This window comes from Trachemys scripta, chromosome 2 (assembly GCF_013100865.1).
Source record: "Trachemys scripta elegans isolate TJP31775 chromosome 2, CAS_Tse_1.0, whole genome shotgun sequence".
Classification (NCBI taxonomy): Eukaryota; Metazoa; Chordata; order Testudines; family Emydidae; genus Trachemys; species Trachemys scripta.
The window spans coordinates 78,633,479-78,705,567 of record NC_048299.1 but is presented as its reverse complement, the minus strand read 5'-3'; the positions used below and the strand labels follow the sequence as shown (position 1 = coordinate 78,705,567).

General features: G+C 42.5%; 2 protein-coding genes across 3 annotated transcripts in view; one reads left to right on the top strand and one right to left on the bottom strand.

Moving 5' to 3' along the window:
• ZDHHC3 (zinc finger DHHC-type palmitoyltransferase 3) overlaps positions 1 to 3,367 on the bottom strand; it is a 26,847-nt gene extending 23,480 nt beyond the window's left edge. For both annotated transcript variants that reach the window (XM_034760980.1, XM_034760981.1), the window contains exons 1-2: positions 2,929 to 3,367; positions 427 to 551 (exon numbers count right to left, since the gene is read on the bottom strand). In XM_034760980.1, the coding sequence (XP_034616871.1) occupies positions 427 to 551; positions 2,929 to 3,234 (431 nt within the window). In that variant the 5' untranslated portion in view covers positions 3,235 to 3,367. The remainder of the gene's footprint in view (positions 1 to 426; positions 552 to 2,928) is intronic.
• Positions 3,368 to 19,316: 15,949 nt separating this feature from the next.
• EXOSC7 (exosome component 7) lies at positions 19,317 to 54,924 on the top strand. Its single transcript, XM_034760979.1, has 8 exons — positions 19,317 to 19,436; positions 21,072 to 21,173; positions 23,025 to 23,119; positions 36,681 to 36,846; positions 41,952 to 42,022; positions 49,144 to 49,267; positions 51,367 to 51,522; positions 54,725 to 54,924. Exons 1-8 carry the CDS (start codon positions 19,380 to 19,382, stop codon positions 54,827 to 54,829), a joined length of 876 nt encoding a protein of 291 aa, XP_034616870.1. The 5' UTR covers positions 19,317 to 19,379; the 3' UTR covers positions 54,830 to 54,924.
• The last annotated feature ends 17,165 nt before the right edge of the window (positions 54,925 to 72,089 follow it).

Below are 72,089 nucleotides of genomic sequence, written 5' to 3'. Positions count from 1 at the left end.
TGACCCCAAACAAAGTGCCTCACAATCAGAAAGTGCCTTACAATCAGAAAGCATCATAATGTCACAAGGCACAATATCAAAGCATTCTGGGACATGCTACATTTTATGGTCTTCGTTGAGCACTGGGATTTTCAGAGGAGCTTAAGAGAGTTAGGCACCCAACTCACATTAGGGTTCAATGGGAGTTAGGTGGATAAATCCTTTAAGGCCCCTTGGAAATCCCATCCTACAACATGTGTCTGACGAAGTGGGTATTCACCCACGAAAGCTTATTCTCCAATACATCTGTTAGTCTTTAAGGTGCCACAGGACTCTTTGTTGCTTTCTATATCCTACAACAGTACACTGGTCCACCACATAAGTGCTTTCTTTTAATCCTGAACCACAGCATCATATCATTAAATCACAACACACAAGTGACTGTACCTGCAGTGATGTGCTCTGTCTGGTTTGATGCTACAGCATTTTGGACACTTATAAACAACCTGTCCTGGCTTCAGCTGTAAGCTCTCAATGAATTCTTTTGTGGCATTACCTTTGGGCACAGCACCCTGGAAATGAAAACAAAGATTTCAGTACCCACAGTGTTCGCCAATAACATCAAGAGACCCAGTTCAAGTTCTTGGAAGGGAAGAGGGGTGCAAGTTTCCCTAACATCAACCACAATATTTCAGAATTTGATTAACCAAGAGAAAGATACAGAAAGGACACTATTGTAAGGCCATAGTAGAGTACATAAATAATAAACAGGGTGTAATCCTTATCTGTTTACTTGGACGTATGATCTGATCTTGTGTCACAGCAAACTGGACATATGCATGTGTCCTCATAAAAGTTACACAACTGAAATGTTTTTGCTTACATTAAATGTTGCGAACAAACATATTTTGCATGTGTTCATAAACGTCCAATTTGTTTAGGGTTTTTTAAATGAGAACTTTTAGAGAGATGTTAAGTATACAAATACCACTTAAAAAAAAAAAAAAAAAGGCCCAGAAAAAAAATAAGACTAGGTAACATTCTTGCATTCACTATGATGGTGCAGTTTTTGAATTCTCCCTTTAAATATGCATCTTTAATATTGCTGAGTTAATGTTGCTGAAGGAACCTTAACTCTCAAAAGACAAGAAATTAAAGATCTCTAACCTTAATATTAACAATTTCACTGCAAAAATGTTAATTAAAAAAAGCCTGAAACATACCACATGAATGACTGCTAGTGTGGAGGTACATATATAAACAGTAGCCTACATTAAAATAAATCTTGTCTTAGGAAAGTAACATTACAATTGACTTTTGGTGGAAGAGGTTTTTTTAGCAACAATGCTTTCAACAACATTTTTGACACTGGACATCCTCTTCCCTGTAGTGATTGGCTCTTGCTCTAGCCCCCCTGCCTCACAGTTTCCTCACCTCTGCCTTGCTGCACCTATCCAGTCCTCATCATATCCCTTCTATGCCCCCCTTCTTTTGTCTTTCTGTTTAGCCGATGCGCTCATAACAAAACCCAACCAAAGAATTGACAAAAAAAACCTCAACACCCATTAGCCCCTCTGCCAGCCACCATATATAAATAAATGTGGAACTAACATGACATTTACTTATCACTCTACTTCTGCATTATGTCCTTTTCTCCTACCCTTTGTCTGCCTGTTCTATTTAGATTGGAAACTCTCTGTGGCAAGAACTGTCTCTTACTCTATGTCTATACAGTGCTTGGCACAATTGGACCCCATTGCCTCTTGGTTCTTAGGGACACTACTGTCTTTCAAATGATTTACAATAAAAAAAGAAATCCTTCAAAATATGAACTGTATGTAAATTGCTGCAGTGCTGTATTCCTGAGTCTGACGACAGAAACCTTGAGCACCTCCACTCCCGCTCATAGTTTTGCCAAGCAACAGCATTATGAAGTGACCAAGAGTCAACTTTACAGTAAGCAACAGTGAAATTGCCCAGAACTAGGTCAGTTCCCTGCTGATGTTCCTGAATAAGATGCAAGCTAAGCAATAAATACAGCCATTCGAGTTTTCATGGTGAGGGGTTTTATCCACAAAATGGAGCTTGGGTGAGGGATCAGAGAGGCAGAGACCCTTTCAACATTCCCAACACCAGCTACTAGACTCAGAAGAGACAAAACTTACTCTCCTTTCCGTCAGCTAGAAGAACAATAATTTTAAATTTAATCTACTAGACAGATATGAAAGACAGGGCCATCAAAGAAGATTTAGGGATAGCACTCTGATAAAAATCCCCTTCCCAACAGTTCAGAGATGCAAGGAGAAAGGACTGCGTTTCTGACCAGGGCAAAGTCCCTGGATACTGCACTATCCATCTTGTGTTTCAAATCTAACCTTAGAATGTTTAGCCTTCCAGTTACGAAGAGTCTGATACATTTTTGAAGCCACAGAGATATGGGCTGATATTATTAGGGGGATTTAATGCTAAAACAGACAAACAAATTATTAGGTATAATCCAATAATTTCAGCTAAATCATTAATGTGAAAAAGAATCATAACATTTTTATTACAGAAGTCATCGTAATTTTTTCCCTACCCCATTCCTCTGTAGTGACATCTGATAAGATAGACAATTGAAACAAGTTTTTCTAGCTTTCCGGCTTGTCAGGTCATGACAAGCCACAAACATTATATCTAGTACTGGTGAGTAAAAGGGTGGTAGTCTCTCTCTCTCTCTTTCCCTTTTCACACTACTAGGAAGCTGTTCATACCAGGCTCAAGAGAATCTGAGATTCGGTCCTTTACATTTGGTGAGTTAATCTGACACAACAGAATGATATATTAGCATACCACAACACCAAGCTTACTGATCACGACGACACAGACAAGTTATTTAAACCTGCTATTCACCAAGGGCCCAAATTACCCTATATCTGGCAGGCAAGAAAAACATAACAGTATACTTACCGGATCTGATAGCATAGCTCGAAAATGTGAAGCCAAAGCCAGGAAAGCCAACATGTTGAACAATATCCCATTGATCACACTATAAATATAGTCTCTTGATGGAACTAACATAACAAGAAGGACTACAAAGTCTGCATAGAAGACAAGCATCCAGGTAACAACAGCACATGCAATACCACAGCCATCTCGAATAAACCACATTGTTCCCAAGGAACTATGGCTAGGAGGTGGAACACACTTGTCTGGCTGGAGGTATTCAGGTTTCCTCTCAATATCTCTGAAGCGGTGGATTGGAGTAATCATCATAGATTATAATGTCCATACTTGCATGTGAAAAAGAATCAAAAATAGTCGTCTTCTGCTTTACAAATGAAACTCAGAAAGCTCCTTCTACATAACGGTATGAGAAGCATGTAGAAGATTCCAGGCTGCAGAAAGGGAGTTGAAAACCAAAAAGAAAGTCAATAAATATAAAACTGTGTTTTAGAAATAATCTAACGTTTATAGAGAACTTCTTGTCCAGAAGGAGCCCAAGACTTTTCAAACTTTATCAGAAGACTTATAAATTATACATAGGAATCCCTTAACCCACCCCTGCAATGCATCCACTGCTGGGGAGGAATGCTTCAACTATTTAACAAAACACAGCACAGCAGTTAGGTAGGAGCTGGTAGGAGCAGCTGCAGAAGCAGGGACTGCAGCACTGGGAGAGAAGTGGGTTAAATGGGCCCAGCCAGGGCTGCTCCTCCCCTTAGCATCCCCTCAGATGCACAACTGTGAGATTCCGCCACACTCTGAGGAAACTACTGCCCAGGTGGTGCCTCCCCTCCACACCTGGTCTTGGGGAAAACCTGCAGAGAAAAAGCAGCCAGAGACTCCAGCTGGAGCAGCAGCCAAATGTTTGGGCATTCAGAGAACTTTGTATAGTAGTTCTGACTGGACTTTCTCTGCCGTTTGCTGATTGGCTGTTTGATCCAGCCCTCTCCTTCACTGTCTCTTCACCTTAAGCTTTACTCCACCACCTGCTCCTCTTATCCCCTTCACCCCCTTGATGTCCCCTCTCCCCTTTTTCCTTTCCATTTATGTTATTCCCTCCTAACTAAACCCCCCCCCCCAAAAAAAATTTTTTAAACATTTCCCCAAAAGATGTTAGCTACCATCACATTGTTCATTCTGCTTTCATGTTAACACCCATTTCCTTCACACAGTGCTTGTCTTGTCTGTTTAGATTGTAAGCTCTTCAGAGCAGGGGCTGTCTACTACGGTACTCCGTGTCTGTACAGTACCTAGCACAATGGGGCCCAATGCAGTTGGTCTTTATGCACTACCATAATGAAAATGATTAATAATAATAAAATAGGAAGTGAGGATCATATCCAACTGAAACAGCAGGGGAATTTAACTCTGTAGAACTTTCTTACTCAAACTGAAATCTGACCATGTTCCAATGTTAACAGCTTTAACAACACTTACATAAAAATGCATGAGATTTTTAATTACCACAAGAGAACAGCTCCCCAGTTTCACATCTCATCCAAAAGACTGATGATCATATACGTTGCCCTATAAATTATGTGTAACTGAACACATCGTATTAACAAGCAAAACACATTCAGCCATAGCAACACAAATACATTCTATGTGGTAGGCAATTTTTTCCCTAGACCATTTGTTACAATTTCCGAATCTTTTCTTTTCTGTATTTATACCTTCTTCTTCAATATCAAACTGGAAAAATCTTCCTACAGAAAGCTACATTGGGAGATTTCTAACATTCAGAAGAAAATGATTTTTCCTCACACTTTGTTGAAATGGGTCACTTTTGCCAAAATTTAGTGAGGTCCGTTGTATACATGATTGCTATGTTTGGTGCATATTGACAACATTGACCATCTGGTGAGGATGACTGTCACTAACAAACCCTTGAGTAGGAATAAATTCCTCAATAGAATGGAGTCCTTTTTCCCCCCATAAAGAACGTGTATTCTAGTGCAGATAAAACAATATCAAAACAACTGCTAAGGTATCTGGTAGATTCTGAACTACAGCACGTTTATCTGGCTTCCATTATAAACCACTATTTCTAGGATTTTATCGCCCTTTTAAAAAGGATCTATATTACAGTTTCCTATTAAAAGTCAGTATCTTAGTCTGGAAATATATATTTTAAGAAGGGTTGTCGATTAATCGCAGTTAACTAAAAAAAAATTAATTACGATTAATCACAGTTTTAATTGCACTGTTAAACAATAGAATACCAATTGAAATGTATTAAATATTTTGGATGCTCTTCTACATTTTCATATACATTGTATTCTGTGTTGTAATTTAAATCAGTGTATATTCTTTTTTATTACAAATATTTGCACTGTAAAAATAATAAACAATAGAAATAGGATCTTTCAATTCACCTCATACAAGTACTGTAGTGCAATCTCTTTGTTGTGACAGTGCAATTTACAAATGTGGATTATTTTTTGTTACATAACTGTACTCAAAACCAAAACAATGTAAAACTTCAGAGCCTACAAGTTCACCCAGTCCTACTTGTTGTTTAGCCAACTGCTAAGACAAACAAGTTTGTTTACATTTACAGGAGATAATGCTGCCCTCTTCTTATTTACAATGTCACCAGAAAGTGAGAACAGGCATTTTTGCATGGCATTTTTGTAGCTGGATTTGTAAGGTATTTATGTGCTAGATATGCTAAACATTTGTATGCCCCTTCATGCTTCGGCCACCACTCCAGAGGACATGCTTCCATGCTGATGACGCTCGTTAAAAAAATAATGCATTAATTAAATTTTTGACTGAACTCCTCGGGGGGAAATTGTACGTCCCCTGCTCTGTTTTACCCACATTCTGCCATATATTTCATGTTATAGCCATCTCGGATGATGACCCAGCACATGTTCATTTTAAAAACCCACACACTGCAGATTTCACAAAACGCAAAGAAGGTACCAATGTGAGATTTCTAAAGATAGCCACAGGACTGGACTCAAAGCTTAAGAATCTGAAGTGCCTTCCAAAATCTGAGAGGCATGAGGTGTGGAGCATGCTTTCAAAAGTCTTAAAAGAGCAACACTCCGACGCGGAAACTGCAGAACCCGAACCACCAAAAAAGAAAATCAACCTTCTGCTGGTGGCATCTGACTCAGATAATGAAAATGAACATGTATCGGTCTGCACTGCTGTGAATTGTTATCGAGGAGAACCAGTCATCAGCTTGGACCATGTCCCCTGGAAAGGTGGTTGAAGCATGAAGGGATATATGAATCTTTAGCACATCTGGCACTTAAATATCTTGTGACGCCGGCTATAATAGTGCCATGAGAATGCCTGTTCTCACTTTCAGGTGACATTGTAAACAAGAAGCAGGCAGCATTATCTCCTGCATATGTAAACAAATTTGTTTGTCTGAGCGATTGGCTGAACAAGAAGTAGGATTGGGTGCACTTGCAGACTCTAAAATTTTACATTGTTTTATTTTTGAATGCAGTTTTTGTACATAATCCTACATTTGTAAATTCAACTTTCATGATAAAGAGATTACACTACAGTACACCTCTACCCCGATATAACACGACCCGATATAACACGAATTCGGATATAACGCAGTAAAGCAGCGCTCCGGGGGGGCGGGGCTGCGCGTTCTGGCGGATCAAAGCAAGTTCGTTATAACGCGGTTTCACCTATAACGTGGTAAGATTTTTTGGCTCCCAAGGACAGCATTATATCGGGGTAGAGGTGTACTTGTATTAGGTGAACTGAAAAATACTATTTCTTTTGTGTGTGTTTTTTTACAGTGCAAATAGTTGTAATCAAAAATAAATATAAAGTGAGCACTGTACACTTTATGTTCTGTATGGTAATTGAATTCTACATTTTCAAATATATTGATAACATCCATAAATATTTAAATAAATGGTATTCTATTACTGGTTAACAGTGCGATTAATTGCGATTAATTTTTTTAATTGCTTGACAGCTCTAATTTTAAGATTTTAACGTCAGTGATTTTTTACAAAAAACAAGAGAGTATTTTATTGACTCAAGTTTTTTTTAATATTAGCTAAAAATTGAGATAAGAAAATCTTGGCAAGAGAGCAATCAATTTGGTTTAATGACTTAATATTTTCAAAAAGTTATTGCATGTGTACAGTAGCCGCTTTTCAAAGTCTAACATGTCAGGTGTGTTTTTAAATCCAGAGACAAGTCAAAAAATTTTTACAGGATGCCAAAATACATATGTACACAAACCATAAGTGCTCCTAAAGAGCCATTGCCATCCTTCAATATAAAAATCCACCTTTCAGCAAAGAGATTTTAACAGTCCCTTCCACCTTGCATTTAATAGTCTCTACAAGTGGTTAACTTTCTGCATCTACTTCTAAATATTAGGATTACTCGTCTATTTGGAAGATACTGAAAAAAAAAATTAATGGAAGAGTGCATTTTTCCATCCTAATACAGAGGAGAGAGGGACTGTGTGTTCATCAAAAGTCAAATTGCTGAGTTTCTAGAGACAGAATGTATGCTGTGCCTAGTTTTCAGTTTAATTGTTAAAACCTGTCCAGCATCTCAGATACTCGACATGGGTGTTAAAGAAAAAGTAGTCAGAAATACAGAAATATTTAGGACTTAACAAATCATGTTGTCAAAGAAACTTCATTTATTGTCTAGGTGAGAAATTAATGCATCTGCTGATCTGAAAACTCAAGGCTGGATCCCAATATCAACCTGCATTACACAGGATGTGCATTTTAACTGAAAGGATCCTCATTGACTTGGTCTGATCCTGTGAATAGCTGTGAACTCCCTTAGACTCTGATTCTGCAAAATAGGTCCATGCTTAATTTTACTACCAAGTATTAATTCCATTGATTTCAGTGGGACTACTCATGGTAATAACGTTAAGCACGTGAGTAAATTCTTCAAGGTCAGGGCCTTAATTGCTAGATAATATTACCACTGTCACTACTTGAAATCTGCCAACATTTAACTTTCTGAAGTACATATACACTTTCTGAAATTAAAGAATCAGAACGTTCCCATCTTGCCTTGGAATTTATGGTCACCTAATCTGACCTCATGCATAACATGACCCAGAGAGAGACAGAGACAGAAAAAGAATCTGACTTCTTGAAAGATTTGCAAATCTAGGTTATACTTAAAAATATAAACATGATCTCTGGTATAATTGTATCATTTCCTTTCACTTCAGTTTTTTTTAATTAAAAATATTTAAGAGACACTGTGGTTGTGCGAGTTTCATAGAAGCTATACCAATTCATTGACACTATTTAAAGAACTGCCAGATGTGGTACTGAAGTAATACTTTTTCAGTAACCAAAGGGATTAAATGCATTATCATTTATCTCACATCCCCAGCAGCTAAGGGTGTTCTAGACAGGAAGTATACGGCTTTAAATAACTTAGACAGTCTCAATAAAAATGTCATAAAAGAGCAAAAATATATGTTTTTAAATATAGTGGAAACAACAACTATTTAGGAATCTTAATTTACCATTTCAGCTGAAAGCTTCAGTGATTATACCTATGAAAACTAAATGAATCTTTTCAAATAAGGGTCTCTACTGTGATAGAAACTGGTAAGGAGGTTTATTTGCGTACCTGTAACTGTGAAAGGGTGATCTTGCTGCACCAGTTTTATGCAACATAAATCTTCTCCGTATCTAAGATGTGCCTGCCAAAATTTGCCCAAATTAATTCTACCAAGGGATCTGTGGGATAATTATAAAGAGACAGAAAACTTTAATGTTTTCTGTTTGCTTCTGTTAAGACTAAAGTGTTCTAGTTGATCAACAGGAGGGGAACTCATTGCCCTAGTTTACACTGAGAATTTTTAGCAGTTCAGCCACATTTGGTCTAGCCCCTAGGTGCTTCTCTAGTGCCAGCAATATGGAAGCAGTAGTACAGTCTGGACATAGGTATTTTTAACACTTTGATTTCAACTTGCTGGAAGCAAGATCAGATGACACATAGGAAAAAGTTGTTCTGGCTACACTAGCATTCCCATAATTGCTAGCACTAGCAGAGCTGCACCGATGGTAGGACAACAGTTTGAGGTTTTCTTTAAGAGTCTGTCATAAAAACAATTTTTCTGGGCAGAAAAACATTATAACCACGTTAAGGAACACTAATTTAGCTTCGGTACCTATCAAGGTTCAAACAACGTGCTGCAAACTCCCATGATTTTATTATGAGTCACATGATATTCTTCTTACAGCTGCAACCGCTCTTGGAGTCAATATAACATCACTGGGTCATACCCATGGTTAACAAAACTGTGTTCATGTGGGTATTTTTGTAGTTTATATGGAGCTATAGCTAACAGCTTTACGAAAACTCAACTCTTCTTAGCCAATACATCAGAGGCCAGAGTTTTATTTCTTTGATTTGAAGCATCTGGTTTTGGGTGGAGGTTTAATTGGAGTTGTATATTTCTGAAGGAAGCAGTTGAGCAAGGATATGAATATGTAAAGGGAACTTTTCCCTGAGGAGTAGGGGGAGGTAGAAATCAGCCAGCTTCAAAGGCAGGCCTGGTTTGTCTGTGAGGCTGAAAATCAGGTCTGGAGACTCTGTTCTGACAGCTGCAGACAGGGCTGTATCTAAAAGGCAATGAGGAGATACGGTTGTTTACGAGACACAGAGCCCGATTCTCCTCTCATTTACACAGTGTAAATAAACAGTAACTCCACTAGACAATGGAGTTACATCAGTGTAAGTGAAAGGAGAATGAGGCCCATGGTTTCTCAAACATAGAGATATGAATATTTTCTGTCCTAAGTAACAAAGAGCTTTGTTTGTGGTACACTATTTCTCAGAGCAGATGGTAACAGTTTTTGTTTGAAATCTATATAATTTCTGTATGAGTTTACCTTGCATTAGAAGTTATTTTGCAGAAAGAATCAATGTATGGCATTTGGCATTGTTTAAAGCACTAACCACATCACCATCTGTTAAGGGCATTTCCACCTTGCTTTGTTCAGGAAGAAGCTAACAAAGAAAGGTGAAGTCAGTGCTGGGCTACCTGTCTAATGTAAGGATGCATTGGATCAGGTAAACCATGTCTAGTTGCAGGAGACTGGACATAAAAAAAAAAACCTAAGGGCCTGATCCAAAGCTCATTGACGACAATAGGCATTTGATTAAGCACCTGAACAGATCTACGGCAGTTTCAGAACATTCAGTAGCATTTAAGAAAAAGAAATCCTACACACACCGCATTTTAACTGCCACCGGAACAAGGAGGGCAGAAGTTTTCTTGTTTCTTAAGATCTTGTGGGCTTAGAAAGGGCTAAAGAAACATCAGCTACTCAAGCTGCATAAAGAGAGAGGTATAAATCCTGGAAATATAAACACAAAGGAGCTGATGACCAAAACAGTGAATGGGGACATCATGCTTTCTGCTACTAACTATAAAGCTTTACAAGATGTTGGACAGGATAAATATCACTGGTCTTTTAGACCAGCTTTGCTATTTTGATGCTGGCCCAGGTCTTAAACTAGCAAATTCCAGACCTCACACCAGTGTAAGTCACAATATCCCTCCACTCCGCCGCAGCCGCCAAAGGTACAGTCATCATGAAAAAGCCTGCTTATGTGATGAATAAGGTTTTCAATCTCCATTTTGGGAAACATACTGCTGTAAGGAGCGTGTTACCCAGAGAACCACAGTAGTAAATGTTTAGTGTTGATCGTAAATAAGAAGCTGGAACTTACAACTATAATTTGCAATAGTGTCCAAGACAAGGTGTGTTAAGGCAGAAAGGGCATTCTGAGTTAGAAGACTGGAACAGAGAGAAAATGATACAGCAGTTAGGGCTCTAACCTGGGACTTGGAAGACCTGGGCTCAATTCCCTAGTCTGCCACAAACTTCCTGTGTGAAGCTGGAAAAGTCACTTAGTGTCTCCAGGCCTCAATTTCCCCGTCTGTAAAACGGAAATAAAATTTACCTCACAGGGATGTTGTGAGGATAAGTATATTAAAGACACTCATATACTAAGTCATGGGAGCCATATAAGTACGTAAAATAGATACATCATGCACATTTTAAAAAAATTAATCTCTAAACAGTTTTTAGAAATAACCTTTCACTATTTCATTTCTATTCAAAGAATGAAGCTGCTGTGAAAATTATTATTTCACAGCAGGGGGGCCTGTTTCATTATATCAGGTTGGACTGTGAGAATCTACTTTCCCACTAGAAAACATAGAAAAATCTGATATCCTTGAAGTTGTAAGGTAAATGCTACAGATTAACCCCCAAATTAATTTTAAAACATCATCTCTAACCTAGAATTTCTTTACTGCAGTTTAAGCCTAGTATTTGTTTGCTGAGACTAACTCCCAAGAATAATTAATCCCTGTGCTAATTTTAATGTTCCTTTACATATTTGTATAGCTTAATAATTTTTGTTGCTATCCTCTAACATCATCCTTTAAAATATAGTGCCCAAATGTGAACACAATACTCCAATTGAGGTTTAACCAATATGGAGTACACAAAGGTAGTTTCTCTGCATGTTATATTGCACTTTAGCAACATGACTATCACAGCCGGGGTGGGTTTTTTTGCAAAAGCGTCACATTGCTAGCTCTCTTGATTTATCACACATTATAACACCTTGATCTTCCTCTCTCTGGCACTGTACTACTACCTTCCCATTATTTCTTCATTTTATATTTGCGCATTTGAATATCCCTTCTTTATGTGCACTTCTTTATCTTACCTTTACAGAATCTCAGTGTACTGATTTCAGCCCATTTGTTTTATTTCTGAAGACTGTACTGCATTTAAACCTCATCCCCTCAGCTTAGCACTATCTGCAAGACTGACTATCATACTCGGCATATCATCATCATCCCAGTCACTGATGAAAATACTGACAAGTGCCCCACAGCACCCCATTCAACATTCCTCCATTCATCTGAATGGAGCATTAACACAATCTTTTGTGTCTCTAGTCTACTCCTCAAAACAGCTATATGCTAAGGATTTTCTAGAGACTTCGGCTACCCCAAAGCCTGTGGTAGCAAGTATTCTGACTAGTTATCTACTGCAGTGGTTCTCAACCTTTCCAGACAACTGCACCCCTTTCAGGAGTCCAATCTGTCTTGTGTAGCCCCAACTTTCACCTCACTTAAAAACTTACTTACAAAATCATACAAAAATACAAAAGTGACACAGCACAGTAGTACTGAAAAATTGCTTATTCTCATTTCTACTATATAATTATACAATAAACCAACTGGAATATAAATATTGTACTTACATTTCAGTGTATAGTATATAGAACAGTATAAACAAGTCATTGTCGGTATGAAATTTTAGTTTGTACTGACTTCGCTAGTGCTTTTTATGTAGCATGTTGTAAAACTAGGCAAATATCTAGATGAGTTGAGTACCCCCGGAAGACCTCTGCGTACCCCTAGTTGAGAACCACTGACCTAGTGGATGATATATAAGGGGTCACTGATAAAACTTACTGCACTGCAATATCAATGAGACTGCAAGCAACCTTCTGTTCCTTGAGTTCATGCACCCTGGAGTATATTCAACTACAATTAGGATAGTTTTAATTTCTAATCTTCTCTAAAATGACCTTAAATTTGAGATTAGCCTGATCTAGAGCATAGAACAAAGAGGATCCACTAGCTACTGTTAGTCACATCTGGACTACTTTACCTGGTCAGCTTGTAGAGCAAATTTTTCAAGTAAGATGTGATCTAGTATCACTATACCTCTTTCACAACTAAGGGCAGGAAAGTAGCATTCCGAGATATTATACTAAGATTCTTGTTACACTAAGGCCAAGTGTACACTACAGACCTATGTCGGTATAACTATGTCATATAACCCAATGAGCATGTAGTTATACCGATCTTAACCTCCTGTGTAGGCAGTGCTACGTCAACGGGAGAGCTTCTCCCATCGACATAGCTATTGCCTCTCGGAGAGGTGAATTAACTGCGCTGATTGGCATAGGACTGTCTTCACTTAAGCGCTACAGCGGCACAGCTACACCAATGCAACGTTTTAAGTGAATTGCCCTAAGAAAAACTAGTCATTAAAAATGCAAACAAGGGAACAAGAATGTCATCACAAGACAAGTTCCCACATCTCTCGTACAGAAACCTATTAAGATTTGTAGTCACAGTTTCTTCTCTTAACCTAATCAGAGTAAAGAGAACAGTCCATAGGAAAGGGGAGAAATTGACAACTTCCTACCCACGAGAGAGCAGCATAATAATTCTGTATTCACTGCACTCTTATGCTTGGTGAAAAGCATTTGCCCTCTTAAACCCTATTCCTACAGCTGGATTAATAAAACAGATATTGTCATGAAAACTTCTCTTATTGAGCAAGTTTTTAAATAGGTAGGTGTAGTTTATCTATAACTGCAGCATTTAAATAAAAACTAAAAATTGAAATAGAACCTTTATTATGAAAAATGATGCAAAATATTTCTAGTAAGAATTAATATGCTGAAAACCTTTGATTTATTTAGAAAAATCAAGTTTATTTTATGACAAAAAAAGATCTGCAATTGCATCAAACTTCTGGGGTCCTTGTCTCTAAATTTCTGTGAACGTTTTGTCCAAATGCAATGCTTCTTATTAGATCAGTCCCATAGATGAAATAAGAACTACTCATGGTAGTACATTCTACAGTCAAACAGCACTAGTGTTTGTATGACTGGCTCTTTAATGCACTTTTAAAGGCAATGACAAAAACAAACATGTAGCTTCACTTTTACATAAAAGTTTCAACCTTGACAGTCATTATCTTATTTTAAATAAGCCTTTTTGGTTGCTTTTCATTAAACATTGAAAAACATAACTTTCACTGAAACTACCTCAAGATCCGATTGTCTTGTTGTAGACCAGATGTGGGCAAACTACGGCCCGCGGGACTGTCCTCCCCGGCCCCTGAGCTCCCGGCCAGGGAGCCTAGTCCCCTTCCCCACAGCCACACTGCCGTGCAGGCTGCACTCTGGCCCACCGCTCCCGCTGGGCAGTGTGGGGAGCGCAACTGGCTCTGGCTGAGTGTCACGGCTGTGAGCTCCTGCTGCTGGTAAGGGGGTGGGAGGGTTGGGTAAGGGAGCAGAGGTCCTGGGGGGCAGTCAGGGAGGAGAGGGCAGTTGGATGTGGCGGAGGTTCTGGGGGAAGGGGGGCGGTCAGGGGATGGGGAACAGAGAGGGTTGGGAGTGGGAGTCCTGGGGGCTGTCAGGGGGTGGGGGTGTGGATAGGGGTCGAGATGGCAGTCAGGGGACAGGGAACGGGGGGGTTGGATAAGAGGGTGGGATCCCGGGGGACAGTTGGGGCGGAGGGTCCTGGGAGGGGGTGGTCAGGTGACGAGGAGCAGAGGGCGGTTGGATAGGGGGTGGGAGTCCTGGGGGGCTGTCAGGGGGTGGGGGTCTGGATAGGGGTTGGGGCAGTCAGGGGACAGGGAGCAGGGGGGTTGGATGGGTTGGGGATTCTGAGGGGGACAGTCAGGGGGCAGGGAGGGGGCGGGGGCCAGGCTATTTGGGGAAGCACAGCCTTCCCTACCTGGCCCTCCATACAGTTGCGCAACCCTGATGTGGCCCTCGGGCCAAAAAGTTTTCCCACCCCTGTTGTAGACGGGCAGTCATTTGCTGTAAAATATCAACACACTTTCTATGTTACCCTCATAATGGAACAATATGCCATCATAATTTGAGGGAAAGCCTCTCACTCCCTGGCTTATTTGCATCTTCATCACCTTGAAAGTCCAGCGCAGTAGTCTCATTTGTGTGTCTGAAAAGATACTTGCTCTTATTTGGATTGGGAGCCAAGAAAAATCTAACAGAATTCTGATCTGCTCTCTGGGAACAGATTCAAAGCAACTGCAGGTGAAAGATGAGCATTTGTGATTGCTATTCCTAGGTTTTCTCAAACACTGAAGAATTCTAGTGAACAATACTGAATTTATATATTTATGGAAAAATTATTCTATAATAATGTTGAAAGAGTGCTAGAAATATTTAAAAGTATTAAAAATAAATCAATAGGAATTACTTTTAATTAACATACAAAAAAATCTGTTATCCTTTTTAATTTATCAGACCCCTTATAGCAGTGGCTCTCAACCAGGGGTACAAATACTCCTGGGGCTACACAGAGGTCTTCAACTCACCTAAATATTTACCTAGTTTTACCAGAGGCTACATAAAAAGTATTAGTGAAGTGAGTATAAACTAAAATTTCATACAATAGCTTATTTATACTAATCTATATATGTTACACTGAAATGTAAGTACAATATTTATATTCCAATTGATTTATTTTATAATTATACTGTAAACATGAGAAATTAAGCAATTTTTCAGTAATAGCCTGCTATGACACTTTTGTATTTTTATGTCTGATTTTGTAAGCAAGTAGTTTTTAAGTGAGGTGAAACTTGGGGTACACAAGACAAATCAGACTCCTGAAAGGGGTTAGGGTGACCAGACAGCAAATGTGAAAAATCGGGACGGGGGTAGTAGGTAATAGGAGCCTATATAAGAAAAAAAAAATTGGGACTGTCCCTATAAAATCGGGACATCTGGTCACTCTAAAAGGGGTACAGTAGTCTGGAAAGGTTGAGAGCCACTGTCTTATAGCATCATAGTTTTAGAATGGCTTATACATAAAGCTAGAGATCATAGCTTTTATACAGTAGTATGCTGTTATAAGCTCCAGTTAAACATCAAATGATGTACCAAGCACTTTTCAGACGAGTGCATGTTTAACTGTTCAAATACTTGTTAAAGATCTCACCAGCATTCAAACTTCTTTATTTTAATTCAATTCTAGGTTGCCAGGACACTGTCCAACTGTCGAGGCTGCAGAATTTAAATCCCATGGCACCTCATTAAAGGATGCGTTTATATAATGTTTTGAACAGCATTGTTCAGTAACACAAACAGTGCTGCGATGCTGAAGGCATAAATGAAGTAAAATAAACTTTTAAAAAATAGTTAATAGTCTATTTAAAAAGAGATCTTCCAGGGCTGCTGCATGGGATTTACCTTTTAAACAGTGCCAATGTGAAAATATTATACTGGTGCAGAACCCAAATGCATGTTCCCTTGGCAGAAACAGCTCTAGTAAATGATATGTTGGGGCCTGATCCTGCGCTGTTTGAACACACCCCAACTTCCCCACATTTCCAAGGACTTCAGTAGACGTTTGAGGACCCCAAAGAGTGTGGAAATAGGCTCCTGGCCGCCTGTGGGAGTTCTTTATATGCCCTAAACATACGCCAAAAAGACTATCATTACGGGTAGAAAGGGACCCTCGATGTGCATGGAGCACTTGGGGGAGACCTTGTTTGTTTTGCATCCTCCTTAGCCATATACTCCCCAAGATTTGTTTCGCCCCAGCAGCCTGTGCATTGACTCACTTCTTCAGCCCCCCACCCCCTTGCAGCTACATCTCCCAAGCCAAGCGGACAGGGATCCCACTGGAGCTCCGGCGTTGCACGGCACGAGCCACACCTGCCCTTGGGGACACCGGCTTCACCTTGCAGGAGCACACTGCTCACCCTTGCACGAGACAATACCAAGCTCCACCTCGAGCTTCCTGACCCGCCTGTCGCTCGCCCGCCCGCATCTCCCTGCAGAGGGGGTGCGGCTGCTGCCGGCCCCTGGCTAGGTGTGTGCGGCCGCTGCAGGTCCGCCCGCTGCCCGGCTACCCACCGCGAGCCGCAGGGAGCAACCTACCCGCATAAGAAGCCGTCGCCGCCGGTCCCCGCAGCTGCTGCTGGTCCAGCCCGCCCGCTGCCGCCGCCACCCCCGCTCAGCGAGCGCGAGCTCAGCACCTCGCAGCCACCCGGGTCAACGTTCCGCTGCCCAACGCAACGTTCCATTCGCCTCGCGAGCCCGGGACGCCAAGCGCGCGACGCCCCGGGGCTGCTACTGCAGCAGGAGGCGTCAGTGGCTACCCGTGCTGCCCCTAGTCCTACTGGGAGGGAGAGACACCAGGAAGTGAGCAGCGCGGAGAAGTGTCACGCCCTCTCCCTTCACTTCCTCGGCACAGCGTCATCTCCTCCTCGGGACCTGGTCCCTCCCACACTGACTGAGCAAAGCACGTACTGTGGTCCCGCTATTGAGGGAAGCCCTGGCACGCAATGAACTGCAATGCATTGGCTTCGTACAACTGTTTCTGTTCACTCGCTAAGCATCTGCTGTATCCACACACACACACACACACACACACACACACACACACACACACACAGGGCTTGCTGCTGGTGCCACTGATCTCACTGGTGCAGGATGCATACGCGTCTATATGTGCACACGTTACATTTATGGTATATATATAACCTGACATTTCCCACCCAATACCTGGATTGTTCTTAGGGTGACCAGATAGCAAGGGTTAAAAATCGGGACAGGGGGTGGGGGGTAATATACACCTGTATAAGAAAAAAAACCAAATATCAGGACTGTCCCTATAAAATCCTGACATCTGGTCACCCTAATTGTTCTGCTTATATGTTACAACCTCTTCCATCTTCTTCTGTTTTGTTTATTTAAACTGCAAAATGTTTGGGACAGGACTTATGATGTTTCTTTGGTGCAGATCACAGTGGGGATCTGATCCCAGATTTGGGGTCTTTCAGTGATACTGGAAAACAATAACAAAAAGAATAGCATATGTGTATGTAAGCTCAAAAGCTTCTCTCTTTCACCAACAGAAGTTGGTCCAATAAAAGATATTACCTCACCTGGTCTATATGTTACACACACATTTTTCATAACATGCACATAAAGATGTGTGCTACATCCACCTTGTGTATTCACATACTGGAGATGAGTGTGTATATAGGTACACACTAGTCACTACATATATAGGTGAGTATGCAATGAGAGTTGCAGGTGCTCAGCACTTTTGTATTTACAGCTTAGGCCAGGCCAAGTGGCTTGTGAGTGTCTAGTGCTCTAGTACAAAACATGACAGAATATAGCTGGAAATATAATCACTTTCATTGACTCACTACTTATTGTTTGGGCAGGTAGCACTGCCAGACACTTTCTATTATTTGACCCTGTTTTCAGTTGCTTGTAACTTTGTCAAACTTTAACTGTTTGGGGCAGAATTTTACATGCCAGAGAAACAAAGTTAAAGAAATATATGTTACTTTGCCCATCTTAAAAAATTCTGGCAACCTGTTATTTGAGAAGCTCAGCTCAGGTACCCCTTGTTTTGGAGCAGGGACATAAAATTGACTGGCATGCATTAAATAAGGCATGGGGCCACACACTGAATTATAAGGAAAAAAACAAAATATTAAAACACTCATTGAGGACTTTCCATCCTTTGGGGAAAATAGTATGTTGTGTAATTAAAGACTGTCATAATGCAGACACACAAGAGAGGGCAAATTAACATTGCACATAGGGTTGCCAATTTTGGTTGTTTTCCTGGAGGTTTCATCACATGACATAATCTTTAATTAAAGATTAATCTTTAATTCCTGGAGACTCTAGAACAATCCTGGAGGGCTGGCAACCCTAGTTGCACAGGTAACCTTAGCTCTGACATTTCCTAACTTTTGACAGCTTGACTGTGCAATTTAACATAGTTTTTATATGCACTATCTGTTGAAGATTTGCAATTTACTGCATGACACTGTGTAACCATGGGAAAAAACAAGGACAGACATACCACAGAACTCAGTCCACCACTCAGTGTTTTGTCAGTTAACATTTCAGTCCTTTCTTGAGAGTTTTTATCTATTTCCATGTCTTTATAACACAGAACGGATTTGGAACTCCACAGAGAAGTGCCTTTGAGGTGACACCTTGCCCGTAGGATGCACAATGCACATCCAGGCCCAATGCATGCAAACGATGCCCAAGACACGCACAGCGCAGCACTCCTGCAGGCTCACACGCAAGAACTCACATGCACACAGGTAGCACGTTCAATCAAGGGATCCGGGGCTCCCGTCTGCACCTCTATTCCCAGGTGGGAACATTTCTTCCCAGCTAGGGTGACCAGACAGCAAATGTGAAAAATCGGGACGGAGGTGTGGGGGGGGGGGGTAATAGGAACCTATATAAGAAAAAGACCCAAAAATCAGGACTGTCCCTATAAAATCAGGACATCTGGTCACCCTATTCCCAGCCCCTCCCTCCCGGGGTTGTCACACGCTGGGAGCTGCCCAGCCCAGCCGCTCTCTCTCCGCAACACGCGCACCAACCAGCCCATGACTCAGAGTCACCCACAGAGGGCGGGGGGCAGGGGAGGCGGTGCTCGCGCGCCCGTCGAACCTCACAACGCGGATGACGTAAGTATGTGCGGATGGAGGAGGGAAAGGAAATGTCGCGGGAGTTAGCTTCGTCGCGTTTTGGTGAGGGAATCACCGGGCGGCGGCCGGAGTAGTGTTTGGAACCCGGCGCGCAGCATGGCGTCTGTGGTGCTGAGCGAGGCGGAGAAGGTCTACATCGTGCACGGTATCCAGGTAACGGGCGGCGGGGCGGGGCCCGGCGGGTGTGTGAGTTGGGAGCGGACAGGGTTCCCGGCGGGGGGCGGTCAGGTGGTGTTAGCGAGGGGAGCAGACGCTCCGGGGCAGGGGGAATGGGCGGTGCTGCAGCAGCAACCCGGCGGTCAGCCTCTGCCGTTCCCCTCCTCTCCCACCCCAGCTTGTAGCCGGGGGCCTGCAGAGCCTGTAAGGCGGAGCACGGCGCGGCTGAGTGCTTCGTGTCCCGGGTCGCTGCTGCCGACGGGGTGGGGCTATTGCCAGCTGTTTAAATTGAAATACAGTCGGTTGTTTTCGGGGGAAATAACCTCTAAAGGCTAAAATGTTTATCTTCTCCAGGATTTCTTCATCATTGTTCCCCTGTGCACTTTTGGCCAAGGAAAGATTTGCAACCTGCGCTGTGTGTAGCTTGCACTTGATAGAACCAATGGTGCAGGAGATCCAGTTATTATGTTCTCTTTATTTTGCCATTGTTCATAACCAGATACCTGTCCTCTGACTGGCTTAGACACACAGCAACCTTAAACAGACTTAACAGCTCCCTGTGAGGGAAGATTCTGATCTTGGGTTTTTTGCGAATACAGCTCCATCGACTTCAGTGGAGTTCTTTGGGATTTATATCTATGTAACAAATACTAAGATTTGATCTCCTGTCTACACTAAACACCTCAGATAGCACAAAGCCAAGAAAGATCCTAGATATATCCTTTCTGTTACAGGATGTTTTCATTTTATACCAACTTTTTTTTCTTACTGGAATTGCTATCTTAGGCCTGGTCTGCACTTAAAAGTTTTGCCCCCATAGTTGTGTGGGGTGTTTTTTGTTTTGTTTTGTTTTGTTTGTTTTTGGCCAACATATTTATTCTGGTAAAATGCCTGAGTAGGCACAGTTTACGTCAGCAAAAAAGGCTTTTTGACCTGTAGCTTATTTATCTCCGGGAAGAAGGTATATCTGTAAAATAACTTTTTTGCTGGTATAAAATATGTCTACACTTGGAGGGTTTACCAGTAGACCTATACTAACAAACCTCTTAGGTGAAGAGAAGGTATATGGACAGTTTATTATTTTGCTTAAAGGCATCAGTAACTTTGGCTGGCAATTCAAACTACCCAATTCTTTCTTCTTCATCGATTTATGTATGTATTCTCTGGAGGCCCCAACCAAGATCAGAGCCCCTTATGCTAGGTGCTACACAAACACACAGCTCTTGCCTCAAAGAGCTTACCATTTAAGGCCCTGATCCTGAATGAACTGTGGACATAGGTTTCCATCTGTGCATAAGGAGCTGCACTGAAGCTGAAAGACGTCTGCCCACATGGAGCATGTTGCAGGATGAAGACTGAAATACTCACGTTCTACGCTTAGTTTGTATTGTATAGTATTACCTTCTCTCTCCATTTTACAGTTCATGCAGGAAGTCGGTGACTGAACTGGGAATTAAACCTAGATCTTTCAAGTCATACTCCAGCACTTTAACTACAAGACCATCTGTTTTTCTCCATTTAGCTTTGTTAACTTGCATGTTTTATCTGGGATTATTTTAAGTTTGTATTTGATTTATTAATATAATATGGATCAGTTAAATCACTTAATAAAACTGTGGTGGCTATGCTTAGGAGGATCTTCGGGTAGATGGCCGTGGCTGTGAAGACTATCGATGTATTGAAGTGGAAACAGATGTAGTATCAAACACAAGTGGATCTGCAAGAGTGAAGCTTGTAAGTACAGATACAAGAAGATTTTGTATATTGCTAGTGGAAGCTCATGACTTTGAGGCTGTAGGTCAAGTCCAGACTTTATCACTTGACTATTTGTATTAAGTTTTTATTGATTTTTTTTTTTTTTTTTTTTTTTGCTTTTTAATACAAATATAAAACACAAACAAAGAGAATAGTCTTAATGTAAAATTACTATCTGAAATATACACCACAATATTAACAGAAACTTGACTTTAATGATATGTGGCACAAACTGAAGCTCCTGTTTGTTCCCTTTCACCACCTCCTAACAATCTGACAGATATTGCAACCCTGTGCAGTGTCTTTAGGATTCATTAATGGTTTATGTATAATTGTGTTCTGCTTCATGGAGGTGGGCTACCACTGCTCCTCCAGCAACTAAAAACCAAAGGGGTGATTAAGGGAAATCAGCCAGGTTGTAAGCCCTGAGAGAAATACAATGTGCTGGGGGATACTCACGTATACTGGTTCAAACTGGACTCTCCAGAGACCAGCAGACAAAGAAGGGACTTTTGGACAAAGAGCCTGACTTGAGGCCTTATTTCTGATCCAGCGAATGGACAGGACCTTCTGTCCTGAAGGGTGAGGAGTTGGGGGAAGCATGCCTTGCAGTAGGGTTGGAAGGACTTGCCCTACGAGGGCCCCATAAGACTAATAGGTAACCTCTGCTGAGCTTTTAGCATGCATATCGGGACTCATTGTTTTTGAAGTGTTTTCTTTGTAATGTTTTTACTTTAAGAATAAATATGCTTGCTTAGAAGGAGCTGTGTGCTGGCAATAGACTGGTCATAGCCTTTGGAAAGAAAGCCAGGCACTGGCCTGGTTAGGCCATCTGCCTTGTTGGGGATAGTATAGTGTAATTTGTGGAGCTGTGCAGCCTTAAAACTCTGGTCAGGAGAGAGTGCAACATAGTTCTCTGCTCATGAGAGATGTTGGCTGGGAGCCAAAAACTTTTAAGTGGGTGCCCTCAAGGGACTGTGTATTGCGGGGGAATACAGGTGGAGTGAGCCTGACACTGTGTCACGGTCCATAAAGAATGGTTACTTAGTCCTGGTCTACTCTACAACCTTATGTCAGTATAACTTCATCTCTCAGGGCTGTAGAAAATCCACACCACTGAGCAACGCATCATACCGACCTAAGTCCCAGTGTAGAGAGCACTATGTCAATGGGAGGGCTTCTCCTGTCGACATAGCTACCGCCTCTTAGAGAGGTGGAGTACCTACACCGACAGGAGAAACTCTCCTGTTGATGTAGGTAATGTCTTCAGCTTCACCTCGGCAGTGCTGTAAGTGTAGACAAGCCCTTGCTGTGAGCGAGATCTATTGGCAAAGTACATTGAGGCCAGAGGAAGCTGAAATAATTCACCATTTAAACCTGTGTAAGTAAAGTCAGTAGTATGACTAATAAATAGAGAAATAATTCTTCACAGTGTTCATATCACAACAAATTAAAACTGCTGCTTTAGTGGGTGTTGTATGTACAGACAGTGGCTACGCTCAGGGTATTAGAATAGTTCTGCATATGTATTTATTCCAGGACTGAATTTATGAAGTCATGGATATTTAGAATATCCTATTAGCTTAGAGAAATTTTGTACATACGTAGGGTTTATTTGAGGAAACGTGCTCAAACTTAGCATTGTCTCTTCGAAAGCTTTGATTTATTAAAATAAAAATACTGGGTCATGCTCGAAATGCTATTTGGCAGAATAGTTTGTATAGATAACATAAAGATAAACATTAATAACAGCTTGACCCCATGTGGATAAATTGTACAAGCTATGGCGTAGAATATTTTTCTGGTTGAGTGACGCTGGTATTTTAACAGGGACATACGGACATCCTGGTAGGAGTCAAAGCTGAAATGGGAACACCGAAGTTGGAGAATCCAAATGAAGGCTACCTTGAATTCTTTGTTGACTGGTAGGTACAATAAGGAAGAGTATCAAAAGTCCAATACTTTGAGTAAATAATGTGTTTAGAAAAGCTATTGATCTAAAGTATATTCCTTAATTCCGTTGGCCTACTGTAGTGGTCTACATAATAGAAATAAGCTATTTTGTTGCTTTAGTGGATGGTAAAATTGGGAAAATGCTCTGCTACTCCTTCAGAATCGCTGTTTTGCTTGGTTCTAGAAATTACAAGATTATTATAATTGGAAAAGATAAAAGGGAAAAAAAATTCAGTTTGTTTACTCTTTGTGCATTTGACAAAACTTTGTATAGAGTTTATTTCCCCCCTGTTCTCTCTGGGACTTGGACAAAAAGAAAATGAGAGAGAGAGAGAGAATATCCATTTAAAAAAAATGGTAGGTACACTCAGAGATAGGTATGCTACCTGAAACTATTTCTTCTTTTATTGAATTGCCTAGATTTCAAGTTGTCACTTTGAGTGTAGGAAGAGGGGGGCCCGCAAGGATTTTAAAAATTAATATTTGCCACTCCAGGCTTGAATTACACTCCCAAGGTTATAGCTTCTCTTTGACCGTGGCTTGGTAAACACTGCTACCACCCAAATGCAAAAAAACCCCTTTTAACCCAGGAAGGAGCACTTGCAATTCCTCCCTCTGGGGTAACCTCAAGCCCTTTCTCACACAGACACACCTGAGAAAGAAACAAAGGAAATTAGCTGTGGCTACCAGCTAATCAAACAACATGCACAAACCTCTTAGGACATCAATAATCCAATCCTGTTTTTAAAAAAGGTAAATTTTATTAAAAACAAAAAGGAACAAATACATTTGGAACCTAGGCTTTTGCTAGATTTTAAAAAGAGCAGTTCCAAAAATTAAGCACCCAAAATAGCTTTCTTGGGGGTTCATCTTAAAGGTTACAAGCAAACAAAAGCATCTGGGGTTAGCACAGAGGAGATCTACAAGCCTTAAAAAATAAACAGAAATAAACCTGATCGTGTTTAGCTAAACATTCTGATCTACTTACACCTTTGGGTTGTTAAAAGTAGTTCTAGATATGATCTGATGATTTTCGTATCTGGTTCAAACTTTATACACCATTCCTGCTGCCCTGTCTCTTCAGCCCAGAGAGCAAAAGACAAACGGAAGTTTCTTTCCGGGTTTTAAAAAGTTCATTGGCTCTTTTGGTCAGATGCCCACTCCTTCTCTTTTACCTGTGGGCTTGTTAACCCTTTACAGGTAAAGCAAGCAGAGAATAGACCAAGAGGGATTTTACAGCTAACTGACTGACTGGGTGTCCATCAAAGGGAGTTACTCCCCACTCATCCCCCCCAATGTATCACACAAGTGTATGGTAATTAGAAGTTGTCCTTTTTTTTATTATTTGAACACAATAACCCTGTGAATTCGAGATACAACTGTTAACTGCCTAGAAAATAACATTCAGAATGGCATTTTTCAGTAAAGCACTATTTCCTCCATGAGCTAGAAATCAGGTTCATGTTTAAGCATGTTTCTGACTTTCTTGACCATGAATGAGGCATTACTGTTGACAGCTTTCCAGTGAGCAGGATTATGGAAGGAGCTCGAGACAGTCCTGGAGTCCCAGTTTGCGGGTTGCTTTAAGAGTTGTCACAGTCACCACCTAGTGTAATTAAGGGTTACACATACTGCTATTTAGGTGGGAGCACGGGGCATGTTAGGTGGACTTTCTGAGCTCTACTTCAATTACGGAACAGATACAAAGGGTTTTTTTCCCATGTAAGCTTATGCCCAAATAAATGTGTTAGTCTTTAAGGTGCCACCGGACTCCTCGTTATTTTTGTGGCCTCTTGGGCTGTGATTGGGAGACAGGGGGGAAGCAGCGGCCCCTTCCCCTTCCTGGTGCTCCTGGATGCACTGCCTTGGTGTTGGTTTCTGGGGCTTCCAGCAGGGGTTGGGCCCTAACCCCCTCTGGAAACACTTGGGGCACAATGCTGAAGGAGTAGGCAGCTGGTGAGTGCTACGCCTCCCCAGAAGTGGTGGGGCTCCAGCTTTGGGCTTCAGCCTGGGGGTGGTGGGGAGGCAGATTCCAGCCATGTGTCTTTGGATTCCATCCCCTATGGGGCTTCAGGCTCCAGCCCTCCCACTGCCTCCCCTGATCCTCCATCCAGGGCTTAATTTGTCCCCAGACTTGCGAGGCTGAGTAAGTCTGCTGTGAAAAGTGATACTTGTATGTATGTTAATATCACTTTTCATAGACTTAGTAGCTAGTAATAAATAAATTACAGCGCTTTCGATGTGCATATTTATTTTTCCTAAAGCTAATTAAGTATTTTAGGAAAAAGTGTGAGTAGCCACGAGCAAGAGTTGGTGGCTGCACTCTGAGGCCACCAAATACACCTCTACCCCAATATAACACGAATTCGGATATAACGCGGTAAAGCACCGCTCCGGGGGACGGGGCTGCGTGCTTTGGCGGATCAAAGCAAGATCAATATAATGCACTTTCACCTATAACGCAGTAAGATTTTTTGGCTCCTGAGGACAGCGTTATATCTGGGTAGAGATGTAATTTGTCCTGAGAACCCTGCTTTAGAGGTTTGATAGTCATAGACTTTAAGGTCAGAAGGGACCAATATGATTGTCTAGTCTGATCTCCTGCACAACGCAGGCGGCAGAATCTTACCCACCCACTCCCACAACAAACCTCTAACTTGTGTCTGAGCCACTGAAGTCCTCAAATCATGGCTTAAAAACTTCAAGGCTCAGAGACTCCTCCAGCGAGTGACCCATGCCGCATGCTGCAGAGGAAGGCGAAAAACCTCCAGGGCCTCTGCCAATCTGCCCTGGCGGAAAATTCCTTCCCGACCGCAAATATGGCGATCAGCTAAACCCTGAGCATGTGGGCAAGAATCACTAGCCAGACACCCCGGAAAGAATTCTCTGTAGTAACTCAGATCCCACCCCATCTAACATCCCATCACAGACCATTGGGCATACTTACCGCTAATAGTCAAAGATTAATTAATTGCCAAAATTAGGCTATCCCATCATACCATCCCCTCCATAAACTTATCAAGCTTAGTCTTGAAGCCAGATATGTCTTTTGCTCCCCTTGGAAGGCTGTTCCAGAACTTCACTCTTCTGATGGTTAGAAACCTTCATCTAATTTCAAGTCTAAACTTCCTGATGGCCAGTTTATATCCATTTGTTCTTATGTCCACATTGGTACTGAGCTTAAATAATTCCTTTCCCTCCGTGGTATTTATCCCTCTGATATATTTATAGAGAGCAATCATATCTTCACCTCAACCTTCTTTTGGTTAGGCTAAACAAGCCGAGCTCTTTGAGTCTCCTTTCATAAGACAAGTTTTCCATTCCTCGGATCATCCTAGTAGCCCTTCTCTGTAGCTGTTCCAGTTTGAATTCATCCGTCTTAAGCATGGGAGACCAGAACTGTACACAGTATTCCAGATGAGGTCTCACCAGTGCCTTGTAGAACGGTACTAACACCTCCTTATCTCTACTGGAAATACCTCACCTAATGCATCTCAAGACCGCATTGATAATAGAAGTACTGATGCTGCTTGAGTTAACTGCTTGGTAATCTATAATATACATAAAAGACGTGTTAGTAGGTTGCTTTGATAGATTTGTAAACATTTGGTAAACTTCTTAACTCCAAACTGGAAGCACCACTGTTCTCCCCAAAGTATAGAGCTCCTTGCTGGTCTTCTATAGTTTAGATTTTAGTATACAGAGGAAGTGCAAGAATTGCCTGGGCTGGGGAATTCCAATTATTTTCAATCTCCATTCTACTCCATTCCACTCTCCTCATAAGAATATAGAAACTAACAGACTGGGTGAGATACAAAGATACATCTAGTCCCATATCTTTTCTCTGGTAGTGGCCAGCACCCAGCTGTTTCAGAGGAGGAGCACAAAACTTTTCAGTAGGCAGATATGGGTCATTTCTGCCCACCTCTGACCTAGGGAAGTCTTTCTTACCTTTAATAATTCAATATTGGATTTTGCCCTGAAGAATTAGGTTTTATCACTTCCAAATTATGTTTTTGACTATTTACTATTAAAACTCTGGATTTTGCTATCCATATAAATGGCCAATCCCTCTTTGAATTTTGCTCAGTTCTTGGGCCCCAATGATCCTCACAAAGATCCTCACCAGGATTTGGTCACTTACGCCTTCTCTCCATCACATGAGTCTCATGCGATTCCATATTTTTCTGTTTTAAAAAAAGAAAAACTTAATTTATTGCACCACACGCAAAGCCTTGACCACTGCGGGAGTACTACATTCACGTAATGTTCACATATCTCACATGACACAGAGCCTTTGGCTCGCCAACTTGCAAGATCTAAGTTAGGATCAGAGCCCTGTTTTTGGAGGGGTACATCCAGATATGAGTTCATTTTTCCCCTGCAGTTGCTGGTAAAGGAGTGTCTGGCAGGGAGCTTTTTCACTCAGTAAAGTTGAATGAAACCAACTGCCCGTGAGAGTGTTTTGTGTGTGTTAACAAATGTCCGGTGCTGTTCATCAGCTAGTTACCGGGAGAGATGCCCGGTAACGAGTGCCCTAAGGGGCCACAGAAATTCATTGTAGCATTGTTGTCATCTGTGGCTAGTATTACAGATCCTCAAATGTTTCTTAAATTAGTTTAGTTTTAGATTCTATTTTATAATTGCCAAAGAGATAGAGGCAGATGTGAGGGCCAGAATGATTGGCGAACCTCTCCCTGAACTGTATCAGAGGGGTTGCCATGTTAGTCTAGATCTGTAAAAAGCGACAGAGTCCTGTGGCACCTTATAGACTAACAGACGTATTGAAGCATAACTTTCCATGGGTGAATGCCCACTTCGTCAGACGCATTTACTGAACGCGTGTACTGAACTGACAGTCTTAGTTGACCTCCTGTATGTAAAGTGGTTTTCCCTCAAGGTATCAATATGAGGGTAAGAGCCTGGCTCTGGAAACCTGAATGGTGAGTTCCAAAATGCCCAAGTCATCAGAGGACATACATGTCTAGGTGCCAGAAAGATTTTTAAAATAAAATTCGGAGCTTTCGGCAGAAGCCTTTTTTTCTGTAAAGTGTGGTATATCCAAATGTGGTGATACCAATACTCTTTTATGTGTAGTTGTAATGTATGACACTCTTTCAGGCTGCCACTAGATGGTGCTAATTGTACATAATTTTACAACTGGGTCTCTGTTACTGTAGAAGTCTCTTATGGTGCTTTGGTTTTTATTTTTTCAAATTAAGATTTTTTTTCCTCAGTGCTGATTGTGCCATCCTTATAACGCTTACTATCTGATATTCTTTCGTGGCTTCTTGTAGATTTTAAAATCTACTAGTTTGCTAGAGCTGATTTAGCCATCCAGACATATGTGATGATCATCTTCCACTCAGAAAATACCATTTCCTTCCACCACCACCACCCTTTTTTTTTCTATCCCCTTATTCTGTTTCTATCTTCTCCTGAACTGGGAGAGGAACATTTATTCCTCTTGAAACTATGCACAGTGCCACTCCTTGGAATGGACAATTTGGATGCACTGATGATGTTGGAACTTGTTCTGTTTTCCCCAAAAGCAATGGAGTTGCCTGTGCATCCTGCAGTGTAGGGAGCGGGAGTCCTAGATCTCTGTTACACACTGGAATGCTGCTGCATCAGCAGAATAGCTGCATTTAAAAAAAGTGATGTTTTTCTTGTTTATAACTTTGTAAAATATTGACTTGTTTGTTTTGTGACTATAATAATCTGTCATTTTTTGTGGTATAAAATAGTAACCAAAAAAAGCCCGTATGACAGTTGAATCTGTATGCAATGATGCTTTCAGAGTACCTGCTGGATATTGGGTTTAGAATGAAATTAACAACGAGGGAGGTGAGAGTTATACCTTTGTCCTCAGGTCTGGCCATTTGCTCCTCCAGGTTGAAGGGAAGACTCACCTTAGCTCCTGGTAGACCTATTTCTTTAGTCCATGCACGGAAATGTAGGGACCACATCCATTTCAGGTGTTTCTTAGGTAGAACATCCTATAGCTGGTGGACTGTTCTGTTGAGTCCTCATGCAATATCATCATCATTTGTTGTTCAGCCATCAGTAAAGCTCTTAAACGTTATTTTCATATCTCATATACTATACAGATAACTCATGATAAATGAAACACAAGGAGTGGTGGATAAAGTTCTCATAGCACTCGTGTTCCCAAGTCAATCAGTTGGGACATCTCAATGCTTGAATCGTGTGCTGTGATTTGTATGAAGATGAAGAGAACTTATTTTTTCTCTTTATAAAGTCTATGAAGCTTGGTAGATAAACTGCAGTTCTCAACCTGAGGGACATGTCAAACTTTCTAGAGGGTATGGTGCGCTTTGTCACCTGAGCTGCAATGTCACTCGTTCAAATTTGGCCTGGCCACTCCTCCATCATGATGGTGGGGTGGCTGAGCCAAATTTCAGTGAATGGCATTGCAATCAGGCTTGTGCAGTCATTATCCCCACTAGCACGCTTTGATGCTGAAACTGAGACATACTGGCCTGAAAACGTTGTGGATATCAATGTATGTGTTTTTAAAAGGTTCCTGGCCTATGCACAGTTAGATAACAGGATCAGAGGACTGATTTACTGAAAGCAGAATCCCATTTATTGGAATCATTATATTAATGGCCCCAGTTCCATCTAAATTACATTGGAAATTCCCATTTTGTAAAGGGTGGGCACTCCAAGAAAAGGGGTGGGAGAGAAGAGGTTGGAGGGATGTATTTTAAAAAATGTTGAGAACCCCTAATGTCATGGAACTGGTCATAGCAGGAGGGAGGAAGGGGAGAGGAAGGGTGGGATAGATAACTAGATGACTGTTTTTAACCTGTGGAAGTCACATTTAGGTTTTGGGGTTTGTTTTTTTTTTAAAGAAAAATCTTTGTGAATAGAAGTGCTTTCATTTGGAGGGATTCACTACATCAGTCTGGCAGAGACAAATGCCACGTCTGGCAGTTTCAGTCAGTTTTGCTTATCAAAGTTCTAAATGTGCTGAGAGCACTTCTGGGGGCTGTCTGCACTTTCGAGTTATGAGGAGATCTGGGGCTCACTGCTGATGGAAATAATGAGAATGCCTCCTTAAAGGAGGGCAAGATGTTCTAACCAATTCTACCAGCCTGTGGATGTGGGGAGAGAAGCTGAAAGCAGGTGCCTATGTAGACCATTTACTTAAGGTACTTTATTTTGAAAACTGTACTTCTTACTACAGAAAGTACATAATCTAGTGAGATCATTTAATGAGGCTCCATTGTAATACAAAAGTTCAGGGAAGCAGATTTGAGATTGCAGTGGGAACCCCAGCTCTGAATTTCTTGACTTCCACACAACTAAAATCTCAACCTTAATGCATTGGGAATGTAGGTTTATTTTGATGTCCATGTAATTAGCTGTTAAACTCCACCAAAATTTATAAACCCAGTTTGCTTTTAATTTAAGACTAAATTGTACAGTGCAAATAAATGATGTACTCATTAATATATCTCTGTATGCAAATTGTCCTTAGAGGTTTCCTATGTTCCTAGTTAATCATATAATGAAAACTTAACGTTTTTATTAACTACCTGAGGCCTAAAACATGGAGGTGGATAGAAGTCAGTCAGAGATAAAATAAACTAAACTATTCAAGAGGAAACAGCTGGACTGATAACCTCAGGGGTGCTGACATGACCTAGTCTGTGATGGAGGCTTCCTTACACTGGATTCTCTAGAATGGGGGTCTCAAACACGTGGCCCACCAAGGTCCTCGCCCCCCACCCCCCCGAGTTATTTTATGTGGCAGCTAAGTTCCCTGCTCCCCAATGTTTGGGGCCGGGTCTCTCCCCCGGCCCGCCTGCCACCCCCGGGCTCACTTGCTGCCCCTTCACTGCCCCGGAGCCTGCAGCTCACGCTGACTCCACTCCGCTCTGCCGGCTTCCGGCATCACCTGCTGCCGCAGGGTCCTGGTGCCCCCCTCCACTGTGTCCAGGGCAGGCTGCCCTTCCCCTGCTGCCCTTCCCCTTCTGCCCTAGTTCTGAGCCTCTCCAATGCCCCAAACCCCTCATCCCCAGCCCCACAGCCCTCACCCCTGAACCCCCTCCTATCCCCAAACTCCATCCCAGAGCCTGCACCCCCTGCCCCAGCCTGGAGCCTGCACCCAGCACCCAAACTCCATCCTAGAGCCTGCACCCCAGACCCCCTCCTCCACCCAAACTCCCTTCCAGAGCCTTAGGCAGGTGGGGGTGGAGTTTGGGGGGGGGGGCAGGTTCTGGGCACCACCAAAATTTCTACAAACCTGCCACCCCTGGAAGAGGCAGAGCAGGGGTGGAGTGGTGGTGCAGCCCAGTGCAGTGTGGGGGCTTTAACAGAAGTAAATCTAACTAAGTGCGTGTTTTGTCCTTTGAGTGAGGTGCATTGCTGTTGGTGGCGATTGGCACTTTCCAGGAGGGAGGAGCAGGGAGCCATGCGTTCAGGGGAGGAGGTGGAGAAGAGACAGGGCGGGTGGAGTGGGGGCAGGGCCGGGGTCAGCGTGGGGGGGTGTCAGTGATGCGGCCCTCGGGCCAATGCACTAGTCCTCATGTGGCCCTCTTGGTCATTTGAGTTTGAGACCCCTGCTCTAGAAAGTCTTGATTCTCATAGAATGTGGCTGAGAGCTGTTTCTTAACTTTGGAGATTTTATTTTAAGTATTATTCGGGAATAAGAATGGCACACTCCCTTTGGCCCCTACTAGATCTATGTGTCTTCCACAAATACGTTTTTCTGAACTCTACTTCTGAGATTTGTACAGTGGGCAAAGTATTTCAAATGAGTGAATGTAAACATCTCTGCTACTACACTATTGTGATAGCCAGTGGCCTTAGGGTGGCAGTATTTACCATGTATTTGGAAGTGATGTGGCTAGGTGTAGATCAAGACTTAGTCCCTTGCAATTAATAAGATGATTAAGGTTATGATAAAATTCAGCGACAGTTATCCAGATCAAATACTCTAAGGCCTGGTTGACACTTTAAAAACGACCTAAATATGTTGCTCAAGGCTGTGAACAGTTTCTTGCCATGAGCATTGTGGTTAGGTTGACCGAACCCCCAGAGTAGGTGCAGCTAGGTTAATGAAGAATTTTTCTGTCGACCTAGCTACTGCCTCTTGCAAGGTGGATTAGCTACCTTGACAGAAGGGATTTTTCTACCAGTGTAGGGGAGTGTGTGTGCTATAGCGTTACAGCAGCACAGCTGTATTGTTGTAGTGGCTGTAGTGTAGACATATTCCAAGTCTATCATTTCTTACAGTTGTCCAAGTAAAAAATTCAGCATTTTGACTTCTAGTTAATGCAAGTAAAAACCAAAGTTTTCAAAAAATAGCTTTTATATCTGGTGTACTATGAGACCTGCAAAATTTTAACGGGGTTCAATTTTGCAGTCATGTTCAGAGATGAATGGTTTCACTGACTTAAATGGGAGATACATTTGCTGAATTGAGCTCTTCATTGTTATGTAATTTAATAATTCTGGTGATAAGGCTCTTTTTAAATTTGATTATAGTTCTTCTGCGTGGGATTATAATTTTGGCTCATCATTAATTGTGTAATCTTATACAATGTGGCATTTATACATCTGGAAATAACATCCTGCCTTTATTAAGGATGGGGGTGAGGGGGGGAAGCAAAAACAGTTAAAGCATTTGAAATTTAAAGTATTAAGTAAGGCTTTCGTTTTTAACAGCATCCCTTATTTCCTTTCTCTCTCTCTCTCTCACTCTGGAGAGAGATTTTTAAAAGGAATTCCACAGCGTAATTGTCTTTTAGGTGGAAAAAGAGAAGTTAGTTGACATTGGCTGGAGCTGTTCTTGTTGAAGTCTGATCCTATTTCCTAGAAGACAAAACAAGACACACACACACACACACACAAAACAGTGGAGAGAAGAGAACAGCAAAGATAGAAAATGCAGCTTCTGTCTCTCGTGTTGACATGTACTTGCAAACTCACTGCTGGAAAAACACAGGCCCAACACAGTCTTATCCATCGCTCTGAGATCTGGCAAAGTTGTACAATGTTGCACTGTTCGATGCATTGCTTTTAACTACCTTTTTCTGGTCACAGGCTCAGAGTAATGTTGCAAAATACACAGTCTTAGCCGGTTAAGCCAGACTCTTACTAAACAGAAGGCAAAGGAAGAGAGAGAGGAAAAAGAAGAAATAAGGTGGAGAAAGAGGAGGACACATGATGGACAAGTGTGTCTGTGACAGTGTCTTACATCCCAGGTGGTATTCAAGATGCATCCAATGATGGTGGAGGTAGCAATATCATCTGGGTCCCTCAAGACGTCTCTCTTCATTATGATGAAGGGAAAATGGTGTCATGTCAGATTTTGGGATCCCAGGAGACTGGGAATGGTAGCCATGATGGGGAAGCTTGCTCATTCCCATTCTTTTAATCAGCCAGCATTGCGATAGCAGCTTCTCCCCCATCCCCAAAGTCTCTTTCTGAGGACCCCAAAGGGGATGATTGGCAGAATAGCCCGTTCTCTCATTATATTGTCCAGCAATTAGGCCTAATTTCCGTCACAGCAGCTTTAGTTCATTGACTTTATTATAGACCAGATTTCTTAACTTCAGTACCCAAAAAGATAATGGAGCAAATAATTAAGCAACGTCTTTGCAAACACGTAGAACAGGGGTAGGCAAACTTTTTGGCCTGAGGGCCATGTCTGGTGGAGAAATGGTATGCAGGGCCATGAATGTAGGGCTGGGGCAGGGGGGTGGGGTGTGAGAGGGGGTGCAGTGTGCAGGAAGGCGCTCAGGGCAAGGGGTTGGGGTGCGGGAGAGGGCTCAGACAAGGGGTTGGGGTGCGGGGTGCAGGAGGGGTTCAGGGTGTGGGCTCCTGCTTGGCGCCGCTTACCTCGAGCTGCTCCGGGATGGTAGCGGGGCTAAGGCAGGCTCCCTCCCTGCCTGCCTTGGCCCCGCGCCACTCCCGGAAGTGGCTAGCATGTCTGGCAATGGCTCCTGGGGTTGGGGTGGGGCAGGTGTCTGCATGCTGCCCTTACATGTGGGTATCACCCCCGAAGCTCCCATTGGCCGCGGTTCCCCATTCCTGGCCAATAGGAGCTGCGGGGGGCGATGCCTGCAGGCGAGGGCAGTGCACAGAGCCTTCTGCCCCCAGCCCCCAGAGGCCGCAGGAACGTGGCGCCGGCCGCTTCTGGGAGCGGCGTGGGACCAGGGCAGGCAAGGAGCCTGCTTTAGCCCCACTGCGCCATGGGGCTGGCAATCCCGCGAGCCGTAGTTTGCCCTCCCCTGACCTAGAAGATAGTAAGGTGTTAATAAAAAGTAAGTCAGCATGGATTTGTCAAGAACAAATCGAGTCAAACCAACCTAATATCTTTCTTTGACAGGGGAACAAGACTAGTGGATAGGGAGGAAGTGGTAGATGTGGTATATCTTGACTTTAGTAAAGATCTTGATATTGTCTCACGCAACCTTCTCATAAACGAACTAGGGAAATACAAGCTAGATAGAGATATTATAAGGTGGAAAACCATTCCCAGAGAGTTGTCATCAGGGTTCACAGTCAAGCTGGAAGAGCATATCAAGTGTGTTCCCATAGGGATCAGTTCTGGCTTCAGTTCTGTTCAATATCTTCATCAATGAATTAGAGATTTACATAGAGAGTAGAATTATAAAGTTTGTGCATGATACCAAGTTGGGAGGGGGTTACAAGTGCTCTGGACAATAGGATTAAAATTCAAAATTGTCTGGACAGATTGGAGAAATTATCTGAAGTAAATAGGATGAAATTCAATAAGGACAAATGCAAAGTACTTCACCTAGGAAGGAGCAATCAGTTGCACACATACAAAATGGGAAATGACTGCCTAGGAGGGAGTACTGTGGAAAGGGATCTGGGGGGTCATAGTGGATCACAAGCTAAATATGAGTCAATAGTGTAGCACTGTTGCAAAAAAAGCAAACATTCTGGGATGTATTACCAGGAGTGTTGTAAGCAAGACATGAGAAGTAATACTTCTGCTTTACTCTGCACTGATTAGGGCTCAACTGGAGTATTGTGTCCAGTTCTGGGTGCCACATTTCAGGAAAAATGTGGACAAATTGGAGAAAGTCCAGAGAAGAGCAACAAAAATGATTAAAGGTCTAGAGAACATGACCTATGAGGAAAGATTGAAAACAATGGGTTTGTTTAGTCTGAGAAAAGACTGAGGGGGACATAACCTTTTATGTACTTGAAAACTGTTGTTACAAGGAGGAGGGTGAAAATTTTTTCTCCTTAACCTCTGAGGCTAGGACAAGACGCACTGGGCTTAAATTGAAGAAAGGGCCGTTTAGCTTGGACATTGGGAAAAACTTCTTAACTGTCAGGGTAGTTAAGCACTGGAATAAATTGCCATGGGAGTTGTGGAATCTCCATCGTTTCCTAACCTGCTCTTAATCTCCAAACACCTGTCAGGAATGGTCTAGATCATACTTAGTCCTGCCATCAGTGCAGGGGACTGGACTTGATGACCTCTCGAGGTCCCTTCTAGTCCTATGATTCTATAACTTCTGGCCCCATGCTTCTCTTGTTTACCAGGCATGATCTTAACACAGTTCTAGGCTGCCTTATTTAGGCTAATTCAGGTTGCCTCCCTTTTGCACCTCTTCCCCATCAACGTTTATCATTATGTGATTGAAACATTTTGTAAACTTTCCCACAATTGAGTTCACAATTAGGGTAAACTTATAGGCCCAGTTATTACAGCACGCCCATGTTTTTGCCTTTGCCTATATACTAGAATAGAATCAGAACAAGTTTCAGAATGTTTGTTGGTTTGGGGATTTTTTTTTATAGGCATGCTGCCTTTGTTAGCTAAAACCTTTTGTTTTTAGCTGTGTGTAAGGCCCAAGGCAGCTAGGGATCTTCTTGCATGGATGCCCATAAACTGACCTTTGTTTTGGAATTAGGAAAGTGAAGGCTCGTGCTATTCTCCGATCTTTTTTTAAAAATAGATACTCTTTAGTTGGTACTCACCATAAACTGCGCTTGCTTAGATAATGAGACGCTGTCTGCAAGCAACCCCATAACAGAGTATCCAGTTAAAGACATTATTAATTAAGGTCATGCAGTCATGCCATTCTAAAAAGTCTCCCTTGCTTATCTTTTTTTCACCCCTCTTCTCACTGTTGTCTTTTGTCCCATTCATCTTTAACAGGCTGTCCTGTTAACCATTTGGAACTTACTGTAATTTTCTTTTTTATCATGAAGGTACAGAGATAATTAAATATTAGTCTTAAACATTTCTGCAAAATGTCAAGGAACTGTACACTGTGGTCTGGTGACTAAAACAGATACTGGACTTCCGTATTCTTTTGCCAGCTCTGGTGCTAATTTTGTGTGTTACCTCAAGTAATTTGTTTCACTTTTCTGTGCTTCTTTTCTACCCTCATAAAGTGGGAATAATACCTCCTTTGTGGTGATGTTATGGGCTTACTGTTTATGAAAAGCTTTGAGTTCCTTGGATAAAGGCTGCTTTAGAAACGTATCTATTTTCTTTTACCCCCCATCCAGTTCAGCAAATGCCACTCCTGAATTTGAAGGCCGGGGAGGAGAAGAGCTTGCCACAGAAATAGTAAATACGCTCTACAGAATATTTAGCAGTGAGAGCACCATAGACGTGAAATCCCTTTGTATTAATCCCAGGGAGCACTGCTGGGTTCTCTATGTTGATGTTTTGGTAAGTGAAGCAAAGAAGAGGTAATTTAAGTTCCAGGGAGTCTTCAAGGTACTGAACTACAGAGCATAAAAGAAAAATAATTTAGTAATATTTTTAAAATATTTACACAGTTTATATCATTGCATATCCATGCCTCACTGTAATGCTGTGGGGGGTAGGGGAGGAGAGGAAAGAGGGGTGGCTAACATAACTACCCACACCATCTATCTCTTGACACTGTTTAATTGCTGGTGGATCCTTGGAGCAGAACAAAAGCTTTATATAGAAGTGATGGGGCTTCCCCTTCCTCCCCCACAGAAGGTTTAGATTTTATTATTGAAGTGTGTGTGTGTGTGTGTGTGTGTGTGTGTGTGTGTCTGGAGAGAGAGTGAATACTTTCTCTTTCTAGAATGGAAACTAAATTAGTTCCATGTTCTAAAGTAAACCTAATGAGTTGCTAAATCACAACAATGTGCTTAAAATTCTGAAAGAGAGAGAGAGACAGCAAGACTTGAATACAGGTCTGGGAGCCAGGAACTCATGAGCTCTGTTCCCAACTCTGACAGTGACTTGAACAGATCAGTATTTGTGTGTCTTGAACAAATCAATATTTCCCTATTTTGTAAAATGGGTAATAACTGGTAACTTCCTCCAACAGATGCATTAGTTCATGTTTGTAAAATGCTTTGAAGATATAAAGCTCAGTGATAAATACAGTTGTCAAAGCCAAATGTAGGTCTGTGTTGACAAACAAGAACATTCAGAATGCAGAGACACCTAAATAAATTATGTATGAAAATACAAATTCATTATGTTCTTTTTTTAAAAAGGCATTAGTCTAATTATATAGGGATGTGCCTACTGTGACTAACAGTAGTACAGAACGATCAGATGTGTACTGATGCAGTTTGTTACAATCTCAGCAGCCATCTTAGCAGAACCTAAAATAATTTAATTGAAAATGAAGTGCTGTTTTTGAAGAGTAGCACTGGTGATTTTAAATTATTTGGTAAACGTGAACAAAGCTACAGATTATTAGATGATATGCATATTTGCATAAAGTCAGTAAATCACTTTTAAAATCTTGTCTCTTACTGCACAATATTTCGAACTTCTTGTTTGAATTGTTCATGATACTGCCAAGTTTACCTTAGCAGTAATTCTGTAAACCTCCATGTGTGAGCAGATAATGTTAATGATGGGCATTTTGATTCTTCTTACTTAGTCACATTTAAATTGATACCCACACTTATTTCTATATAGCTTTAATCCTCTTAGGTTGTTAAATATGTCAATATCTCAAAGTTCCTTATGTTATATACCTTCTTGATTCACATACTTTCTTACATGGTCAGCTTTATGCATTTTGCCCAACTGAAAATTGTATTAGTAAGTCTAATGTGTTCAGGACTAGGATTTGTGCTGAATAGCATGCAAAGGTAGAACTCAGATTATGAGATTTATTGTATTTAAATCTCTTGTTTCTTTTGGGGGTGGGCAGTGTGTGCCATTAAAGAACTAATTCCTCCTGGGGAATTCTGCACCATTACTCTCACACAGAGTACATGTCCTCCGAGGATTTCTTTGCTTCCCGTGGAAAAATGACTTTGATGGGGAAGCAAAGGGAAGCCACAAGAGTAGTTTTACGCCCCTGGGCACGTGATTTCGGGCACCTGTAGCAGCCAGCAGGGGGTGGGGGTGAGGCTGGGGATGCCCCAGATGGTGGCTCCTATCCTGTGCCAGGCTCAGCTGCTAATCCCCGGTGGGCTGGGGCAGAGAGGACGGGATTTCTTCTCCTTCCCCTACAAGGAGCAGCCAGGACTGGGTCAGACCCACCCCCAGAAACCTCCCCTCCACCCCCTCACACTTCCTGTTCTCATCACTCCTCAGCCATGGAGGAGGGGTTACTGTATGTGGAGCTGCTACCCTGTCTGTTCAACCCCCTATGCATCCAGGCTCTCTCCCCCCCCTCCCTCCCCAACATAACCTCTCCCGCCCTGTACCCAGAGCCTCCCACCCTAAGCCCCCCAACCTGATCCCCGACCCCACCAAGCCTCACCTCCTGCACCTGGAGCCTCCCACACCCTAACCACAACCCCTCTGCATCCGGACCCGCCCCCCCCCCCCCCCCCCCCCCCCCCCCCCTAGTCACACTCCCCCACACTTGGACCACCCCTTCACCCAGACCCCCATCCCACTGAGCCCCAGCTAGCTGCACCTGGACCCCCCTACAGAGTCCCATTGCCCCTGCACACGGAACCCCCAACGAGTCCCTGTGCATCCGGATTCTTCCCCTCTCCTCCCACTGAGCCACCCACACCCAGATTGCCCCACACAGAATCCTCTCACCCTGCACCTGGATTCCCCCCCCCAGACTAAGCCCCTTCACACTTGGATCCTGCCAGGCTGAGCCTGCCTGCCCACACCTGGTGTACCTGCATGGAGGGGCAGGGCCCCCTCATGTTTCTGGGGCTTGCACTGTGTCAGGGTCAGGTGCAGCCTCAGCGCTGAGTCTGTGCCTTGGTAGGGGCTGCAGGGTGATCTCCCACCTCTGTGCAGCCAGTGGGTAGCTTCTGCATGCAAATTTGTAGTCTAACTGCACTGTGCTCCCCACTGCCATGCTAGAGCCTCCACATTTATTTATTGACCAAATTTGCAGAATTTTAAAATATTGTGCACAGAATTTTTATTTTCTTTGGTGCAGAATACCCTCAGGAGTGACTACTTGTATTGCTACAAATGGATCATTAATGTATGGATCTTCTCAAATCTCAGTATTTAAATTTACCAAGATATTTGTGCTATTTTCTATTATAACTAGAGGGAATACCATAAGGTAGAGGAATGATGTTACAATGCAGTAAGAGACCAATATTTATAGGTATTTCTGCCACACTCGCTGTGTGAGTGCTCACTGTACTACATTTTAACGTTATACTAGTGGCTCATTACAGTGGAATTATCTGTAGTGTCCACACTAATATCAAGTGGACTTTTCTATTTTTGAAAGTGTAATGATGAGCAGATTAATGAGAACACTTTTTACTGCACTTCCTTCTAGATGCATAAGAATAGCTCCTTTTCGTGTTAGTGGGATTTGCACAGTAAATTGAGGGGAGAATAAACATCATTAAGTTTCTGTCAGAAGTTTAAAAAAATACTGCATTCTTGGATATGCAATAGAGTGCATAGAATATATTTGTTACTAAAATAGCTTGTTCTGAAAGATATCGGATTCCGATGGATTCTTGCTCCATTTCTTATTGCCATCCATATAACCAGCCACAATTCCACAGAAGTATCTGAGTTTCAGATCTTATTTGAGGGTAAGGTTTGACCAGTATATGCAACTTCAGGAGAAAAGGGAGACTAGGTTTCTTTAACAGATGGTGCTGATGCAAAGTCACTCATCTAAAAAGAAAGATACTTTTTCTTTGTTAGTGGCCTATATTTTTATCTCCAGTATAGTTGAGACTTGTCTTAGTTGGTTGCACAGTCACACTGTTAATGCTCAGTAGACTGAACCAAAAGGAGTTAGACTACAAATTTGCATGCAGAAGCTACCCAGGAGCTCTTGGTTAATGCTCTGGTTGTATAATGGTGGTCTCAAAAGAAATGATCAAATATAAAAAAATCCATTATCCCTAGAGCAGCACAGTGAGTACAGAAACACCATAAACCAGGGATCTGCAGTATTTTCACACCTACAGTTTCCTTTTGTTGCTGATGTTAAAGACAAGCTTTTAGGAGGCTTTTGTCATGATTGACACATTTATAGTCATCTTCACACAAATTGCCCCAGCAGTCTGTCATACTGGATGGAGAGAATGAGTGTGTGGTTTTTTTCACCTCCTTACAGCACAGTATACACATAGGAAGGCTACATTAGGCTCTAGTAAAATCTTAGCCGTTTCCTGTTGAGCGTCCATAGAAGGGGTTTTTTTTGTCACTACTGACTTGGAGACTTTTCCTCAAGGAGGACTAGGGCCAGGCTTAGAATTTTATTTAACCACTCTTCAGTTTATTGTGGTTTGCAGAGGAAGGGGTAGCTTCCTTTTCTTCCCACAACTCAAACAGCTGAACAGATTGAACAAACAAACATTCACCTTGTAGGAATGTTAGTCTAAAAGATATTGTTTTGAAAAAGTTGTTGTACCATGGTAGCATGTTGTTGTACCCTGGCCTGTAGGAGCTACTGTAATACAAATAATAGTTTATACTGGAGGTCTGAACATAACCTTAACTACAGTACAGACACATCCTGTCTTTAAATAAAGATAGTGGTTTTATTGCATTTATCCAGTAAAATCCAATAACTACTGAAAATGGCGGGCTAATTTCTCTGTATCAAGCAATTGTTGCATAGCAGTAATTTGGTCACCCTCTGTGTCTTAGCTTTTGCTTTCACCTTTTGTCAGTTTGACCTTTCAGTCATCAGTCTGTCTTGGTACAAGTAATCAGTCGGAAATATAACCCTTACTTAATTTAGAGTTCATTTCCTCGTACGCTTTTTAGTTTTCTATGTTGATTACGTTGACCATACTTCAGAATTGTACACTTTGAAACTTAATCCACTATATTCACATGAACCGAGTAGATTGGTGCATTCACGCATCTCCTGTTAAGATAGGGGCAAGTGCTTTCATTGGGTAGGTTTTTAAAAGAAGAAGAATTATGTGGATTAAGAATGAATGCCATAATTCTCTTATTCTGAGTTTATTTTTAAATATTGCCATAACTACAGCTGGCTGAAACTTCCTGAATTTCACATTTGACAAAAAAATATTTTCAACAACTATCCCCCTTCAATTTTCATTGAAAGTTTTAGAGTTTTTCAAGTAGCTGTAGTGGTAATGAATGCTGTTCTAAAAAGAATCCGTTTTTGTAATAACTATGCTGTGCACTGTGCTGTGTATATTTGATGATTTTAAAATTGCATTTTAAAGCATTCACTTTACAGTGCAATTTTGGAAAGAAACTGATATTGTATAGTTGGCTGTGACTTCATAGGTAATGTTGAGTATAATTAAATATAGAAAGTTTCTTAGTGTTTCAGTGTCACAACTATTTAGGGAATATTTTGATGTTCTTATAATAGTTTATGGTTTTTGTGTTTTTTACCTCAGTTATTGGAATGTGGTGGCAACCTCTTCGATGCAATCTCTATTGCAGTGAAGGCAGCTCTCTTTAATACGAGGTAAGGCACAGTTCTTAATTTTCTTGGGAGGATAAATACTTTCTGAGCACTTTTAAAGCTTAAACATTAAAACAAAGATTAAGGGATTGGATGTCTAGGTCAACTTACATCCAGATACAAAACCGATCATTTGCATCCAGCTGAAATGAATTAGTGATTTCAGTCCAGTTTCTGTTGGGCAGGTGTTGTCCTCCTTCATGACAAGGATGCGTATTGGCAAAGAGTTGAAAGATTGAATGATCAGGGTAACTGTTACCTTGTCACCCCTTTAAACATGGCCAACTTCAGAAAAAGCTTATTTTGGCAGCGGTGTATAATTATAAAGACCTTCATGCCCTAATTTCCAGACGGGCTGAAGTCCATGGACGCTGCAGGTGCTTGGCACCTCTGAAAATCACTTCCTCTGTCTGTAGGGCTGTCAGACTGTCGCCAGCTCTAAATTCCTGTATTTAAAAAAATTGAGTTTTTTCTTTTGCATTAAACAACATGAATCATGGTTCATAGTTTCTTCACGGAACTATTGACTGAGAGAAGGAAAGTGTCACTAGGTGCCAGAGCTCACAAACTTTTGCGCAAGTGCAATATCGTTAACAAAACCATCAATTGTGCTTTGCTACCTTCTCTGCACATGTAGTGGCGCATGCTGGAAGGCAGGGAGTCTGGAGCAGAGGCACTTTGCCTGCCATTTCTTGATCTGCCTGTTAGCGATAGCTAAATTTAGCAACATAGATTTGCACTTACAGGAGTAAATTAGCCAATACTTCAGCTGAATGGGTAGGTTCTACGTATAACCAGATGAAGAAACTCCCCAATAGGCAAATGTTACATTTCTAGTTTGTCAATAAACCTTTTCAGAAATTCTTTCCATCAAGAGTGTGATGAGTGATCTTGTGAACAAAAGTTGCCAAATGTTGCATAGTGAGACTCCAGAATAGCTTTCCAAAAGTTAAAGTTTATGTTGCAGGCGCAAGAGGTATGAAGGTGTTCTACAGCAGTGTATTGAAACTCCATTAGCTTCCGTAGAGTTACTCCTGAGTTACGCAAGAGTGAAATCCGATTGCAGCTCTATTGCTGGAAAGCAGCATACAAGGAAAAAAGCATGGCTCTGAAGAGGTATATCAGGTTGTTAAAATCTGTTTGTTCAGACATGAAGAAAGTCTCTTGAGATTGAGAGACGAGATGGGGTGAGGTAATATCTTTTATTGGGCCAATTTCTGTTGGTGAGAGAGACAAGCTTACACAGAGCTCTTCTTTAGGTCTGGGGAACATATTCAGAGTGTCACAGCTAAATACAAGGTGGAACAGATTGTTTAGCATAAGTAGTTGCCTTGATTGGTCCCTTGAAATGTGTTAGGTGACCTGTTAACACCCCTCCAGAAGTAGTGGGGGAGAGAGATTGAGACAATAACTCTGCTACACTTCATTCCTGTTGGTATTTTACTGAACAGTCTCCTGCTTTAATCATCTCCACAGTGGCTTTTTTAAAGGAATAAAGAGTTCCTGTAATGTGGAATCCATTAAAAGTTATATTCTCACACATTGGGAAGCTGCCAAAGACTTGTGAACTTGCTAAGGGTGAAAAAAGGTTGCAAAACGTTTTTACGGGAAAGCTGCCTGGATGCTGTTAGTCTAAATTCTAAGTTTAGTTTGTAACAGCTGCTGTTCCATGGTTTTTTTTTTTGTTTTTTTTGTTTTTTTTCAGATCCCTTGTTTGTGCTTTATGTACAAGATATCTGGGCTTTTTGAAATGTAGTTTAAACAGAAGTCATAAAGAAAATACAAAAACTAAAACAGAACAGCATTGGATTAGGAAAAACGTATTGCAAGCTAACACTGGAGGACATTATTCATGCAGTGCTTGCTTTAATAGTTCTTTCAAAAACAGTGCCTTTTAAAATAGATAACTTCATCGCACTTACGAAAGTGAGAGACTAATGGCTTGAGTTTGGAATAGTGTGGGCAAACAGTGTCTAAGCTTCTCCAAAGCCACTGCCAGTACTTTTTTCAGTTTTGACCTACAAGAGTCTTGCTCAGGGGTGGGCAAACTTTTTGGCCTGAGAGCCACATCAGGGTTCCAAAACTGTATGGAGAGCCGGGTAGGGAAGGCTGTGCCTCCCCAAACAACCTGGCCTCCGCCCCCTCCCACTTCCTGCCCCCCTGACCCTCCCCCCCAGAACTCCCCACCCCTCCCCCCCCCTCCCCCCCCCCCTGTCCCCCTCAGAACTCCCAACCCATCCAACCCCCTCCCACTCCTTGTTCCCTGACCCCACCCCCATCCAACCCCCTTGCTTCCTATCCACACCCCCGCCCCCTGACAGGCCCCCCAGGACTCCCACGCCTATCTAACTGCTCCCTGTCCCCTGGCTGCTCCCCGGAGCCCCCTGCCCCTTATCCAATCGCCCCTTCCCCCCTCCCCCCACACTCCCCGCCCCCTTACCATGCCACTCAGAGCACCAGGACTGGCAGCTGCGCCACCTGGCCGGAGCCAGCCATGCCACCATGCTGCCCAGAGCGCTGGCGGCACAGCGAGCTGAGGCTGCGGGGGAGGGGAGACCTCCGGGGAAGGGTCGGGGTCTAGCCTCCCCAGCTGGGAGCTCAAGGGCCAGGCAGGACGGTCCCATGGGCCGGACATGGCCCGTGGGCCATAGTTTGCCGACCTCTGGTCTTGCTTATTTCACTTTAGCACAACTGGCATTCTTTGCTTAAGTATGAACTGGGAAAAGCTATTGTTGTGGGGAACATGAAGAAACCACCAAACTCGCTTTTATTTGTGAACTAAGAATTTGAGCTCTGTCCTTGAGCAGTGAAAGGCACTAATCCACTATGGAATCTAGTCATTCTTTCCTTCCCCTTCTCTTAGTTCCAGATATTTACTACTTCACAGACTACTTTGAAGTTTCCTACAACAGTTACTACTAGCCCACCAGAAAAATATCACTTCAATCATGTTAATCTATTTAAAAACTAACTATTTTTATCAATGCCAGACAATTCAAATCTAACTGTCCTGAACTTGTCTCTTACAGCTATACCATTTTTCCTTCATAGTAATTTTGTGACCAAGTTTCCATTATAAACCTGTTTTCAAAGGTGTATATATCAGCTTTAAAAAGACCAGCTCTTGCTTGAAACCTGGAATCCAGATTAGTGTGTTCTGGCTGCCATTGTTTTTGAAGCATTTAGTTCTCAAATGCCTGTCTGAGCCTTGTAGAGCAATAATTTTATCCTTAAAAACCAAGCTTGTATAGCTTCCTTCATAGCTATGGGGACTACTTTATTTAGGCTTCAAGGAATCCAAGATGGTGACCCAATAAGGTGGCATATTCATTAATCTAAATGTTTGCATTGTTCAGACAGCTTTAAATGACTCACCAAATACTAATGGAATAGTATTCCTTCAGTTCTAGTACTAATTAGGTATCTAAAGGCACTTAGGGCCATATTCCGCTGTAGTAGAAATCTGTATTTTAGTGGAGCTGTACATACACCATGGCTGAATTTGCCCCACTGTATTTCCACTGTTATGTTTTGGAACACAAACTTCTGTATGCTGGGGCCTGGAACAAGATTCCTCAGGTTATTGTATAAATGTGCAAACACTCACAGGGCTGTGGTTTAGCATATTACAATGATGCATATCCCATATTAGTTTAACACTGGCAAAAACTAGATAGATTGTGACTTTAGGCACTTGTAACTGAAAATAGTCATTATTTCAACAGTAGATGTCACTCTGCCCCTTATCCAACAACAGGGTAGTGATGGAATTGAAGGAGAGGGGGGGCAGTAGAGACCACTTGCAGATGTCAAGCTGCAGTTATAGATCTCCTGCACTGAACTGAGCATTGCTGGTGTGCCACTGTTGTGGGGAACATGAAGAAACCACCAAACTCGCTTTTATTTGTGAACTAAGAATTTGAGCTCTGTCCTTGAGCAGTGAAAGGCACTAATCCACTATGGAATCTAGTCATTCTTTCCTTCCCCTTCTCTTAGTTCCAGATATTTACTACTTCACAGACTACTTTGAAGTTTCCTACAACAGTTACTACTAGCCCACCTGGCTTTGCAGTTGCTGCACTGATGAACCTTCTGCAGGTTTTAACACTATTGTGGGAACTCAACAAATAAGTATAGTGCACAAAAATAAAATGATTAGATTTACAATTTGCTTACTCTGGATTCTGGAGCGAAGGCTTTTCACAAGGGGAGGGGGGAATCTGATGCTTTCCAGGAATGCCCTTGATCCTGCAAAAATCTATTTCTACTTCTTGCTTATTTACCAAGGTGGCTGTAATCACCTCCCCACTTCTTCCATGCTACTAATATTCTTCTCTGTCTGCCCAGCTCATGCTGTCCTCTTGCCTTAGTAGATGTTTGGTCTTGTCTATAACTTCATCTCCTCTTGCCTTGAGTACTGCAACTCCTTCCTCTAGGGACTTTCCAAGTATTAGCTCTTGAAACTGCAGCATATAGAGATGCATTACTACTTGCCGCCTTCTGTGTACAAGGAAATAATGGCTCTGTCATTGTCATCTTTAAACATTGCTTTCCACTTCCTATGCAATTCAGAATAGGGGGTAAAAATTGCTCTTTATGGACTTGATTTTAACCTTCTTCTAGCCTGTCTAGCACACTGCTCTCATTCTATCCCTCCAAACAACCTTGTCACTGTTGGCTCAAGAGCCTTCGCCTTTATAACAGTCCTCTTGTATCAGCCTATGTGTAATCAGCTAACTGTCTTGCCCTCTCAGTTGTAAATAAAGTGTTAATAATTTTCAGCAGAAAACATCTTGTCTCATTGATCGTATTATATAACTCTACAGTGCTTTAGATGCAGTTATGTAAGACTATACAAAATAGTTGCATTCTGCGTATTTTAAAAGATTTTTGTTTTGGTTGGTCAGTATTATGCAGGGAATATGCCTCTTCTCTCTACAGATGTCTAAGTTGTTATGAAGCACTTCTCTTTAGGACTCAATATGAACTGCAACTACACCTCTACCCCAATATAATGCTGTCTTCAGGAGCCAAAATTTTTTACCGCGTTATAGGTGAAACCGCGTTATATTGAACTTGCTTTGATCCGCCGGAGTGCGCAGCCCCACCTCTTCCCCCGGAGCACTGCTTTACCGCGTTATATTCGAATTTGTGTTATATTGGGTCGTGTTATATTGGGGTAGGAGGTGTAAAATACTTTCCAGGCATTAAAAAACAAAACAAAAAACACTTTGCTCCTGTAAGGAAAAACTGTTCATTAAATCCATCCAGATATTTTACTTTAAAAGATGTTACAGAATGCATAAAAGAAGTCTCTTGAGTTTAATTTGTAACACACACGACACTGTGCTGTAAAACTATTAATATAAACCAACATTTCTGTTAGATGTCATCCAGTTACCAAAGCTAATTTTTCAGAGATGCACTGAGGTGTGTTATATCTTCAAGGAAAGTGCATAGAAATGGGAGATCTGTTTTCTTTTTATTGGCCTGAAAAGTAAGAGCTTTCATGCTATAATCATCCCTGAGGGGAAGCAGCCTTCTTACACCAATGGACTCCATCAGAATTGCACCAGGGCCGAACGTGGCCTTCACATTATGGGCAGGAAAAATAAAGCAAGTGATTACTTAGAAACTTCCAACTGATCTTTTATTCATTACCATAAGAATGTTATGTTCAGCTTTTTGTAAAACTTCCATGGAATTTATATATACTGTGCATATAATATGGCCAACTATGTCCTATAAATCTGACAAATTTCAAAATATGGAGACTTAACCTTCACATTCACATTTTAAGTAATATGCAAAATTGAACATCTCGGGCATTACTTCGTCTGTTGAACAAAGGATTTGGGGAAAGTATATATAATCCCTCTTTAATAAAGTGTAAAATCTGTTCTGGATGAAGATGTCTGAGGAATTCATTTTTCTCTTGATTAGACTCCTCCAAAGTGGAGGAATGTGTCCTAAAACATTCACCTATACAAAGTTATCCCATCCTATATACTTCTCCAGACATGTGCCTCTTGATTTTCATTGCTGTGGCGGATAGGAATAATGGAATTGATCAGGAAGGTGAGGGGTTAATTTCTATTTGGCAGATGTCTGGCACAGGGATTGAAAAATTAACCTTCAACTTCTTGGCACTAGTTGAAGGCCTAAACCTACTAGCCAGAGGTAGACATGACATCAAACCAGCTAAATCAGCACCTTTGGGAGAGGTCCAGCCCCCTGACATCCCAGCTTTTATGGAGGATGCTCGGATTTCTACTGAAGCTTTTCTTGGGACCCTGCTTGATAGCTCTATTTTTCATATCTACCTCTACTAGCAAGCAGGAGGCTGTACTATAGAAGGGGAGGGGGGGAGAATCTCTCAACTGGTGAGGAAAGCATTCTGCTACTCTAGCCTTCTCCCCCAGTAATTAGTCTCCTTCCCCCTTAAATAACATTAGTGCTTATGTCTGCTTCTAGTCATAGCTTTTCCAAGCATTAGCTGCAACACAAAATTGGCAAGAGTTTCACTTGTCACCCACAGGATTATGGATAGTAGCACTGAAACAAGACCAGAGCCTTGTTAGTTTAACCAAGCAGGAACAGAGTTAAGCTAGCAGCAGCAGAACCAGAGAAGTTGCCATCTGCAGACCCTAGGTGACAACATTGCATCACTTTACAGTTACTTCATAGTGTAGCTGTGTAACTAACAGCAAGAAGCTTAGTATTTAAATTAATCTAAATGCTGAAGAAATGGATTTTTGTAAGCACTCGTGCTTGCCATGTGGGCATTGGTTTTTCCCCCAAGCCATGACCATGTATAGTTGATCACTTACTTGGTGGTATGTTTAAACAAAATATGCATTTTAACATTAACTGATGTGACTGGAGATCAGAAGCATTCTTTAGAATTAAGACTAAAATCCTACAGTACTAAAACGGGCGTGTTTGGTTTTGGTGGTTTTTAGTCTTTCATCTGCATTCCCTTTCTTTAAAAAGAAGCATGGAAAAATTATCTTTAGAAATCTTAACAGCTTTATTTTCTCTAGGAATGGGGCAGGCCTACATAACAGATTAGAGAGTGGTGAAGTAATATCCAGTAAGTTTTGCATATGCTTCTGTTTCAATAGGATACCCAAAGTGCGTGTTTTGGAGGATGAAGAAGGATCAAAAGAGATTGAGCTCTCTGATGACCCTTATGACTGTATTCGACTTAACGTGGAGAATGTACCCTGTATCATCACATTAAGCAAAGTAAGCCTGTAGAAGTTTGTACATTATTTCTTTTAGCTTGTGGCTCTTCTATAGACTTTGGCTACAAGAATTGACCTGCCATTATGGGTTGGGAGAAACCATCTTTTCTTTGATGACCAGAGCCATGAGATATTCCCATACTAAAAATAAGTTCTTGGCTTCCATCCTTGGGTTTATTTTTTGACTTGGGAAGTAGGAAAGGAAATCTTTGTGGAGAGAGTGTTCCATCTCCCTCTCAAGTTGTATGTCTTGATGGAGTGGGAATCTGCAATAGCTAATCCTGCTGTATTCTTGGACTGAAACAATTAACGATCCATCCATCAGCTGCTTGCTGATAGTGAAGTGGACACTAGTATTGGCTTCTCTAATATGCTAACATAATATCCATTACCCATTTAAAATGTTGGAAACCTATTTGGTGAGCCACTGAAGAAACAGAAACTTTGTTGATGGAGCTAACCTCATGCCTACCAACACCCTGCAAGATAGGTAAGCGTTTTTGCTAGGGCCCTACCAAATTTGTGGTCCATTTTGGTCAATTTCACCCTCATAGGCTTTTAAAAAGCATAAATTTCATGATTTCAGCTATTTAAATCTGAAATTTCACAGTGTTGTGCCTATAGCGGTCCTGACCCAAAAAGGAGTTGTGGGAGATCGCAAGGTTATTGTAGGGGGGGTTGTGGTACTGCTACCCTTACTTCTGTGCTGCTGCAGGTTGCAGCGTGGCATTCAGAGCTGGAGAGCAGCAGCTTCTGGCCGGGAGCCCAGCTTTGAAGGCAGAGCAGGGCCCTCAATCAGTAGCCACCATTCTCCAGCTGCCCAGCTCTGAAGGCAGCGGAGTGGAATTAAGGGTGGACTTGGTCTGGTATTGCCACCCTTCCTTCTGTGCTGCTGGTGGTGGCAGTGCTGCCTTCAGAACTGGGCACCTGGCCAACAGCCACCACCCAGCTCTGAAGGCAGCAGAGAAGTAAGGGTGGCAATACCACGATCCCCCTAAAATAACCTTGCAACTCCCTTTTGGGTCAGGACTCCCAATTTGAGAAATGCTGGTTTCCCCTGTGAACTCTGTATAGTATAGGGTAAAAGCACACAAGACCAGATTTCATGGTGGGAGAACAGATTTCATGGTCTAGGAGGCATTTTTCATGGCCGTGAATTTGGTAGGGCCCTAATTATTGCCATCATTTTTCAAATAGAGGGACTAAGGCACAGAGAAGCTAAGTGACCTACATACAGCAGAGACTCAGAGCCGGAAGCAGAACTTGTTCATAGCTCTTAAGTCTACACTCTCTCTCAGTACCACTGTTTTTCTTAAATTCTCTATACAGTAAATTGGGGGGTGTGGTGTGTGTGTGATATCCCACTTAATTCACTGTTGCATCACTTTTTCTATCTATCTGCCCATTTCTCCAACCTTTCCAGCCACACAGCAATTGCCATAATATCAACTGTCCTTCTTGGCTTGGTCATGAGACAGCTTGCATGCTGTCATGCAAATTATTCTGTTTTCTACGTGTTACATAAATAATCATTAATAAAAGCTGTCACTGAGGCAGAGACTGAATCTCACCTCTCCTGAGCCTCAGGCATGTGTAACTTTTGTGGATAAAATTCCACAGTTGAAGAAAAAGAAGCCTTTGAGTGAAAAGTTGATCCTTTTTAAAAAATATATGTATACAATTTTAAAGGAGCTTCCCACTATTGCCAGATGTTTGGAATGTTAAACTAAATTCCATGCGGATGAATTAAGAGTCAGGATGTAGGTGAAGTGGCCAAAGGTGCGTGTTTATCCTATGTACGTAATATGTTTATAAGCATGCACACACAATAACGTTGCACTGTCGTCAGATACAATGTCCTATATCAAAGTGCTATATTTAACGACTGGCACAGCTGCAGTGATTTAGCACATGAGCAAAACCAATGATCAGACAGTATTTATATTTCTTAGGATTGTAGCGTACAGATAAACTGACCGGTTAATGGTTTGGTGGAGTTACCTCCAATGCTCCAATTCCATCACCCAGTAAGTTCATAATTATCTGGACACAAAACAATTTAAAAAAATCCAAAAGTAAAATATGTCCTTGGTTCTGCAGATTGGTTGTAGGCATGTAGTTGATGCCACCCTTCAGGAAGAAGCTTGCTCTTTGGCCAGCCTGCTGCTTTCTGTGACCAGCAGAGGTACCCTTACGTGTATGAAGAAATTGGGGAATGGTAGTCTTGATCCAGAGAGTATCTTTGAGATGATGGAGGTAAGAAGTGCTGACGAGCAACTTCAGCTCACATAATGGAAAAGTGGATCTTGAGCATATGAAAAATTGCAGTGTGGGCACAATTAAAGGGATACTGAAAACTTACTTAGGGGCAAAAAGTGACTTGTGGAAGGTCCCAGGCAGCTTCCAAGGAATCTGAAATTCCTATGGGAATGAATTTCACTTATGCAAACCATTTGGGATGTCCCCTCTGACACTGCGATAATCTGGGTTTTCTTCTATATGGTAGTGTCATACTAGCAAAACTTAAAAGTTAAGGTTACTAACATTATTTACAAATCCTATATTTACTTCATAAAGAACAAGTTTCAAGCCTGATAATTTCCCTTTGAAACTCAAAACGAAACTTCTTTAACATACATCAGTTACCACACAACAGAACTGGAACTTGTGAACTGGTACTTTACAATACATAATCTTTAATTTGTATAACTTGTTTTTCATGTAATTAACTTATTTAGCTAGTAATCGTTACAATCCTAGTACTTTACTTTTCACATTTTGTTGTAATACACCTCTACCCCGGTATAACACTAATTCGGATATAACGCGGTAAAGCAGTGCTCCGGGGGGGGTGGGGCTGTGTGCTCCGGCGGATTAAAGCAAGTTCGATATAACGCGGTTTCACCTATAATGCGGTAAGATTTTTTTGGCTCCCGAGGAGGTAGAGGTGTATCTTTGTATCTGTCCTTTTTACTGATGTGATCCTCTTCCCTTTCTATAAAAAATATTTATAAAATGCTGTGGTAGCTGGCAGCAGTTCAAGTTGACTTGGGAATTTCACTTTAAATCCTTCTTTAGGCCTCTCTCTGAAGCTTCCCTTTTGATGTGAAATTTCTCATGCCCAGACTTGGCCTTAAAGTATGTACAAATGAGTTTTGTACACAAGCTTTGTATTTCATTTGCACTTTAATTCAGAATTGGCTTTGTTTCTGAAAACCTTCACATTTGGCATAAACATGGCCCTTGTGAGAAATAGAACTAGGTGGGAAATGGCTTCCCCATCCTGTGAAAATTTGAGATTTCAAAAATCTTTCCCCTTTTGCATTGGGATGAAACGTATCTTTTTTGAAGCACTGATGAGAAAGCAAAGATTAATTAATAGCGTGGTGGCTAGGGCACACGGCTGGGATGTAAGAGACTCGGGTTTAAGTCTATGCTCTAAGTCAAGTAGAGCAGAGCCTTGAACCTGGGTTTTCCACATCTAGGCGTGTGCTTTAACCACAAGGCTTTTAACTATTCTAGGGGTTCTCTCTCCCAGTTCCATGGTGGACCTGAAACTATTGTCAAAACTAGTATGTTCCTGCAAAACATTTATTTTGACAAATAGGCATTTTCCAGCAAAACAATGGGTTTTTTTTTTTTTGTTTTTTTTGGTCAAATTCCTGACCAGCTGTAGTGAGGAATGCAGAAATTGGAGCCAGGTTTAAAAACAACTGGTTAAAGTGGAAATGACATGCTAAGCATGCATGACACTTCACTTTCTCTTGATGTAATTTAAAGCCTGGGTGTTAATCTACCACTGAGCTCCTGTTTGCTCTCAGGAAAGTCATTTCACTCCTAAATGGTACTGTACAAACAAGTATTGCCTCCTGTGACAACCTAAGAGTTAAAACTTAACTCAGTAGCCCAGTATGTTATGTTGCCCCTTACCTATTTTAAAGAAATCTCTCCTCCGTAAGCGGTGATGTTATTCACTGAAATAAACAAGAAAAGGCTTTGGGGGGAAGCAAAGAATTCTTTCTTTGGCTGGGGGTCTGACTGGTCTTGTTCCCAACACAGCAGCCTGTTTGGGGAACAGATGGAACAAACAAAGCCAAAAGCACAGGGTCTGTGAAATGGAACAGTTTCATAACCCTTGCTTGACACTTTTATATCCTCCAGTGGATTGACTCCAGCCCAGAAAATGTTCAGCATTATCAGCCTTGGGGTGAACAGACATTCCAGCCAGTACATCGCTTTTAGGAAAGCAGCGTAATGGTTCAGCTTTGGAAAGGTGCCATAGCTACACCTCTTACTGGATTAAAGTTATCATAAGGGAGTCAGGCAGAAATAACTGAGATGCCAGTGGGCAAAATACAGGACCCATGCACCAAGCAAGGGTAAACGAGTTTTGTGTTGGAGATAGCTGGGACAGATATCTGGTGTGGGAGTGGAGCAGAATACTTCATGATACCCCCTGGGGCTGCAAAGTTACCCCAGTCCATTGATTGTAACAACTTCTGCACCTTCCCTACATGGGGAGTTTTGGCCAGTGGATCCATATAGTCATATACCACCCCATCTCTCCCAAGCTTGTCCCAAATGCTCTTCTTGAGGCTACAGAACAGTACTGCATGAGGAGGGGCTGGGGGAGTTGTTGTATCCTTCTCAATTTCCTGACTCCTTGATCAGAGCATCTGCTTCATTTTATGGTTTCATGCCTCCATGTAGAGCTTGGACTTGCCCCCAATTAAATGGTAGGTCATTTTATGGGTCTCTAGTTATAAAATCGAGGAGCAGCTTCCTTCAGACAACTTGGCCATAGTTTCTATTCAATACCCACAGCTTAAACTGCCTATTGACCTTTTAAGGACAGTGAGCAAGGTTCCTCTCTGCTCAGGGAATCTTATGGTTCCATGATCCTATGCCAGCCAGACCCAGGGAAAGTTCTGATCTACGCCACTGCCGTAAGACACCTAAGAGATGTTTGCCAGTAGGGGGTCAGTGCAGGCTCTCCTCCGATGTGTTTTCTCTTTCAGCATGTCCCTATACTGAGACATGGGGGAGGAAGCTGGTGCAGGAGTTGCTTCTACTGTGTTTATGCCATTGGAGAGTTCCCTGCTGCAAAAGAAATTTTCTGCTGGCCATTTACAGACCAAATCGAGCTTCTCTGAGGCTCCTGCCTGGCACAGAGGGGAAAGCTCATACTAGGGAATCTGGCCCACGGAGGTTTTGATGAATTGGAACACTTGCCCCTGGTTTGAACAATTTTGCTTTGGAGGGGTTCTTTCCAAAACTTTTGATCAAGTTAAGAGTCCCCCACATGCAGTTTATCTTAGTTCAAATATGCCATTTACAACAGCTGGTGTATATTAATCATTAAGGGAAAAAACAGTTGACAGAAGGGGAAGTGTTTCACATAAATTCTCTTCCTGTTAGTAGGATGCCTCAGCTTTGTCTTGCCTTCTTTGCATTACAGACAGGAAAACGGGTAGGCAAAATGTTGCACACTTCCCTACAGAAGATCTTAGACAAAGAAGAGAGTCTGGGGACAACACGACAGAAGGTTGGATTCCTAGGCTGAGTTGTTTTATCAATGCAGATGTACATTTTCAAGTTATTTTTCAAAGCATGATCTTGTCAGTTTGTATGTGAAATAAAGGATATTTTTGGTTTTAATATTGTGTCCTAACCATGTTTAAGATACTTTTTAAATGCAGTTAGCAAAGCAGAAGGAAACTTAACTAAGTCTTAAATGAAAATAAATTAATTTGAAATGCTTCATACTGCCTTCTGCTCTGTACCCAGGAATTGCACCAATCTAACCATCAATACAGCTACCTTGCATGACACTTCTAAATTAGTTTGTGTGGCAAAAAAATGTTTTCCATCGCTACAAAACACAAGAGCAGTTGCACACTGGACGTCTGCATTTGGCTGTAGAAGTTGCTTTATTCACTATGCAGATAAAACAAATTGAAGTAATAGGGGATTATCTAATCAAAGAACATTTGATTTCATCAGTTAGTTTGAACTGGACATCTAGCTCTGTGCTTATAAACAATAACTGAAAAGTAAATTCCTAATTTGCATTTAAGACCAAAGTTAGTTTAACCTTTAGAGTCCTTTTCCCCCTCTTCTAAAGTGAACAGAAGAGAAGTGTCAAATTTAGCTTCCAGCTGTGACTAGCTTTTCTCCTTTCTGCACCCCCATCCAAAGCTCCAAATATGAAATTGAGGTGAGAAGTGGGAGTTTAACTGCTGCTCTCCTCTGAATAGCTGGTCAGACCTCCAGTCTGAGTTAACACTGCACCAGGCAGCATTAACTTTTTCTTGGATCCATCAGTTGTCACCTCTGTACAGTTGATGCAACGGTATAACTCCTGAAGAAGCAATGCTAGTCTCTCCTTGTATGGAACTACTTCCAGCCCCTTGATCATTGTTGTTTCCCTTCTGTGAACCTTTTCCAGTTCCACTATACAGGTATCTTGTTGAGATGAGGTAACCAGAGCTGGACACAATATTCAAGGTGTGGGTGCACCATGGATTTATATGTGACAAGATATTTTTCTATCCTGTTCCTAACCTAGTGTTAACCTTTTTGACTGCTACTGCACCTTGAGCAGAAGATTTCAGAGAACTATTGAACATGAGGCCAAGATTGTTTTTGGATGGTAAAAGCTAATTTAGAACCCCTCACTGTATATGTATAGCTGGGCTTATTTTTTTTCCAGTGTGCATTACTTATCACATAATGTTTAATTTCATCTGCCATTTTGTTGCCCATTCTCACCCAGTTTTGTGAGATCACTTTAACTTGTTGCAGTCTGCTTATCTTGAATAACTTTGTATAGTGCGAAAACATTGCATTTTACTCTTCACTTGACATCTAACATTCCTTGCCCCTACATGATGACCTCCTAAAGCAGAATCTGCTCCAAAGTAGGTTTTGCAGGAAGTTAAGACATCAGTTAATAAGTTTTGATTTCACTCCTTAGCTGAAGTTCTCAAAACTCAGATGCATATAGGAGAGTGGTATAGTACAACATAGCCCTTTAAGTCACAGCAGTTTGGACAATGTATGTGCAGCTTCTGTTGGCAGACATAGCTAAAAGAATGAGATGTGCTGCATTCAACGGCGAGGAGGAAGAGAAGGCTGGAGGGAGAAGTTTAAATAAATAGTTTGAAGAAGCTGATTCTTTCAGCCAAAAGCATACAGATGTTTGGAATGACCCTTTTGCATAAACATTGAGGCAAAGCCACTGCTGTCCTCCAGAAAGCAATTAACATGCTTTGGGGCATGTAATCCAAGTTGTTTTTTTCCAGTTTCCATTATTTAAGTTTCCTAACATTTTTAGTTTGACATCTCACAACTCAGAATTAAGACCTGAAATAGAGGTTTCTTTCAGTAGGGGTGGGCTGTAGGTTCTTTTGCAGACCACCGTATTTTGGGTTAAATTAGAAATCATATCCATGTTATCTAAATGATTAGAAAAAATGTACTTTCAAATCTCCATGAATCCTTTACAGGACATCTGTTTTCCCTTCTCTCCCCCCCCCCCCCCCCCCTTGTTGGATAAGAGTTCATCTTAAAATAAATATAAATGCAGCCCTATCACCCATGCGGCCTCTTTGGGCCACTGTAAGAGAAGTTCTGGGAACGTAAAAATTGAGGCCACCCAATGGGCTGAAGAACACAGGTTCAGTATAACATTCAGGCTTTCAGTACCTGATAGCAGAAGATGATAAGAAAAGTGACTCTGACAACACAAAAACAATGTTTTATCTCATTGCTCTGCCTTATACTACAAAATTATGACACATGATTAATGAAGTCGTTGACATAGAACAATTCAGTTGCAGGTTTATTTTGTGCAAAGATTTATTTGAAGTGACTAGCAGCTAGAGCAGGGGTGGGCAACCTGTGGCTCCGGAGCCACATGCGGCTCTTCAGAAGTTAATATGCGGCTCCTTGTATAGGCACTGACTCCAGGGCTGGAGCTACAGGTGCCAGCTTTCCAATGTCCCAGGGGATGCTCATTGCTCAACCCCTGGCTCTGCCACAGGCCCTGCCCCCCACTCCACCCCTTCCTGCCTCCTCCCCTGAGCCTGCTGTGCACTCGCTCCTCCCCCTCAGGGCCTCCTGCACACCACAAAACAGCTGATCGGGAGGTGCGGGGAGGGAGAGGGAGGCGCTGATTGGCAGGGCTGGGAAGGGTGGGAGGCACTGGGAGTGGAGGGGGCTGCTGACGTATTACAGTGGCTCTTTGGCAATGTACATTGGTAAATTCTGGCTCCTTCTTAGGCTCAGGTTGGCCACCCCTGAGCTATAGTGTATTCCTTAGCCTGCAAGCTGCAGGGTAGGATGAGTGTGGTGGGGGACCAATTAGCTCATGTTTGTATTTCATAATAGGTTTCAAAAACAAAAAACATGCTACACACATGACAGCAAGCATCTAAATCTAGCTGCAAACCTTTCAAGTCCTGGAGCCACCAGCATGACAGCAGCATTTGGTCTAACTGGCCCATTATGCTATCGATTAATAGTGAGGTACCAAAAGTTGCCCACGGGTATTTTCAGAGTGAATTTTGTAATCTGGTGGTGATAGTCTGCAGTTCTATAGCATCTCCACATGCTTTACAGGCACTAACGGATCAATGCAGCAGGTCACCTGTGTACAAGGATCCACAGTTGTCAGTTCCTTGCATCTTCGAGCAGTATGCACTGGAGAAGAGAATAAAGATTCCGTACGTGGTACTGTTCAGAATCTTAGCAATAGAAACTTTAGGCATCCATCCACGGAAAAATTTTGGCTAAAAGTTAGATACCTAAATCCATGTTTACTTCAATGGGAATGACAGGAACTCAGCACTTTTGACTATCAGGCCACTTATTCAGGTACCTTTTTAAACAAACAACAAAAAATCCCACACCCTCCCAAATGTTGGTGCCCAAGTTTGAAATTGTATTAAAAATAAAGGCCAACATAGTGTTTTGAGGTGCTACAATGAGAAAGGATTTGTTTTTGTGAATAAGGCACTGATCCAATTACACCCCACACAGAAGAATTGTTAATTCACATTCATTTGAGGCAGTGCATCAGCGACACATCCTTACCTACAAAAATAAGGGGTAGAAGTGACTATAGCGAAAAGCATTACAAACAGCTGTCAGTTGTCCTTGCTGCCCTTGAAGATTTGCTGATGCGAAGTCATATTCCCAAATGGACCATCAGATCTCTTACTTACTGGGGCGAGTCAGAAGGACATATTTAGCCTATGTCACTCCAATGGATGCAACTTCTTCCAACAGATCTTTATGGCTCTGTTGTTCTCACACACCCTGCAGAGATTTGGCTCTCCTACCACCTTCTGTTTTTGAGGCATGTATTTAACAACAAAAACAAAACACCGCCCTAACCCAACTAGCACTCATTTTCTTCATACAAACTCCTGTTGCCATTTGGGTTGATGGAAAGTTCCATGTGTCGCTGTGCAGATATTGCCACGTTTTCATTGACAGGAATCCAGTAGAACTAAAAGGAAACATCTGTGGAGCAGGCGAGTTTAGTGTTTGTCGCAGAAAGTTTTAATTGCCTTTGCTCAAAGTGCAGATGGTCCATAAGCTGCATATTAGAACAGAGGATTCTAACAGCACCTGATAGGTTGGGCCAAAAATAAATGAGTAAAATACAAACAAAACGATCTCTCCCCTCGTAAATAGCTTACCCTTATTTTTCTGCTGCTGTGTATTTCAACCTAGTGTCCATCTCCAAGCACAGTGCTGGGGCTTGTCTACACAGCATACCATTTAGAGTTGCCAGGTTTGTTTGGATGTAGTCCTGGAGGTTTCATCACATGACATAATTAAAGATTAATCTTTAATTCCAGGCCAATCCTGGAGGGTTGGCAATCCTAATACTACTGCACACTAGAGAGGTATTTCTAAAGCATATCTATGTGCTGGACACCAACTGGCCAGTGTGGACCCTGCTGGTGCACACTAAAAATGTTAACATAGTGCTATTTGCAGTAGGGACTTTTAGTGCATGCCAACAAGCCCTACATGTGCCGGTTAGCATCCAGCATGTTGGTGTGCTTTAGAAATCACACCCCTCGTGTGTGGATTTTCAGGCCATTGGGCCATCCCTTTGAAGCAGAGAAGAGGGGCCTAATGTAGGTCAATAATGCTGTGGAAGATGTTTTTTGCTTTGGCTTGGTGGAACAGGAATTGGTTTGATATTTCCAGGCTTCTATGACTGTGCATACACAGATATAAAGTACTTATATAGCAGACTCACCTAGTACAGAAATCTTTACTTTCCTTACCTTTTCAGCTAGAGTAGCAGCTCCAGGGTCATGGACCTTTTTTGTGGTGGTTCATGACAGAGTTAGGTTTTGTTAAAAGCTGTTTCTATAGTCCCTAGCACAATAGGGCCCTAAACTTGGTTAGGGTCTCTAAACCCTTAATTTATTACAAAATAGACAGAGACAGCACCTATGTGGCGTGGGTTACTTTAGGGCTTCATCCTGAAATCCTTCTGCATTAACATTAACAGGAGTTTTGCCTGCAGAAGTTTTCCAAGCTCTGAGAGTATTTTAGGCCCAGATCCTCAAAGGTATTCAGGTACCGAATTCCCATTGAAGTCTGTGAGAGTTANGCCAGTGTAAACAGTGCCCCAGCTGTAAATTAATCCCCTCGTGGAGGTGGAGTACCTGCAGCGCTAGGAGAGCTCTCTCCCAGCGCTGGCGAGCGACCACACTCACACTTAAAAGCGTTGCCTCGGTAGCGCTCCCGTGGCAGCGCTTTGAAGTTTTGAGTGTAGCCATGGCCTAGGGGAATTGCTCAACCTTACCTGGAGACTCAGCAATGTTCCCCAAGCGCATGGGACTGAGGGTATAAAACAGACACAGTGGCCACATGCTTGGCCTTTCTCCTGCCACCACCTACGCTGCAAGAAACAAGGACACGGAGAAGACTGAAGACTCCAACAGAGGAGACTGGCCCAGGTTTCAAGGGTGAAATTTGTGTACTAAGAACGGCAATATCCAGTGGGGTGAGAAAAACTGCATAATCTAGATGTTGCCTGGGCTAATAAGGTTGAGAGGTTAGACTACATGTTTATATTTTATTTTATTTTGGTAACTAACTCGGACTTTTTGTCTATCACTTACAATCTATTTTTGTAGTCAACAAATTTGTTTAACTGTTTATCTTTACCTGTGAGTTCGTATGAAGCGTGGGGCGAATCTGCTCAGGTTTGCAAAGGCTGCTGTATATCCACTTTCCATTGACGAAGTGGCGAACCAATTCATAAAAGATGGTATATTCCTGAGGTAGTGCTGGGAGTTGGGGGGATTTGGTTAGTGCCTTTCCCTGTGTGATGCATGAGTGGCTCTGGGAGCATTCATGCAATCCACTGGGTGTGGGGCTCCACATGCAGTTGTGCTGAGTGATAACGGCGCCTGGAGGGGTTTGCTGCTTGTCACTAGCAAGGCATTGTGAGAGACAGCCCAGGTTGGAGACAGTTAAGGGGCTACAGCGGTCCCACAGTCCCAAGCTGCACTCCGGGAATCCTGTCACAGGTAGCCTGCAGACGGGGACACGAGATCAGCTAGTGCATGCACACATTTCTTATTGCTAGCTAGTAGCTATGCTGGTAGCGCTACCTGTCTCTGAAAACAAAATCAGGATTAAATCTGTATTCTGCAGAGAATCATCACTTGGGTAACTGAAGCCAAATGGAGGAACTAGACATGGGTCTAGATCTTTATGGCCTAATGAAAGACACAGTGCACCCACAACTTTCGTTAAACTAAAGTCAAATCACCAGGAGGTCTGTCACCTATGCTAAACAACATGGGAGTTAAGCTAGATCGAGTTCAAATCCCACAGTGACAGACCACAATTGTCCGTAACTACTGACTGGCACTTATCTTCAAGGCAGAATTGGAAACATTGAAGGGCAGGTCCAGACCCACTAGCAAAGTCCCTTATTCACTGAAGCAACAATGCTGATTAGTGTGGTCCTAATGTCAAAGGAAATCTGGAGCCTAGGCTGCAATTTTCTTAAGATGTCACTGAGTCCTACTGCACCTATTAAATCACACCACACACTTTCCCTCTTAGGGGCACCACACCCACAGTAAGGGGCTCATTTGGTTACCTCAGAGAATGAGGTCATTAGCTAATTGATCCCATTTAAAAAAATAGGAATTAATGTTCCAGGGCTGGTAAAATGGGGACCATTTTCAGGCTGCAGAGTCTAAAGTTAGGTTCCTGAATCCATATTTAGGCAACTGGTTTTCAGAAATACCCATATCAGGCAGATCCTATTGATTTCAAGGGGATTTGCTAGGGAGACCACTTTCATCTAGGTACCCAGATCTGAACCTTTGGAAATTTAGGCTCCGTCTATTTTCGTTAGTCAACAGTGCTTCTGGATATTGAGTAACAAGGAAATCCTTGCTGTCCTTGCAAAAAGATGCCAACGCTCAACTATCCGGCTGTTAATGATTCCCAAATGACATTTTTCAACCACAGTTCCATCCACTGGAACATTTTAATAAGTACAGGGTTATCTTCTGAGCTCTATGCACACCTCTAATTGACAGCTCCCATAATCCTGCTTCAAAAAGAGACGAGATGGACCATATGGACATCCAGAAGATTTCATGTCATATTTGCATTTGTGCAACTAAATTGATTCTAGCTAGGTTTTGATGTTCTTGCCTGAGGCACAACAAGTTTTATTAGAAAAGCTTCAAATGCCACAGCTTGAAAACAAAACAAAAAATTCTTAGCTTTTTGCTGATGTCAAATAGAGACCCCTTTTGCTGGGTCTCTATCTGATCAAAAGGTAGTGACTGTTCTTTCATCAGGCTAGTTCTGCGTGGGTGTAAGGTACATCCCATGAACATCAGACCCTGTTAAAATAAAGTGTCTATCTCTAAATTTTGGAGAATGTTTTGTTTGATAGTCCCAGCATTGCCAAGCCCAACAGTTCAAAACTAAATTGGGATTCAGCCTCCTTTAGCTCCAAAATTGTGAGCTTTTTTAACTACATTTTTGGGAGGGGTTTTAAGTTTGTTTTTCTTCTGGTTTCTGAGCCTCTCAGGGGGGAACTTGGTCACATTTTCAAGCTTTACCTTGTAATCACAAGGGCTGGAAACTTACTTTTATTTTTAACTGAAAACTGGGCTTCTCCTGCCATCTTTTGAGTCCAACAGCTGGGGCTTTAAGCAGAGACTCACAAGTATTGAGAAACTCATACTCAGATGGCAAGTTGGTGATGGTGTGGTCCACTTCTTTGCTTCAGGTGTCAATTTTTGTTTAGATAATGACTTGGCTGTGCTGTTGTTCAGACAGAATTTTGTTGTAGTCCTGGCTAACTGTTCCAGGGGTGCCTCAAACCTACAAGCTTCCCCAGGGTTTCAGAGTTGGACTCAAAAATCTGACTGCAGCTTTCTGTTGGCTTTAGGACATGGTGAGCCGGCGTACAAGAGAGGGGAAGGACAATGCAGAAAGAACAAACTTGCTTCCTCACCACAGGAATGGGGGGATTCCATCAGCTCAGCTCCTTTAGAAGCAAGGAGAATTGAGAGGCTGCAGAGCTCTTGCGCTTTGCGGATTTCAGCTCTAAGTAGGATCCCTCTGGGCAGTGTATGGGTGGGTCCAGTTTAGAAACTGAGGTTTCCCCTCTGCCCCAGATCCTTCTGACTTTTGCCTGTTTGAGAATGGAGGTAGGTAGGCTACAGAAACTGCTCCAACCATTAGCTGGAATAGAAGCCCCAGAATGGCTTCACTGCTTGCTCCAGGATTTGTAGAGAAGGATTCCTTTCCCCTTGCAGAGCTCCCCCGCACCAAGGCAGATCCTTCAGACTGGGGATACTTTACTTGTACTTCTGGACTAAGTACCGGAACTTCAGATCTTCCACCGTCATTCACAGAGACCATCCATTTACCTTAACATTGTTGCATTCATACTTCTTTTAAAGATGTCTTCTCTCATTGGGGTAGCATTTACGAGTTCAACTCTTCTTCAAATTTATTCCTCCCTCCACCCCTTGCTTTAAGTTCTACATCTGTATAATCTAGCCAGCTGCCCTATTTTCCAATACTCTATCTTTGGGCTTGAATTTACTTGCAGCAGTATAAATCAGGAGTTCCATTGATTGCAATCAATGGAACACAACAGCATTAGCTTAGCTCAGACAATGGTAGATTCCCGTGATTTTCCACTAACCTATTTCTTCACTGTCTGGTTTGGAGTGTCTACTGCTACTTCTCTCTCCTTTGACAGCAATGTTGTGCTGTTGAGACAGAAATCCTGTTTATCCACAGAGCAGATTTGAAGTGCAAGCTTCTTCATGCTGGCCCAGCTCTGTGCCTTAGCCCTGCACCGAAAGGATTGTCTCTCTCTCCTTCCCCTAGTCTCCATAGCCATTCAGTTCTTTCCGTTTTGGTTCAGAGCACCAGCAACTGTGCTAATTAACTCCATACCTGGTTACCAATCTTGGACTCATCTAGTTCACCATACTGCTTTTCAGCCAGAGGCATTCTATACCTGCTCATTTCCTAGGACTAAGCTCAAAATAGCCTCTGATCTCACTGCCCATTTCCTGACCTGGCTGGGCATGAAATCACTGGTGTCTACCATCACCAGAACTCTTTAACCTCCTTTCATACATCTTATTCCAGTCATTATCTTGCTATCCCTCCACATTCAGCATCCTGGTCTATTTACTGAGTCCTTTCTCACCCACACACACTCTCTCCCAATTGCTTTATTCGTTTCATCCTGGCCTGGAACACTTTCTACACAGACATTTTATTTTTCACTTAATTCCATCTTTCATCTCAGACTACACTTTCTCCTCTGTTGTTGGTCACCGTGTATTTGACCAGCAGACTTGGCACTATGTCTCTGGAAAGGGCTCACCTATTAAAGTGTGGATCATAATGATCTCACTGACATTATGTCTGGGCCAAAGAATCAGCTAATCCCATAAGACGTCATTGGTCTATCTATTATTAAAATTGAATTGCAACCTATGATGTTTTGTTAGAAACCTAGATTGTGAGCTCTGTGAGGCAGGCACTGTCTTTGTTCCATTTGTTTGTACAAAGTAGGGTGACCAGACAGCAAATGTGAAAAATCAGGACGGGGGTGGGGAGTAATAGGAGTCTATATAAGAAAAAGACCCAAAAATTGGGACTGTCCCTATAAAATCAGGATATCTGGTCACCCTAGTACAAAGTTGCATATAGGTACCTAGTGGATTTTCAAAATCACCTTTAAAAATCTGGCCATGAAGCCCTTTTGAAGTCTTTTAGCCCTTATGTGCGGAGTTTTGCTGCACACAGAGAGCACCCCTAAATGTTCAGTCTAAAGTGACTTTTATTATAGAATAAGAAAACCAAAACCAAAATTTAAAGCTTCATCAGCGAGCACAGCTCATGCACCTCTCTCTGCTGTAACAGGCTGCAGCATCTCTAAGAATAAGATGGGTGCAGTCTGCAGACCAGCTGAGCCCTTCAAAGCTGAAAGCTGCAGTACACAAAAAACAAGCACATCACTTTCATAGCTATGCACACCATGGTATGGATTCACCTGTGTGTAAACCAAACAAACTGTTCTATTTGCTGATTTTAAGAGATATGCTTATTATTGTCATGAACAACACTATCCTTGGGAGGAAAGGAGTTTCAGTGCCATTCTGGGAATTTAATATATGTGGAATGGAGATATAACAGCAACCTCTTAAAGAGAGAGAGAGAGAGAGAGAGAGAGAGAGAAGAACATTTTCTAGGCTTTTTTCATCGTTAGACTTTGTCTTGGATGTTCTTGCCACTGATGTAGTAACATATAGGCCAAGGCAACATAGTCAGAAGATTGTTAAAGGGACAAACATGGGTTTTCATAAAACATTTCATTTTGGTTTTGTTCAGCAGTGTGGTTCTTTATGGCCTACTAGCTGCTTCTCTAATCACTTCTTAGATCAAGACATAGATACAGGAGATGAAGGCAAGATTTTTTTTACTTCCTGCTCTTGGGCAGTGTGAGCCAGAGTGCAACATTTCTAGCCTCAACCCAAGGCAATGGAAAGGGTTAATCGGTTGTTCTCTCCAGTTTCCTGCACTGAATGTCGTATTTCAGTGAATAACTTTCAGTGTTAATTATAGAATGCAGAGCTACTGTTTGATTTCTGATCCTGTGGAACAGAGCAGCAGATCTGCAAATGTGCAGAAGCAAATTACATTTCAAATAAACAATTCCTGCTGGTGTGGGACCTGGGCCTGTTCAAAGCTGAATAGAGATGACTGTATGTCCTGGTTTTGCCTGAGAGCTTGATTGAATCATTGAGTTGTGATGGATTTTGGACAGGTGGCTTCTTTCATGATTGATTTAATTTCTTCACTAAATGCAGCCAGCAGTCAAAATGGCTTGGACTAAGGAATCAGCATAAGGAATTAAGACAAATACAAATGTTAATACATTTCCAATGCCTGTTAGCTCTTTATGAACACTTTTAGCTGGCTTTAAAGCAATCAGGAAAAAAAAGTATTGAAAGGAAACTGTAGGATTCCTTGTAAAATTCTCATCAAAAGCCAGACCCTGGTTATAATTTTCAGTCTAGCTAGAATCCTTCTCTCTCTTTCTGTACTTTAGTTTCCATAAGATGGGGGTAACATTAATTTTGTAAAAGGCTCTGTGATCATCAGAGGTACAATATCATCACAAGGGCTCACATGATTCAGATCCCTGTGATACTTGTAAGACATTGTAAGTCTGTCTGGGACATTGACAGGTACCATATAGTCTAGAGACATTGGGAGAGTTGAGCCTTTGAATCTATACAGAAAAAGTCTTGTTCCTGTGGCAGGTGTCAGACTGACAGCCTTGAAGACTGATGTCATCTGTGCACAGAAAGGGAACAGCATTAGCAGCACCAGCGAAATCTCCACCCACGCTGCCCTACAAAGATGCCTCAAGCCTGCCTTAGAAAAATCACCCGGTAAGTAGTCAGGCTCAGCAGAGACAAGACTAACCACCACCAGTGCTGATCATGACATTGGTTTTGGGCAATTTGAGCACTTGTCCGCTAAGAACTGTGCTGAGACTCTTGCTCACAGGCCTGAGGGTCTCAAACATTTTATTTACTGTGGGCTACTTCGTAAATAGAGCTATTTCTAGACTACTTTCCTTCCTGCTGCTACACCTTTCCTGCCAGCACCTGTGGAAACATTATTAAAGAGACAAGACCAAAACAAGCTCACCTTTTCCACAAAGCTTTGCCTGGGAGATTACATTCCTCCACTTTGAATGTGTGCTGTTGATAGTCTGTTCCTTCCTCTAAGCCCTGGTCTACGCTACGAGGTTAGGTCGAATTTAGCCGCGTTAGGTCGATTTTATAAGCAATGCGTCTACACAACCAACCCCGTTCTTTTGACCTAAAGGGCTCTTAAGATCGACAGCTGTACTCCTCCCCAGCGAGGGGAGTAGCGCTAAAATCAACCTTGCTGGGTTGAATTTGGGGTAGTGCAGATGCAATTCGACGGTATTGGCCTCCGGGAGCTATCCCAGAGTGCTCGAATGTGACCTCCCTGGACAGCACTTTCAACTTTGATGCACTAGCCAGGTACACAGGAAAAGCCCTGGGAAATTTTGATTTTCATTTCCTGTTTGATCAGCGTGGCGAACTCAGCAGCACAGGTGACCATGCAGTCCCCCCAGAATCGCAAATGAGCTCCAGCATGGAGCGAACAGGAGACACTGGATCTGATTGCTGTATGGGGAGAAGAATCTGGGTAGGCCGAACTCCAATCAAAAAGAAGAAATGCTAATATATATGCCAAAATCGCACAGGGCATGGTGGAGAGAAGCTACAACAGGGACACACAGCAGTGCCGCGTGAAAGTTAAGGAGGTCAGGCAAGCCTACCAAAAGACAAAGGAGGCAAACAGTCACTCCAGGTCAGAGCCCCATACATGCCACTTCTATGATCAGCTGCATGGCATTCTACGGGGGGACCCTACCACTACCCCATCACTGTCCGTGGACACCTATAAGGGGGGTGTCTTACGCAACAGGGAGGAAAATGTTGTGGATGAGAAGGAGGAGGAGGAAAAGAATGCGCAACATGCAAGTGGAAAATCTGTTCTCCCTGACAACCAGGACATTTTCATCACCCTGGAGCCAATATCCTCCCAAGGCAGGTTCCTGGACCCTGAAGCCAAAGAAGACACCTCTGGTGAGTGCACATTTGTAACTACACTACAGGGTTTAAAAGCAATAGTGTTTAATATTTGATTTGCCCTGAAGACTTGGGATGCATTCGTGGCCAGTACAGCTACTGGAAAAGTCTGTTAACGTGTCTGGGGATGGAGCGGGAATCCTCCAGGAACATCTCCATGAAGCTCTCCTGGAGGTACTCTGAAAGCCTTTGCAGACGGTTTCTGGGGAGGGCTGTCTTATTTCATCCTCCATGGTAGGACACTTTACCATGCTAAGCCAGTAGCAAGTAGTCTGGAATCATTGCAGCACAAAGCATGGCAGCGAATGGTCCTGGGTTTTGGTCCAAGCAACAGAAGGCTGTCATTCAAACAGTTTTGATTTGTAGTGTGGCTACAATAAGCACTGTGGCCTTGTCCTTCCCTCCTCCCCCACCTCACCCAGGCTACCTTGTCAGTTATCTCTTTTTTTTTAATTAATAAAGAAGGAATGCATGGTTTCAAAACAATAGTGATTTTATTTCCTTTGCCATCTGTAATCGAAGGGGGGAGGGAGATTGGCTTACAGGGAATTAAAATCAACAAAGGGAGCGGGTTTGCATCAAGGAGAAACACACACAATTCCCAGAAGGTAGCCTGGCCAGTCACGAAACTGGTTTTCAAAGCTTCTCTGATGTGCAGTGCTTCCTGGTGTGCTCTTCTAATCGCCCTGGTGTCTGGCTGCTCAAAATCACCACCAGGCGATTTGCCTCAACCTCCCACCCCGCCATAAACATCTCCCCCTTACTCTCACAGATATTATGGAGCACACAGCAAGCAGCAATAACAATGGGAATTGGTTGCGCTGTGGTCTAACCTAGTCAGCAAACAGCGCCAGCGAGCTTTTAAATGTCCAAAGGCACATTCTACCACCATTCTGCACTTGCTCAGCCTATAGTTGAACTGCTCCTTACTACTGTCCAGGCTGCCTGTGTATGGCTTCATGAGCCATGGGAGCAAGGGGTAGGTTGGGTCTCCAAGGATAACTATTGGCATTTCAACATCCTCAACAGTAATTTTCTGGTCTGGGAAGTAAGTCCCTTCTTGCAGCTGTTCAAACAGTCCGGAGTTCCTAAAGATGTGAGCATCATGCACCTTTCCCGGCCAGGCCATCCCACATTGATGTCGGTGAAACGTCCCTTGTGATCCACCAGTGCTTGCAGCACCATTGAGAAGTACCTCTTGCGGTTTACGTACTGGTTGGCAAGTGGTCCGGTGCCACGATAGGGATATGTGTTCCGTCTATCGCCCCACCACAGTTAGGGAATCCCATTGCAGCAAAGCCATCCACTATGACCTGCACATTTCCCAGAGTCACTACTCTTGCTAGCAGAAGGTTAGTGATTGCCTTGGCTACTTGGATCACAGCAGCCCCCACAGTAGATTTGCCCACTCCAAATTGATTCCCAACTGACCAGTAGCAGTCAGGCATTGCAAGCTTCCACAGGGCTATCGCCACTCGCTTCTCAACTGTCAGGGCAGCTTTCATCTTGGTATTCCTGTGCTTCAGGGCAGGGGAAAGCAACTCACAAAGTTCCAGGAAAGTGGCCTTACGCATGCAAAAGTTTCGCAGCCACTGGGAATCAGCCCATACCTGCAACACTATGTGGTCCCACCAGTCTGTGCTTGTTTTCCGGACCCAGAATCGGTGTTCCACTGTATCAACCTGCCCCACTGCCGCCATGATGTTCCAGTTGCCACATCCCGTGCTTTCAGGAACGTCTGTGTCCATGTCCTCCTCACAATCATCCTCATGCTGGCGGCTCCTAGCCAGGCTCTGCACATACTGCAGGATAATGCGCGAAGTGTTTACTATGCTCACAACAGCAGCGGTGAGCTGAGCGGGCTCCATGCTTGCTGTGCTATGGCATCTGCATGGGTAACCCAGGAAAAAAGGTTGTGAAATGATTGTCGGCTGTTGCTTTCACTGAGGGAGGGAGAGAGGGGAGACTGACAACATGTACCCAAAACCACCCGCAACAATGTTTTTGCCCCATCAGGCATTGGGAGCTTAACCCAGAATTCCAATGGGTGGCGGAGACTGCAGGGACTGTGGGATAGCTACCCACAGTGCACCGCTCCATGAGTCAATGCTAGCCATGGTATTGAGGACGCAATCCGCCGACTTAATGCGCTTAGTGGGAACATACACAATCGACAGTATAAAATTGCTTTCTAAAGATCAGCTTCAATTAAATCGACCTAATTTCATAGTATAGACATACCCATAGGCTTTATATTTATTAGCAGCTAATTTTCTCATTCTCTGCAGCTGCAATTGCTCCAGTCTGCTAGCCACTTTGCAGGTAGGTTCTGTCCTCTGTGTGTGCGTCTCTCCTGTTTAATGTTAAGGGCTCACAATGAAATACCTGACACAAAAAGACCCAAAGCAGCCACACCGAATGCTGAAAGGCACTTTTGTTTCAGTTTTAATTGGTCAAGAAAACCTTCTGACATCTTAGGAGGCCTGACCTAGGCTACAATTGGCTGTAGAGTGACAGCTACTCCACAGATCACCTGCGTATGACCTATACTGTAGCTGGAAACAGACCAAACAGCCATTGGATTTTCCGACACTAAACAATATGGGCTGGATTAGGACTAAAACCTAGAAACAAAAGGCTCGCTATCCCATAGCCAATCCCATGAGCCTTCTGCCCTCATCACCCAGGGAAGTTGTTTTTCCTTACACAGAAGAAGTATTTGTGTGACTTTTTCCCCCTTTTATCACTTGAAAAACAAGTACCAATGCTATAATGCCTGGGCAAAGTAAAGGGGCCAACCTGTAGCTTGGGATCAATATCTGGTCTGGAGTACAGACGCTAGACAATTGTGAGGATCCAGTGAAGGGCACTAGGAGGCTGCAGTTTACAACACTGATCTGTCTTTTTGGTCCGTGAAATGCATAGGCCCAACCCTGCTGCCTTTGACGTCACTGTCAAAAACTCCAGTTGACTTCAGTAGGTGTAAGGTTGGGCCCTGGATTAGCAACTATTTAAGAAACAAACAGAGGAAAGTCATTACCAATGTACAAGCTAGAAAATGGTTCTCTTCGGTCAGGCAGCAGCATAACAGTGCTGTACAATGCAAAGAGCACCGAGCCATAAAGAATGCTTGGCATTCCACTTTCTTTGATGCTAGGAAGTATGGTAAGAGATCACCTGGCTTAACCAAGAGACCCTCAATGACCCGAAACTCAAAAGAGAGTCATACAAAAAGTGGAAACTAGATCAAATTACAAAGGATCAATAGAGGGACAAGCATGTAGGGACAAAATTAGAAAGGCCAAGGCACAAAATGAGATTAAACTAGCTAGGGACATGATCATAGAATCATAGAATATCAGGGTTGGAAGGGACCTCAGGAGGTCATCTAGTCCAACCCCCTGCTCAAAGAAGGACCAATTCCCAACTAAATCATCCCAGCCAGGGCTTTGTCAAGCCTGACCTTAAAAACCTCTAAGGAAGGAGATTCCACCACCTCCTTAGCTAACCCATTCCAGTGCTTCACCACTCTCCTAGTGAAAAAGTTTTTCCTAATATCCAACCTAAACCTCCCCCCACTGCAACTTGAGACCATTACTCCTTGTTCTGTCATCTGGTACCACTGAGAACAGTCTAGATCCATCCTCTTTGGAACCCCCTTTCAGGTAGTTGAAAGCAGCTATCAAATCCCCCCTCATTCTTCTCTTCTGCAGACTAAACAATCCCAGTTCCCTCAGCCGCACCTCATAAGTCATGTGCTCCAGCCCCCTAATCATTTTTGTTGCCCTCCGCTGGACTCTTTCCAATTTTTCCACATCCTTCTTGTAGTGTGGGGCCCAAAACTGGACACAATACTCCAGATGAGGCCTCACCAATGCCGAATAGTGGGGAATGATCACGTCCCTCGATCTATTGGCAATGACCCTACTCATACAGCCCAAAATGCTATGAGCCTTCTTGGCAACAAGGGCACACTGTTGACTCATATCCAGCTTCTCATCCACTGTAACCCTTAGGTCCTTCTCTGCAGAACTTCTGCCTAGCCATTCGGTCCCTAGTCTGTAGCACTGCAGGGGATTCTTCCGTCCTAAGTGAAGGACTCTGCACTTGTCCTTGTTGAACCTCATCAGGTTTCTTTTGGCCCAATCCTCTAATTTGTCTAGGTCCCTCTGTATCCTATCCCTACCCTCCAGCGTATCTACCACTCCTCCCAGTATAGTGTCATCTGCAAACTTGCTGAGAGTGCAGTCCACGCCATCCTCCAGATCATTAATGAAGATAGTGAACAAAACCGGCTCCAGGACCGACCCTTGGGGCACTCCGCTTGAAACCGGCTGCCAACTAGACACAGAGCCATTGATCACTACCCATTGAGCCTGACGATCTAGCCAGCTTTCTATCCACCTTATAGTCCATTCATCCAGCCCATACTTCTTTAACTTGCTGGCAAGAATACTGTGGGAGACCGTATCAAAAGCTTTGCTAAAGTCAAGGAATAACACATCCACTGCTTTCCCCTCATCCGCAGAGCCAGTTATCTCATCATAGAAGGCAATTAGGTTAGTCAGGCATGACTTGCCCTTGGTG

Excerpts from the sequence above, each read along its gene's own strand:
- EXOSC7 (XM_034760979.1), top strand. The coding sequence starts at position 19,380 with ATGGCGTCTGTGGTGCTGAGCGAGGCGGAGAAGGTCTACATCGTGCAC. Across the intron at positions 49,268-51,366 it reads GTATCATCACATTAAGCAAA|ATTGGTTGTAGGCATGTAGT; the intron begins GTAAGCCTGTAG and ends TTGGTTCTGCAG. Across the intron at positions 51,523-54,724 it reads GTATCTTTGAGATGATGGAG|ACAGGAAAACGGGTAGGCAA; the intron begins GTAAGAAGTGCT and ends TTTGCATTACAG.